Genomic DNA, 72,089 nt, shown 5'->3' on the forward strand with positions numbered 1-72,089 from the left:
TCCCATCATATGCCACTCGATTGGATTCCTATGCACCCTATCCTTGCGCCCTACACAGATTTCTTTATTTGCGACCATCCTATCTCCCTTGCCAAACTAACGAATACGTAGCACACAGATTGACTTAGCCAAGTGCTACTCCCTCCCACTAGTTTTTGAGTTTTGACTAGCTAACGCAAATAATACCGCTGAACTCTCCTGCTGCGGGAAACAGCCCGCGGCTTTCCATTGTTGGGTCGTACAGCCCCAGGAGGTAGATTAGTTCTGTTGTAAGATGTGATCAATGTGCCTACCTCTATCTTAGGGAGCTCCTTTTATTGAAGGTCTGGACGGGACACGGACTATGGAAAGGTAGGTGGGCGGGACTCTATCGTTCGTAGGTGGAGGGTGGCTGGTTGGACCTTCCCAATCCGAGGCCCCCCGGGGGGGGGGGTGGAACCTTATACTAATGAGATGGAACCACCTCGATCAGTAGACCTCAGAATTCCCCGATCATTGGGAGGAGGCATAATCCAGGATCAGATGGAGATGGAACGCCGAGCCGGGGGGTCTCCCTATCATTGACTGAACTCCGACCGAACTGAAAACAAGCGCACTGATCCTTGATATGTGACATGATAGTTCAGTAGCTAGCCCTTTATTTCTATAGTGGGTCATGGTAATAGTTCGTTAGCGAATCTAGGAGCATATCATTCAAAGTTCGATCGTTTAGGTTGGGATGCAGTAAGGCTTGACTGGTGCCGGCTTTGCAATAGTGCATCGTAGAGAATAGCGAGTATGCCTTACTATTTTCAGGGCATTAGGGATAAAATATCCCCCCACTCTTCAGCGATAGACCTTCCGGTTCCAGCTTCTCCACCACTACCTCCAGCACCAGTCAAGCTCAGCACTCCTACAATTAGTTCTGACCCCCCCATGCTGCCCCCTTATAATAGTAGGGCTAGCCCCCCCTACTATTCTAAAGGGTTCGCTTTCTCGCAACTATCGAGTGCAAGCTGAGCCCTTACTCTAGCAGGTTAATTAATTTCCCAATTCGGCTAGGCATTATACTAGCGAGCTGCAGTCAAGCCTTCGCCCCCCCCCCCCAATAAGAATTGTAGATTATTGTAGGGGACTCGCCCTACAATTCTATGGTACTGCAGTCAAGCCCTACCCCCAGCCGAATTGGGCGGGGGCTGGAGTGGGAGGGAATAGTTATTGTGTAATCGTGTAATTGATTCATCAATGTGCCGGGCACATTCCTAGTTTCTCTACCAGAGGCAGTTGTTCCGGGTGAAGATCCAGATTGTAAAGATCTGAATAGAGACCTTCGTGAGCCAGATCCAGATGTTCGTGATCGAGACCTAGCAACGAAGGCAAAGGCACAGCCAGTACTATAGCCATCTCTTCTCGCATCTCGTTCTGCTGTTCTATCTCCTTAGCCCACATAAGTTCCGGTTCCTTCTCGCAGCGACCCGGTTGCTTACCTAGTTTCTGTTGATCCGGTTGGTTAAGCAGTTGGTTCTGGTGATTATGTAGTTGAATCAGTCCTATCACCCGCAGTAGTAATGAAAGCACAGTACTTCATAAAAGTCTCTACGCTAGCCCCCTACTATTCTAAAGGGCTAGCGGGCGTTCTATAGTTACTGATTCGTTATTATAGCAGGTTTCTTAATTGACAGTGGGTGGGATAATTAATTGACGTGGGGGGGAATTCTAGTTCATGGTCCCACCTCAAGAAAATTCTAGATACCGACTATAGTTCCCAACTATAGTTCCCTCCCACTGCCATTAATAAACCTGCTAGAATAAGGAAACTATAGTTGATGAACGGGTGTTCCTATACCACATAGAATTGTAGGGGCCTCCCACCCAATTCTAGTTCCTATGCAGGGAGGGTATATAGTAGATGATGTGTCGCTAGAGCGGGGCCTCAACCTCCTGGAGTGGGTTTATTGTTTCTCGGTAGCGTAGATCCGTTCATAAAGGGAGGGCTCCGTCCGTTGCCGCTCACCGTTCATCACAGGGCCACCCTATAATCCCCCCCCTACCGGGTTAGAGGATATAGTTGCGGTAGGTTTCCCAGTTCAGATCGATAGGCCAGGGGCGGGACATTTATGCGCTCGAATTCAGAGGCTACCCGTGAGATGGCCATCGATGCAGCGGGCATAAATTTCTCTCTATAGTCATCGAAGAAAGGGAGCCGTTCATTAGAAAGCTCAAGGGGCCCTATGGGGCAGAGCAGGTCTTTATCCCGCCCGCCTCGACCGACTATATACATTTCTGCGGATGGAGATGACCGATCATTAGGAATGGGAGATGTGCACTCGATAGATAGGGCTGACCGTCTCGGACTAGACTATCATGATGAGCTCTGATCGGAGCCCCGACCAATCCAATCTCGCTCGACCCGCCGGGGCCGCCATCCTTTCTAGTCCAATCAATTCATTAATTCCATTTCATACCAATACGAAGTCCTTTATACACCCAATAGATCGGGCCCCAACCGGCCGGTCGGAATAGAGGGGGCGCCTCTCACCGGCATCTGTTCACGGATGGTTCCAGATGTATTCGATATGGAAGGGCCTACCGTCTCGTAAAGGAGTGGAAGTGCTCATCGGCCTCATTGGGATGAATTGAGTAGTGTCTGAGATGAGAAGTGAGTTAGTGAGTCGAGGAAACCGGGGATGGTTCATCGGGGGGCGTAATGTGTAGTTTCTATTTGGTTTGTTCGCTCATGGCTGAATGAGTTTTCCGATCCCCCTCCCCCATTGGGTCAGTTATATGGATATAGGGCCGATGGTCGAGCCCAGCGCTATACAGTAGGCCGTCGGACCCCTCTATAGATATGGGATGGGCCCGACACTCTAGATGCCCTGCTCCTCCCCAATCCCCTCCATATGGGGCGGTCGGTCCCCTACGCCCTAGAAGAGAATCCCATATAGATAGGGAGATAGGGCCCCTCTCACTATCTGGGGGCCGTAGGTCGAGTGCCAGTTCTCTATATAGGGCCTAAGCCTATAGATATAGGGGCGGGGCTATATCCAGTTGGGCTACTATATTGATTGATTTATCCATATAGGTAGTTCCTACCCCTGCTCGTCTTGCTCTTTCTCTAGATAGCCGGCCGTCGGGGGATTTCGATATGTAGCTCCGAAGACTAAAGGCCCTGGCGCAATAATAGAAAAGAGGGGGGGCCGTCGGTCCCCTCCGTATAGAATCCTCTCCCGATGGTCGAGCCGCATGACAGAAATGCCGTCGCCATATATATCTATATGATAGGGTGCCGACTATCTCTAGTTTCCCTGGAACTATCGCCTATCGGCCTATCAGTAACTGGGGGAGGGGGTGCCGCCTATAGAGAGATAGTTGCCCTGTTTCGTTCTGGCTATCTGTAGGGCGAGGGCCTATCTATATCTATGCCCTCGGCCTCGAGCCTGACTATAACCCCAACTACATATAGTATAGAGTTCCGTCGGCCCCCTACGTATCTAATCCTCTCCCGTTGGCCTATATATCTATCTATATAGATATATATATATATATATAGGGCCCTCCTCCCCCAGCTATGCCGTCGGGGGAGTGCCTCCCTCGGCGGGGAGTCCCCCGAATCTATAGTTACAGTTCTTGCTTGGTTGGACCACTGACAGCAAGCCTTGAATGAAGACATCGGAGGAATGGTATTCCGAGTCGACTCGGGTCTGCCCTCCGCTGAGCTGGCTCCGGGGTTGGGGAGAAGGGGCCTACCCCTGATGGTTCGTTCGTTCAAGTGGTGGTCCCTTCAATCAGATGATCTGCACGGGTTAGGGTCCGACTATCTATGGCTGCAGGTTGATGATCTTGCTTGCTCGAAGGAAGGATCCTGGTATCCCCGCCACAACAAGGGATTGTCATTCTCGACTGATGGGGACGGCAGGTTAGACCTTTATTTAATGCCCCCGTGCCGGGTAGATAGGGCCCCACTATAGAAGGGTAGGGCGGCGGGGCAAGGCAAGAAACGAGATCAGATGGGTCAACTTCGAACAGTAGGATAAAGAGGAGTCAGCGATCTAATCTATAGTTGGCCTGACTGAAGGGGAGATCAGCCGAGAGATCGAAGATTTGGCCCTACGGGCGGGGGGCCCCTTTCCCCATCATTAGTGTCTTTCGCCCTTTTTACTTTTGTTTTAGCAAGGGCACACTGTATGCAGATTGGTGCATATATCAGGGAAATTAATACCGCGGACACCATACCAGCACAAAACTACCCTTCTATTCTCCGAGAACAATGTGGCACATACATAGAAGCAGGTGCACCAATAAGTTGCACACCTCCATCGAAGGATCGGAAACCGAACTTCCATTCTCTTGGTCCAGCAAGTGTCTTAGGCAAGGATATAAGAAGATAGATCGGTCGGGGCAACAAAGCAAGCGGGAATCACTGCCGCTATAGATAGTAGGGGTTTGGATCCCCAGTTTGTTTCATCAATTGCGCCGATCAAGCAAGGGGGCCCTACTATCTAAAATAGTGATTGGAACTATTCGTAGTTAGATTGGTGACACATCCATATTTAGATTAACATTATTTTAGATGGCCCGAAATACAGTTTTGTAGCCATTGGTACCTACTAGGATCTCTTTCTTTTTACCCTTAAATAACCATAAGCTAAGTCATGAAGGGCAGTAAGCATAATAGTAAAGGCTGACGGTTTCAAGAAAGAAGGGCATTATTCCGCAAGAAGCATTTGCTGATCCTTTAGCACCCAATTGATCGATCATTAAATCATTTGCATTGTATGCTCGATCGAATCCCTACGTTATTGAAGTGGCTTTGCTCTCCATTGAATTATTTCTCTGGTTCCGAGTCGATAAGCGCCCCAAGGGCAACAAAGGGAATCAACAAGTCTTTGTTTCTGCTGCCTGCAAGTGAAGATTTCGTCATTTGAACTCTTCAACATCAATAGCGACTAAAGCCCTAACTATGCCCTACTATCTATATGGCCAAACAAGCGAAGGGTGATGAATGCTTCCTAATATAGCAGAGGGTAACCCCTATTACGCATCATACTTAGAACGCGTAATCCTTTTATTACTTTGGGAAAGAACGGCGAGAACTCTTCGAAGGGAATGAATTGACCAATATTCGTCCGCAGGAGATGATGATGAGAGAGAAAAGCAGGACGGGCTTGTGATTCTCAGCTAGACAGGACATATTTATAGCTTTACGAACGACGGATTAATGATCGCCCGAAAGATGAAAGTGATTACTGAAAGGGACTGACTAGCCTCGTTACCTAAGCAGATGAGGCAAGCAAGTTAGTGTTCTATTTATCTGATTTCATTCCCCCTTCTTCTTTCTACTTTTGCTGGTCATAGCTACACTAGATAGCGGCATTATCATCATTGTAAAATGGAAACGAGGTAAGAAAATGAATGAAATGAACATGAGTTCATTAAAAGTAAGTAATGAATCCATCCACATTGGAGTACCTTCCCCTCCGTCCAATAGTTGCTTTTCCCGGAGCAAGAAATAAATAAAGGTGCAAGAGCAAGCTCAGATATTCCGCCCCAGAGAAGTAGTAGTGCCCAGCGGTTCCCTTTTCCCAACGAAGCAAGTGAAGCCCTATCCGTAGTAGGGCGAGGTTCGCGCTTATGTTTATCCCTTTTGATACGGAGTTTCTGCCCTGAAATCTGAGTAAAGGTTAAAAAGCAAGCCAAAGATTATGCTCTAGGGGGGAAGATCATGCGGCTAGCAGTAATAAGCGCAACATCTCCACTTGTCTGACTATCATGAATCGAAGGCAAAGCGGAGCAACTTGAAGCAGGCAATGGGGAATAATGGGTCATTACCCACTCCCAAGGTGAATAATTCAATCCGAGGGAATGGGGATGAATTCAATGGAAGGATAAAAGGTGAAATTATTCTTTCCTGGGCCTACTTTTCCTTCTTCTTTTTAACTGGAACGGACCGACCATAGATCTATCCAGAGAGGTTTCTCATTACCGATATTTTCTTCTTTTTCGTATTGGAGGGACTTCTCGGGTAACTAAGCGCCGGATATTTATTGATTGCAAGCTTCTCGGAGAATAGATGGACGGGAAACCTTTCTCAAAGAGCATGGAGAGATCACATAACGAAGGACAGGGCGGGTGATGAGCACTAGCAAGTGTTAAAAACAAAAAAAACAAGACGAAATGAGAATAATAATCATTCTGTCACTTAATGAAAAAGATTTGGAGCCCAGATGGAACAATTCTGTCATTTGCTGACAACAGGCACTAGATCGGCTGATCCTTTTTACCCGATTGATGCCACATTCACATTCTCGTATTTTCATACATGATGGAATTCCTGATCTCGAGGAAGGATCTATTTGATGAACTCATTGCCAGATGACCGGGTGGGGACGGATACTTCCGAACTTGGGCAAGAAGGATATGGGAAGTGTAACTCAACCCGAAGGGGGACTCACTCATTGGTATACTATTACTTATGCATATTCGGCAGTATTCATTTCCATTGAAGAGGAAATAGTAATGCTCAGAAGCAAAGAGGTTGGTTACCTCCCTTATTACTTGATTGACAGATTCATAGTCGAGACCTGCTCCTAAGCTGGATTGATTTCCTTTACTTCGGGTTGCCGGGCAACGACAAGAAGAAGGTCCTGCTATGCTTTCATTCAATCCCGAGTAATATCATATGAAAGCAAAGAGATATACCATGATGCTTATTGCTCGAACAGAGATAGATTACCCTACTGGCTGAACTCTTATTTACAGAAATTCATTCTCGAAGACATAGGCATGCCCAGAAGGAGGCTACTACAGCACATGAGCGGGCTATGTCCGTCCCCGAAGCGGTATTCCCGAAAGCTTTCAATCGGTTGATTAAGGGGGGGTGAGGAAGAAGGGCAAGGACGGCCCTTTTACTAGAATGTCTATGACTGACCCCGGGAAGCGGCGAGCGAGGAGTGGGTATAAAAACCGTGTCTTTATTCACAACCGGAAACAGAAGCTTTCTCGCCACCTGTTAACGGATTACTTTTACGTATTATTCATTCCCATTTCATTTCTTCAATCAAATCCCGAGTGACAAGAAGTGCCTAACTAGCATTGAATTCTGGCTCAAAATTACCTACGAACGGGAATTGATTTGGTCATCCGGGTAAGCGCAAGCAACTAAATAGTAAACAACTCTTTCTGTCCTTTTTATTTCTTTTTCCTTTTAGATATTATCAGCTAGCTCGATGAGTGGTATGCAGCATCATAATCATCACCAGTAAATGGAAATGGAAATGAAAACCCAAACTGAAATGAATTCTGCTTATCATGCTATAAATGAACTCTTTCTCGAGTGGGATAATTCCCGTGGATTCACTTTTCCCAGATAAAACTCTTCTGGGATTTCAATGCCCTACCCCTACCTGTGTTGGTTAGCTAATAGATTTCAGGAGGAATTGGCGCCGGGGATTATTTTGGGGGTAGCATGAAAGCAAGCAATTGATTTATTCCAGATTCGCTTCGGTTCAAATCTCATTGTGGAATCATCCCGCTCCTCTATCTCCTCATAACGGATTAGGGATAGCAAGAGAATAGGAGACAATTCCTTCCGATTTTATCGGTTCTATGGAAGGAAAAAACAAAATGATTTCGGATAAATGGCTATTCCTCTCCCAGGACCTCACAATGGCTGCTTGTGAGATTGCAGAACGATGGCAATTAGGATCTCAAGACGCAGCAACGCCTGGACTACTATTTATGTATTTGCGTTATATGTGCGCAGCAGTCTACTATCTTTCCCTGTGGCCGTATCCTTCTTTTTTGAAAGAAGAAAGTTTTTTCTATTTAGTAGGTTTTCCACGAAAGCGATTTCGAGGGCGACCAAGGAAAGAAGACAAAGAATTCCCCTTTAATATTTGAAGGGCACTTTCTAACCCTTCTCATTATCTTCTATTTTTCTATGTTCCTTGTTAAGTGGCGAGCAACACGCGGGGCAGTACCATCGGATGGTTCTCCCCGCCCCCCAGCGCTTCCGCCCGCGGAAAAGAAGCTGGGGTGGGAGTTTCTAGTACTGTTCTTTCTGATAGAAATACTCGAACTAATTCTAGTACTTTGGTGGCTCGACCGGCTGGCCGACGCGCTCCCATAAAGTCCCATGGACATAGTAGGGACCCTGGAACCGGGGGGGCCCCTTACTACTATGGAAAGAGCCCCTAGATCGTCATTTACTAGTGGTAACTGTCGTAGTAGTGATGTCGATAGTAGTTATGTGGGCGTTGGCTCTCAGCTATTCTCCTGATAGCCAACCATTACTGCCCCCTTAGGTTCTGTTCGAAGCAAGAGACGGGGAACCGAGGGGGACAACAAGATTGCTGGAGTGAGCGATGTTGGACTATAGAGGTAGGGGCATCCATTTGTATTGATCCAGTAATCAGTTCGCTAGTCATCGTAACCTCCCTAACATCATGTAATGGTCGTGTTCTCTGATACGCCCCCCGGCAGAGGTAGGGCTCTTCTAGAAAATCTCCGAACCCGTGTGGGTCCATCTTAGTTGTCCCCGACTTGAAACCACTGGTGCCACTATACGGGTGGGTGGGAGGGGGGCGGGATGGTTCATCGGCCCCACAACATTCCCCCCTACTATTCGAGCTGTTGAACTATAGTTTATTTAGGCAGATTCTATACGTAACATGCCCCTAGCAACTATCGAGTGCAAGCTTATTAATGAACTGCAGTCAAGACTCGACTCGTAGTTAGTTAGTTAGTTGGTTAGTTTTTTCGGAGTATTATGGAATCTAGTTGTTTCTATTCGCCAGAGCAGTTAATTATGAAGCAGGGTGTTCATGCCCCTACAACATAATCTACCTCTTGCTCGAATCAGTACCATAGCCTCCTCTCACCCACCCACCCCAATTAATGTACGCCTGCTAGAGTACGGGCGAGCAGTTAATTAAGAAGCAGGGTGTTCATGCCCCTACTATTCTAAGGGCCGGAAACTAGCCGTTCCGGGAGGCCCTTTCTCTTCCTCTTTTTTTCCGGGGGTGGGCCCCTACTATTCTATGGGCTATTGCTTCCCACTGTTCATGCATGCACCATCACTATGCCCCCCACCCTGCATGCGGGGTTGGGTGGGAACTATAGTGCGTTCATTAATCCGTTCATTAATGACGCCTGCTATAGCCCTTTAGAATAGTAGGGGGCACTCGTGCCGTTGCTAGAATCGAGCTGGCATCCCAACTTTATGGTTCCTCCCACCCCCCCTACCATTCTATAGGCCCCGGCGGCTATAGGCGGGCCCTAATATAATAGGCCACACATGATTCGCTTGGAGTAGGAAAAATGGCCTTACCTGCCCTGCTAAAGCTTATGATTGAATTCGATAACCATCCGGACTACCGGCCTCAGAAATACTACTGGCCGATGCTTAACAAAATGCTACTGCCCCGCTCTCCTCCTGCCATAGAATAGTAGGGGCCCACCCCCCTACCATTCTATAGGTTAGCAAGCTGATTAATTGGCATGTTACGTATAGAATCTCGGGATGCGCTTTCAATGGGAACTGCTATTCTAACTCTTCTCTATTGTCCGGATAAAGGTTCTAAAGGCTCGATTCTATACGTAACATGCCAACTATGCAACTATCGGATAATTTGAAGGCCCTACAATTCTATGCGGGGTCACAAAGTCAGTCATATGACCCAGACTTTTGAGAAAGTGCCGGGCTCTAGCTCCCTCCCACCCGGCTGGGCATGACGCCAGAGTCTATACGTCACATGGGTGGGAGGAAGGCCCCGCGAGGCGGGGGCATAGTTATGAGCGGACTATAGTGACTGATTCGATTAACTGATTCCCACCCACCCGCCGGGAGGGCGTTCCGGGTTGGGCGGGGACCGGGGGGTATATTTATCCCTCCCACCCAGTTCTATTATTCGGATATTCCCTAACCAGGGGCCGGGGGTTCGACTGGTCCGGGCGACCGGGTTTACACTCAACAGCCCACAACTTTGAGGGGCATCAGACCGGCATAGAGGGCCGCCCCTACCTTTCTTCATAGAATGGATAGGGCCCCCCGGCACTATACTATCCTTCCCGGCAATAGATAATACCTTCCCAGCAATATACCCACCCCCTACCCCCACCCTAAATCCAGCCCTACCGTCAATAGATAATACCCGAAAAGAATAGAAAAGGCACCCCGGGGAAAAAGAAACTGAATTTCCATTTCATTCAAATGAAATTATGCCAATTAATGAAAACTGGTCCGAGTATTAGGAATTTGTCCCTACGCCTACTAATAAAGCTACTAATAAAGCTACTGATAATAAGACCTACAGCTGGACATTTCAAATTCATCTTACTTATTCAACTCAATGAATGAAAGCAGGAGCAGTTCTTCGAAACACACTGAAAGTGGAAAACAGAATTTTTGAAATCAAATTAGTATATAAGCTGCTTTAAAATGACCGGGACAACATAATTTTGGCAATTTGGTCTTCGTACGAATCGACGTCCGGGGGTGGGGTGCCAATTAATTAGGATAGAAATTCTTTTTGGAAGGTAAGGATAGGGTATAAGGAAGGTACCTAATTGGCATGGGCCCCCCCTTTTAGATTATTCATCCCCTACCCCTCTTTTCTTTAGTAGGTGAAAACAATAATCTAAAAGGGGCAATAATAGAATCTAAGAGTAGGGCCCCTACCTATATAGTGGCTGGTGGGGGCGACCAGAGATATAGAGCTGGGTGGTTGTCCGGGTTGGATTTCTGTTCGGCCCTATCTCTCCTATCTGGTGGCAGTTGTAGGCCCCATCTATTCCATCTGTTCCTTAGAGCCCTACGGTAACCTTCAGATAGATAGAGGGGGCCACCCAACCCTACTATCGACCTATCTGGGGGCCGGGCTTGGTCCTGCCCTACAACTATAGTCCGCCGGGCGGAGCCCTATCTCTCCTATCTGGTTACGTCCCCTATAGATCTTGATTGGTGTAGCCCCTATCTATTCCATCTAGAGGCCCTACTATCTAGCCGGGCCCTGGGGGAAGGTTGCTCGGGTCCTTCCCTGGGCGCCTTAAGGCAGTTCATCAGGATCAGCAATAGCACCGAAGAATGGCAGCCTTATTCATCTCTGCATGTTCAGCGAGATCCGTGATCATTACATACAGAATAGAAATTGATGGGTCTTCCGCGGAATTGGATTATACATTCATCCCTGATCGACCGAAAGCTGCAATGCCAATCTTAAGACCACAAAGCCGAAGAGGAAGGAAGAGGTCTTAAAGATCTAAGATCTGCTGGAGCGGGGTGGGCGGGAGGTTCATTGGTTCAACTAAAATGCTCACTTTCGGTTCGGAAGCATTCATCCATCCCTCGAGCCATGGATCTTAATACGTATGATAATACGAATCCCTACCTACAATTAGAACTATTGGAGGGGGGGTTGGGGCCGTCTTAAGAGAAAGGCGAAGAAGTGGACTTGGAAGCTTTCTCAGCTAACTCCACAAAGAAAGGAACTATCAATCACGGCATTCGTCCCCTACCCCCCAGTGCCGGAAGGAAGAATGAAACGAACAGACAAATCTAACTCGCTGCGTTCATCACTATCTATCTCTGTTCCCGCTTCAATCGATTAACCCCACTCCCTATCTATGGATTAGCTTTAATCTGGCAAAACAGGTGTTGGAACTGGTGCGGTTGATCAATTCGTTGACTTTAGGAAGGTGAGGGTGGGCCTTCGAATGGATAGATCCATGAATCTCCCAGCAGAGTCAGCTTCTAATACTTTTAATAGGCTCCAGATCCACTCGACTGGGCTGCCCCGCCAACCAATAATGCATGCCCAAACCATTCCATCATCCCGGGGTTGGTTGTTTCAGAAGAAAAAGGCATTGGCATTGGAAATAACATCCTGGCAATCAGACTGCCGATTCGGGAGGGAAGTGGGAGCTTGGGTGCATCATTTCATCCCCACCGAACAAGTATTTTGAACCCTTTAGAATAGTAGGGCCGATGGAGTGACATCAATAGAAATCTTGGCAATCAATCGAGCTAATGGCCATCCGACTTGCCGAAGGGAGTGACTGAAGTGTTCTTGCCATCCTTTCTCTCACGACTTGATGAGTGCTTTGCCGTTCCTAGCTCAATATCATCGGAAGTATTTTAATGTTGCCCCCATGCCTCGGTTGTCGATGTTCAGTCTTCCCCGGCACGCCACCATGAATTCTATACGGGCAATCGACCAGCCTCTTCGGAATGAGAATGAAGAGGCGATCACCCGGGTCTTTTGATCCGAGCGCCCGCCATTGGAAGTAGAGCTCCCCGTGACTAAGAACGCCACTCCAGCTTGGGAGCACTCAGTCCCGAGGGGGACAGGGCGACTTACAGTGGAAGCGTGCCCGAACGTCGGCTGATAAGAGGAACCGGACCAACGAATAGTAGGGGCCCATTACTTCCTCCTCCATGCAGGGTGGGAATAATATGAAAAAGGGGGCCCCCCACAATTAATCTACCGGGGTGAGATGAAGTTTTCTATAGCGGGGGCAGAACTAGAACTAGAATTCATTTCTGCTGATCAGCAGCACCTGAACTATAACTAGAATTCTGATCAGCAGCACATTGAGGAATAATCTATAGCGGGGGCAGCAGCACATTTCTGCTGATCAGCAGCACCCCATAGCCCTACTATAAGGCGGTTGGGTAGGGCATTCCAAACTAATCACTCGTGATAACCCGAACAACTCTTTTTTTGGGGGGGGCATCTACCCTCACGCTACCATAGAATTGTAGGGGCACAACATTATAGGCATGTTACGTATAGAATCTGGCCCAATGATGGCCGAACCTTCCCTGGCGCCCGAGGAAGATTAGTTGCCGGGGCTACAATTATAGAAAAAAGGGCCCCTACCCCGGCCGGGTGACGGGCCCTACTATTAGAAAGCGAATAGGCCGGGGCCCCCGGCCGGGGCCAACGGCTAGTTTTCCTGCAGGGTGGGAGGGAGCTATAGTTCCCGGGCAACTATATCTTCCCACCCAACCCGGGAGGCTATAGATTGGGGTGGGTGGGAGGAACCGGGTGGGGGGTATAATTGGCAATCAATCTTCTATACGTATTATCAATTGCTGGACCGAAAGCGAGAGATGTATTGAAGGATGGATGGAAGGGTGGATCGTGAACCGTTCCATCCCTAGATAATCATCCGCTCAGTGCCAAAGAGACTATAGGGCCCTCTGCTGATTCGAGAGCAAGTAAACCTTTCCCTCTTCCTTCACCTATCGGTTCGGAGCTAAAGCCCGGGGTCGAGTGGGTAATGGCATCAGCTTGCTAGCCCCCCTCCAATTCTAGTTGGTGGGAGCCCTGGCCCCTTTCCCTTTCCCTTCCAATAGTAGGGGCCCCCCTTCTATATTATTGTAGGGGCCCTACTATTAGATTCTAGTTGGGTGGGAGGCAGATTCTAGTGGAGGGTAGATTAATTGGTGGGAGGATTCTAGTGATTCCCTATGCCATAGAATAGTAGGGGCCGGAACTAAGATCGGGGTGGGAGCTATAGTTCCTTATTATAGCTTATGGACGCACCTATAATTATTACTCTAGCAAGCTGATTAATTGGAGGGCCCCTAGGGGTGGGTGGGAGGAGGCGTAGGGGGTTTATTAATGAACGCATTAATGAACTGATGCCATGGCAGCCCCTACAATTCTAAGGTAGTCGGTATATAGTTGGAGGCAATAGTTCACCAGAGCCTATTGATGCATAAGTCAAGGCAGATCCCCGTAGGGGCAGTTCCTTCCGTTCAAGAGACAGTAGCACCTCATGAAGTTCCAGTGCCAGTCATTTCTGTTCCAGATGCAGGTTCACTATAGTTGGCTGAGTAGATTGCCTTGAGCCTCTGATTCCAGTGCCAGTTGCTGATTCAGTTGATCCGGATCCAAAGCCAGTTTACTTTGTTTACGGGTGGGTGGGGATATAGATAGTTCAGTTCGACGTTTCAGCAGCGGGAGAAGCATTGATAGCAGCTAAGGCCTCATCGGAAGCAGTACCTATAAAAGAATGAGAGCACAAGGTCTTCTGGGTCAATGAGGAATAATGCATATGCTACTTAATCCGGGCCTATCTCTTCCTAAGTTCCGGGGTGGTGTGGGAAGATAGTTGGAATGGGAACGGACTCAAGGTCAATCTCCAACAGATGGCACTGCCCTGGCGAATAGTAGTGGCGCCCTGGCGAATAGTAGGGCAACCGGAACTTATATTGACTCTATAGCGACCTGGAAAATCGGGGTGCTGCTCTCGGTCTGGATCTTCACCAGGAACCGGGGAAACGGGCGATCCCGGACTTCATCGGAACTCTGAATCTACCTTCGCCTCTTTCTCTCCTGCCCCCATCTATACTGCTGCTTGCTTCTCTGTCACTTAGCTATCAAGCGGTCAATTAACTATATCTCCCACCCAACCCCGGGGTGGTTCTAATCGGTTGACTACTGTGCCTGCATCTTTCGCTAGTGAAAGGGGTGCTGTGCCTAGCACTGCCTATAGTTTCAACCAGGCGATCTCGATCACGAACTCCATAATCGCTATATACGAGCATCCGCCCCGGGGAACTTAAACTCCTGCTTCTGGATCGACTGCTAGACCTGGAACTGCCACTTACTCTGGCTATCGAACTGTAAGGTATGCTTCGAGAACGATCACTTAGAATTCCCCATGCCATAGAATAGTAGGGGCCTGGGTCACTATCTAGATATGGATCTGAACCTGGAACATCTGGCTCTTCATCTGGATAACGAGAACGAGCATCAGGATCTCGCTAACGGACATCAGAATTTGAAGCTCGCTTACGAAGGTATGGATCACGAAGGTAAGAAACTGCTGAATCATGCTTACGATCATCAGAAGGCCCCATAGAATTGTAGGGGGACAGATGGCTTCGGAACGAGATCTGCTGGAAAACGGGAAGTGCCTACAATTATATGGCCTGCATGCATGCTTTTCAAGCAGGGTGGGATTCGATCCAGCCTAAGGCATGTTACGTATAGAATCTGCCTTTCTCAATTATAGGCCCAGCCAAACCATAGAACTATTCGTCACCAACTACCCATTAGAATAGTAGGGGCAATCGCTTTTGCTCAATTATAGAGAAACTATACAGATAGGCAATACTACCGGGGCCCTTGCCCCCTTTCCGCCTGAATTTGTTGTAGGCCATGTGGCGATGAAGTGCTGCTTCCCCATCTCCTCCAATTTCAGCAGCTTAACGGCTGCTTGGAATTTTCAATCGGCAAAATCCTGAGACTCTCCCGCTACCCATTCGATGAAGGTCGTGGCGAGATAGCAAGATCCAATAGCCGAGAAACCCTACTATCCAATAGCCAACTATAGTAGCGGGTATTATAGCCAGATCTGACAATAATCTAAAAGGGGGCCATCATTTCCAGATGGATCTTTTTATTCTTCAGCGACTGTTTCAACCATCCCAATTCGTCATTCATTCCCATCACGCCATTGCTCATGCCAGCTCTTACCATCGATGCCATTTTGACGTGTCTTCCTGTTCCTTCCAGCTGAGCCATAGTAAGCCCTCGATCCAGACCAAACACAGATCGTCGAACTGCCTACCGTCGCTAACGCGACTGTAGCCCACCTTCCACCCCCTTAACACCAATATGCCCACGCATCACGGATCTGCCTTTCTGTCTCCTAAGCGACCAGAGGAGACCACGTCGAATAGTCGGTTCAGTCGTGTCACGCCCTTACTTGTGCCAATCTTTCCAACACTGGCCAATGACCCATGTTGAATGAATCTTTCTATTTTGTCTATTCATGGCCTGAAGCAACAGTCTCCAGCAAGACCAACGGAGCCACCCATGCAAACCTACTCCATTCCTTGTTGTGCCGTCAGCCCACCTCATTTCACTTCAATGTTGTCTTTCCATAAATGTTGTCTTTCCGCAATCTGAAGAAGGAAGGCCAGGGCCTATCCTCCCACCTCACTTTACTTGTCGGTTGAACGGTTTTGCATATGTCCGGATGCTTTCCCCGATCATTCCTGTTAATCTGAGGGTGTTTTTCCGAACCCGACCTAGATGGCCATCGATCAGTAAGCATGACCGCGGCGGTTACGACGGCTTATGTGTTCCGGATCTGCCACTCGGTCTATTGCCTCTACTTTCTTCGTTGGTGAAACCACTGCTTCTAACTCTGCAACTAGGAAATCCGCATACACTACGTACGGGAACAGGATCTCGAATTCAGATGCCTTTCGAGCTTCCTTTGCCTTCACAACCTCTGCCGTTGATGTCTTTGTCTTTGCGTTACCCGGAACTCTCCTCTGGGCATGTACAGAAAGTAGGAACAGTGCTAATTGATGAATGGGATCCTGACGCGCCACTTCGATCTCACTTCTTTACGTGGCTACCACCATTTCACTGTGAGCAGGGGCATTGCACACAGAGATCTCGACACGCTTCTTCGACCTTGCTGACATGCTAGGTTCCGCATCTGGATCTTATAGAACTCATGTGCAAATGGTCATAGACGCTATTTAGTGAATCAATCCATCGAACAAACATCAATGGGCATGGTGAAAACGCATCTGCATCATTCCATTCGCACCTGGATCCGCTCCTGTCACCTGTCATCACCTTGCCCATATATTAGAAATACGGAACCAGTGCGGGTAGGAGCACCAATAGCAACAAAGCAAGAAGCATCACCCGTTTCAAAACTCATTGAAGTTACTGTTGACCAAGTTGATGATGCCAGTGATTCGGTCCCACCAATAGCAGGAGTTCCCGTTGTAAAGACAGTTGAATCAGCAGTTTACCTTGTGCCAGGAGCAGATTCACCAGTAATAGAGTCTCCAATAATTGCTTCTGAGACTCGGTCAAATGCAACTGCTGGATCAATTGGTTCAAGATAAAATGCAACGGCTTCCGCTTAAATAGGTGATAAAACAACCGGATCTCCTTCAATCGCCTCTATTTATTGCTTTGTTGCGGTCAATCAATAGGTGCTTCTCTCGCGTGCTTTGCTGGGAACTGGATCAACATACATAGAGTGCTGGATCCTGCTGGTCGAACGTCGAACTGGGTCTCGCCCTCGATCAACTGAGTAAACAACCGAAGCACCAGACTATGCCTCTCGAACGGGCTCTGCCTTTGCCTCTCCCGCTAATACTGAAGCTGGTGGATAAATAACGGGAACTTGAACAAATGGATCAACTGAATCAATGGTTGGGTCAAATGCACCTATAATTGTGCTGGGACTAGAGGTGATACTAATACAGGGGCGGCTACCATCTCCTCTCCTGCTTTTACCTCTGTTACTGCTGCTACTTTTGTTCGGGCAACTGGCACAGGATTTGTATCCCCTTAATGAATCTGATCAATTGGTCAACTACTGGTCTTTAATCATCGCTCAGGTGAGACCGATTTTCTTAATGCTATCTATCCCACCCCTTTAGACTGATTATAAGAAGGGGGTTGCGTTGCCACCTCTGCAACTTGATCCGGAACTGGCTCTTGAACGGGCTCTAACGAAGCTGCTTCCTGTCCTCCGAATGAATGTGTGGGCGAACCGTACTATCCGACTGACTTAAGCTCCTTATCGCGTAATTCCGGGCTACAGCTTACTCTCGGGTGAACAGCGCATTTCGATCTGCTTTTGGATTGTTTCCTAGAATGCGTGTATAAACTGTCTCCGCTGCTCTTGGTGCTTCCACTGGACCGGGAACGGATTCTTCGACTGGAACTCCATATTGATCTGCGCCTGAAGGATCTGCATCGGGATCTGCCCCTACGGGAATCTGCTTTCACAACTTCATATAATAATCAACTGGGTTTCGATCTTGACCTGGAATGGATGCAGTGTATACTCGAATTGAATCTGCTCGATCTGCATCTGCCTCTGCTTATGGTGGTGTATAAGCAACCGATGAACCAACTTAATAAACTACTTAGTCTACTGGGTAAGCTACTCTCTCTGGTACCCATACTTCTGATGGTGGATAAGCTGCTGCTATAGCGACCTCTGCCTCTGGATATAGATCTCGTACTGGAACTGCTAAAGGATATGCTACTGATAATGCCTCTGCCTTTGCTGCTGCTAGGTCTACTTCTAGCTTTGTATTTGCGTATGGATATGGGACTACGCCTACACTAGGTAATGTACAGAAAGTCGGAACAGGGTTAGCTTAGTCTACGACGAGAGGATCTTTACCTGGATCACGAAGGTCCGCATCTCGCTATCGTAACGGATATGGATCTCGACATGGCTATGGATCTTTACCCGGTGGTGGGACAGGAAGAGATACCGGGCAAGGTGGTAGCGGTTCTAGGACAGTAAGGGAGGGATGTCGCTAGGTCAACGGCGTAACCAACTGGATACGCGACCTTTGCCTTAGCCACCCTTGCTTATGGGTATGGGTATAGATCTGGATAACGATCAACAGGCTCTGGATCTTTATCCTGAACACCAGGTTCACAATAATATATTTGAGGGGCCTGCATGGAGAGCAGGTAAGTATCTTCCTATCGATCATGAAGGTAAGAATACCTATCACGATGACTATATACATATATGTGCTACTACTATCCAGGTGCAGCGAAGCTAGGTGGTGCGGGGGAAAGGTCTATTTCTGCTTCATCGGGCTGCGAAACAAGTTGAAAAGGGTCTCAATATTATCAATATGGACCTCGCTAACGAAGGTCTGGGTCTCGTTTTGTACCTAGGTATGGATCTCTATCACTAAGGTCAGGATATGAATCTGCTGCTGTTGTTGGTGCTGTATCTACTAATGATGATGCTACTGCTGCTGCGGGACCTGTCACTGTCTCCGCGTCTGGACCTGGAACCATACGAAGGGAAGCGTAGGGGTATGGGTCTCGATCACTAAGAAGGTATGAAGATCTACTACGATCATAAGGAGGAACTCGGGATTCAAGGGTCTCGATCACGTGGTTGGGATGCTTCGGGGTCTCGATCTGGAGCTACTGCATATGCGACTGGGTAACCTGGGTATAGAAGCTATGGATCTACTGTGTCTGGATCATTGGCTAAGGCGAGAAGATGGGCTTAACTTAGACGGCTTAGTATATGGCTTAATCTGCATAATCTATGAATCCACTTAAGCTTAGTCCACTAAGTAAACTGCCTATACCCCTGTCCCTTTCCCTGCCCTTGCTTTTGGGTATGGATCTTTCACTGGATCAATGACTGGATCTAGAGATAGATCTGTAAATGGAACCAAGCGAAGGTATACTGCGGGATCCGGGTAGCATACAGTGATAGGTCCGGATATGCTGCTAGCTCGTATGGATATGGGTATGGAAGCCACTATGGGTATGTATCTAGGTATGCTTATAGATAAGGAACTGAACCGTTATCACTAAAGCCATAAACGGAATCCCTATCATGAGCACGAGCATAATCAACTGGGTCTACTGGGTCGGGAAAACCATCACTTGTCTATAGCTCTTGATATGGAAGGTATGCTACTTCTACTGCTTCTAGATCAAAAACTGACTCAACCGTATCTACTAGTGATGTACCTGTCCTTTATTATAGGTAAACTGGCTATGCTGGCTGGTACTTATGCTACTACTGGTGCTTCAACTGCTTCCTCTACTATAGGTGGAACCCGTGGATAAGCTACTGAAGCCGCTACTCGTGCTAGTGAATCTATAATAACCGGTAGAGGGGCAGCTACATAATCTGCTGCTAGCTCGTATAATGATGCTATAGGTTATGGATCTAGTACTGTATATGCTGACTCTGCTACCTACGCCTTTGTAGCCTTTGCATCTGGTGCTGGTTGTGGTAGATAAGCTGGAACAGGCTCGGATGCTTTAGGTACTGATACCGGAACTGGGTCTTGATCTGATGCATCTGTATATGGCTATAGATCTGTCTCTGCATCTGTCTCTACTTATCTTGCTTATGGGACTGGAACTACTGCTTATGGGTCAACTGAATCACATCTATGATATGCTGCTTCATCCGCGCCTGGAACTACTAGTACTGATGGTTCAAAGTAATAAACTGGTTCATTCACTGGTTCCGGCGGGTGTCGTTGCTTTTCCTTCCGATGCTTTAGGTGCTTTTGCTTCATCAACTTAAGCTACTGATGCTGGCTCTTGATCACGAAGGTACAGATCTGGACCTGGAGCTACTCGTGTTTCTGGTGGTTAGGATGCTGGTCAATCTGGTGCTGCTTATCTAGCTACCTATGGCTCTGGTACCTATCTCTCTGTGACCTATGCTACCCTTGCTTCTGCGCATGATGCCTATATATGTATGATGCTACCATAGCCTTTGCTTAGTTAACTGAACCAACCTACGCCTTTGCTTCTCCTGCTTCTGGGTTTCTATCTGGATCTCTATCTCTATTACGAGCATCTGTATCTGGACCACGAGCACCTGAATAACGAGCATCAGATTCTTACTCCCTATCACGATCTGCACCTGTCTCTGCTCCTGCTTCTTGGCCAACAGAATCTCGTAGATAAAGAACATAAGACTCTGAATAACCATCATCTGTACGTGGAACTGGGTCTTGATCTGCTTCTGAACCTCGATCACGAAGGTACGGATATGGATAATCTGGGTCTGTCACTTCAACCACTGGGTCTACTGCTGCGCCTGGGTCTCGATCTTGAACGACTGACCTGCTGCTTCTTACTCTGACTATCAAACTGGTTGGTATGCTGCTAGCTATGGCTTTGTATCTGGACCACAAAGGTCTTGACCACGAAGGTCTATATCTGGATCTCTAACACGAACATATGGATCAGACTCTGTAACCGGAAGGGATGCGTCTGGCTCTGTCAAAGCCTCTGCTACCAACGCTTATGACTTTGATGCTCCTATCTATACTGCTGCTCCTGCCTCTATAGTCCTTGCCTATGGCCCAACCACCTATAACTTTATCGCAATTGTGGGGGAAAAGAACATGCAGCTGGAAATGGCGAGAACTTCCCCGTCCTTAGGAATGAAATTGCTCACCTGACTTCGGAAGGTGAGGGCCCCACCCAAATACAAGAGAGCAAGCTCGTAACCTAGCTTCCACCTTTTTACTCTCCAATTTACCACACGGCCACCTGGTTTTAGCGTCGCAGTTCGCTGAGCAGAGAGCCTATTTTCCCTCTCCCGATGGTCGAGCCGGCTTGCGCACCCTTCTATAGAACCATCGCAGTTCGCGCCAATCGATGACACATTTTAGGAGTTTGGAAAGGGATATTCGAATTCCGTGAATTGGGCGGGGTATTGAAGGAGACATCTCTCTACTCATTGGGTTGAGGCTGGGTTGATAGGAGCAGCGAATAGATATCTTCTCACGAATGGTTAAGAGTCCTATTCTTGGTTTGGACATTGTAGGTAATGTTGGCGCACCCATTAGCTCCATAAGTAAAAGAGCTTTGATATCCCACCTGTTGGCAGTCTCTTTTATCCGGCCCGAACCAACAGAGATGCTATGGACATGCTTCTCTAGGGATTCCTTCCATAGGCGAGGGTGAGTAAACATCGACCGTGGGATGTGAATACAACTAATCGGCGTCAACCAATGGATGTTAATCCATAAAATAGAAGAGAAGAGGGAAGAAGAGAAGACTAGTTATCACGCTCTTCCCAGTGAGTTTCAGCTTTCCCCGGAGAGAGATGTGAGTGATCACCGCCCGGTGAGTGATCAGATTAATACCCGACCCGGTGAGTGATTGCCGGTGCATAACTTTTTGGGGTTGTTTCGGTGCATAACCACAGAGATATGGATCTTGAAATAGAAGTTCTTTCTGAGGCTTTGAAAGGTTCGGACCTTCGAATCCAACTTCAAATCCATTTCTTTATGACTTGTATAATGGAGGGAAGGCCGGGGACAGAAGGAAGACCGAGCGATGTTTGATAAAAAAAACCTATCTATTTGTCTATTCCTTCACTGGGGTAGGGTTTGTTTACGGCCCTGGGCCGGCACTACGGGCTGGGCTCTTCCTTTCCCTGGGTGAATAAATTCTATCTACGGGCATTGAAAAAGGTTGAAAGAAGTCATATTCCTGGGTGAAGGTGAGCCATTCCACTCCCTGTTTCGTTACCCGCCCGGGTCTTTCCCCCATTTGTGACGGTTCTAGGGCTCCTTTCGTGGATTAGAATCATCAGTTATTGATTGACCAATTCCGAGTAGTCCCTGGGAATCAACAACCTAGAAAAGAAGAGGCTGGGTTAAGTGTATAAACCCTAGCCTTGAGAAATCCTACCTACTTTTATGAATAGTTTGAAGCAAGATGCGCCGACCGCTGCTTATACACTCAACTTATTCTCTTGTGAACTAGGCTTGGAAGCTCAACTGATTCTGACCGAGGCGAGGTTGGTTACGGGCTTATTCCCCCACCCCTGTAGTTGTTTCGACTACCAATCCATTTCATCTTCGCTAGCCTTTCCCCAGAGTGGGTCAGGGTAAAGGATAGGGTCGATGGCGCGTGGGGCTTTCCTCTTCTCAGGGAGATGTGGGATCCAAGTGCGAGTAGACCCTTACCCTCTTGGTACAAAAGAGCTTGAATCCCCGCTGTGGAAGGAAATTGTTTCGGTTCGATACGTCCATTTACTAGCTAGCTTCATGAGACGTTTGGTGGTTCCGGAGACCAGGACTCTACCATTCGACCCAAGTGAAGCTTGTAAGGCTCACCCTGATTGTAAATCTTTGTATCCATTAGTCTAATATTTACCTCCTTCCCGAGAAAATGCCACTATTTTCTCCCTCCCACCCGCGCTGCTCATACACATCGGCGGTGCTTATGATTCGAAGTCAGCATGGGTAGGGAAGCCCAGAGGAGTAAGCCCATTTCTTCCTTTCCACCAGAAGGGAAAGGTTTCGAACCGCTCCAGGGAATTCATGAAAATATTGGGCGGGCACTCATATCAGACGTAGTGCATGCATTTCGGCGCCTGCCTGCATGTGGTCAATCTCTCTCATTAAGTAACCTCTCTCGAATCAGTGTGGTCGATCTAACCAATATAGATCACTGAACGCCGGATCTTCCATTCACTTTGCCAGATCTTCCTTGGTGATACCATATCAATCAGCGGTTCAACCGGGCAAAAATCCAATTCCACCTTTCATCAATCCGAGCGGGTCTAATCCCCCTATTCCCCCCTTCTGATAGCGGCCTACTCGGATTTGTATTCTGGTTTATCCGAAGTACCCAGTGATTCCATTATGATCGCTTGAGACGACCGCCGAGCCCTCGCAAGCACATTCTGTGCCCCTACTGATGCAAGTGCAACTTCTCCTGTTTCTAAGCCGGTAGAGTATGCTCAGGTAGCAATCGATGTCATGATGCACATCGATTGAGCGGGCTTCCAGGCCCATGTCCGGCGAGTTCCACTCAGCGCACTTAGATATGCCCGCATGAAGCAGTGACCTATGATGGCTGATCTGCGCAAAGCGGAAAGATGGGAAAAGCCCCAATATTACTCACAGGCGAAGACCTCAACGTTCAACCCGAATGAGACGGAGTTTAGTACTGGTTTACCCGGACACCTGTTGGGTGGTGTATCGATTTTGCTCTTACTCGGGGGTAGAGACTGAATATCGGATGTCTGGGGTACATAAATAAGATGGTATTTCGGAGAAATGCTTCATGCTGGGCCTTGAGATAGAATAGGAGTAAGGGGAATCGACCGCTCTCAGTGTTTCAAGTGGTAGAACAGGTGGGTGGTTTTTCATAGCGGTACCGCTACGTCCCCATCATCCATAGTATCGGCTGTCAATCGAGAATTTTTGATCGATGTATCCATTTGATCATTTGGATTCTCGCGCGGTTCACAGGGATTGCACGGAGTGGGTGTTTTGAAACCCGAATAGGATACGGAGCTCACGTCTATTATCATCACAGACGTATCAACAACATTCCTGATGGGATGAGGAGGAAAGGAAAAGGCTCTCTTCTTATTTCTTACTGGCTAGGGAAGGATTATCTTTTTCCATGCCTGGACTAAGGCGCAGGCCTATGCTTTTTCCCATCACGCGCACTGACCGCGCCGATAGATACTTACTACACACTGAACCTGGCCCAGGGACCCATATGGGACAGGAACGAAGCAGAGATAGAGCTAGGAGCAGTTTCTCCTTATTCTTCAGTTGACCCCGTGCCAGCAGAAGCACCACTAATTGACTTTGTTGACCCATCATAATCCATTTAGATTGCTGCTATTGATTCCTTTGCCTCTCTGGGATCATTTACTGGTTATGAATCAAGTGGATCCGAAACGGGCTATGGCTATGCTCGATCTCGAACTAATGCTTGCTCTGCCTCCACCTTCACTACAGGCGGCGCTTCTTACTCCGCTTATGCTATTGCTGAAGCGACTACTCGCTCGGATGCTCTCTCTGTTGCTGGTGGCTCGAATGCTCCAACTGGGTGGTCGATAAGGAGGAAAAGCTCTCTATTTGGTGGTTCTAAATCGACCTAGGCTGCTTGTGCATCTATTGGTGGTTACGAGTCAATAGGATCTGGTGCTTAAGCTGCTATCTTCGCCTTTGTCTATGCATTACTTCTGGTAACACTTCCAAATACATAGATAAAGCACGAGCGCCAACAGAGCTCCAGAGAGTGCATCCTATAGTCAACAGACCGCCCAGACACTCGGACCCGATTCGGACGCTGGTCAGTCAATCAATCAATCGTGTAGAAAACGCGATACCCCGGAAAGAACTACGCGCACATGAAATTCAATTAGAAAAGCCCATTATGTGGTATCAAGACATACATACCCGACGACGTATTCTTTTCTTTCTCCGTCACGCGATCACATCTTCCCCTTTCTCGCATTACCAAACAGGGCTTTCGGATGGGTTCTCCTTTTGCATCCTATCACTCCTTGCTTGTCTAGGGCCTAGGGGCTACCCGATCGTGCCATAAGGTTATCCCCTTCACCGGATCCATCTGCAATTTCCCGTCCTATGGGTCCTTCGAGCCGCCCCCTCACCCAAGGGTATATGGATTGACTTCGGACTGCGGAGCATATGACTAGCGAAGTTGCCTCTGACTGTGCCTTTCTTTGGTCGATGACATGGCAGAATTCTTCTTATTCTCCCATTCGAATCAGTAAATAGAGGAGGGATTTCTCCTTTCAAATCAGTGTGCGAACCCCCCAACAATTTCCTCCCACCCACCCCCCTACCATTTTATAGGCTGGCATGTTACGTATAGAATCGAGAAAGAACCATCGCTATAGCTATCGTGCCAATCTCACTGTCCACTACGTCTCGTCTCATCGCTAACCACACTTACAAATGGTACTCGATCAAATGGTCTCAACCAATTCGACAGACTCTCTAGACCGAAGCTAACCTACAAGGAAGCAACGTCGACCTACTGATTGAATGGCTGTCCATCCATGCTCGTTCAATCGGTAGAACCCCTATTCCCATCCAATGGTTCTCCACCCTCCTCCGCCGATTGAAACAAAACTTTCTTCTTTATTTAATAGATTATATACTTGTTACTCGACTCACCCCCCGGCGGAAACTTCGGAAGACGAATGGGATCGGAAAGGCCGTCGTCGACGCGGACGATGCAATAGCTTCGGTTGGAGCAAACCCCGAAATGGCGTGACCGAATGATTGTTTAGCCAATGATGGATTCCGCGCGACGGGATGAATCGAGGGACTAAAAACGTTTCCAGTACCGGCAGCAGCTCCCGCTGAAGCAATTGTAGCTGCTCCGGCACCTATTGATTTCGCACCCTCCAGCATCTCGAGAAGTTTCTCGGCGGTTTCCGCTCCATAGCATAAATCCCGCCATGGCGACATATAGAGTCCGATGCACTATGGCGATGTCGTTTTTTTCATATTAATGAAAGAAGAAGAAAGCATGCCGTAGGGCGATTCTTGTTCCTGTTCTTTCTGAAAGCATGAATGACGACTTTGTCTGACGTGCCGTTGTTTGTTGATTCCTCCCCCCGGTAGGGAGTGGTACACGGTTTCCCAGCTGGCAACAATATCGGAGATCCATGGATCACGGATTTCGGTATGCCTGGTAGCCTTTGGAAGCGTCCTTCCGGGCATCCATCCGATACAGTAGGCATTGAACCGACTGAACCTACAATTCATCTACCTCCACTAGAATCTCTCCTCCCACCCCAGTCAAGCGAATAGTAGGGATCTGAATAGTAGGGCCATAGAATGTCGAGGGGCCAACTAGAGCTCCCTCCCACTGCCACCTGCAATAAGGAATCGTGGCTTATTCTAGCAGGTTTCTTCATAGGAGTTCCATAGTCGACGTTCCTTATTAATCAGTCAATCCATAGAATTGTAGGGAGCCCTTGAGAATTAGGGGGCTAGAATAAGTGGGGGGAATTCTAGTTGCGGGTGGGAGGAATTCTAGCCCCTTTATCGCCCCCCCCCCACCCTTAATCAGGGCTATAGCGGTAGGTAGGGAGCCCGAATTCTCGATTCTATACGTAACATGCTTGCCCGGCTTCGAATCCGGTTCAAATAAGTATTCATTCCGGACTCCATTCATGGTGGTCCCCCAACCCCTGAGTTGAGCCCTACCCTTTAATCAGTAATCGGTAATGCAATGCTAGGTGGTGCTCTCCCCAGCTGGGTGGTGATCCCCGGTGGTATGCGCCCGAACCAGATAGAGAAAACGCTTTTTGAAATCTGGTATGCCTATCAAGCTCTAGCTAGAATTTCCATTCTGGACGGATGATGGCGCAGTGGGGCCCTCTTATGGACTACTGAAGATAGTCCTACCCATACCTAGCAGTGGAGGTAATAAGGGATGCTACGGTTAGTAGCTCGGCTCATGAATACTTCTTGAACAGGTGGCGCTTGCTTCCTTCTCGTTCGAATGCAGGGTGGTGGAACCAAGACAGCCAATCACGAAAGGGATGGATACAGATAGGGACGACGACTTCTAGTATAGTTGTAATTAAAGGAATCAAGAAGGAATCATCTATCATTACCGCAGGAAAGAATCAGGGCCGACAGGCCCGCCTTACAAGTCTCCTCTCTCCTGGGTCTATATTCATTATATCCTACCCGCCTATAGATACTTCTCTTTACTGCCTAGCCGCCCATAGATAGCTTGGCAGGTTCGGGTAATCAGTAAGGGTAGGCAGGTAAGGTTGCTTGGAAGGTTAGATAGCTCTCGAGAATAGCTATTGGTTAGAGTAGTAGCAGTACCGGTTATTCGTTCCAAGAGCTAGTAGGTGAGGGAGACGATAATAGCTATTGGTGGGAGCAGCTAGCGATAGAAGCATTAGTTAGCGTGAAGCAATGGATGATTACCAGCCCAACAACTCAACTAGCACGAGGTCGGGACGATGACCACTCCACCAACTAGCACGAGGTATGGATGCTTACCAGCCCAACGCTTAGGAAGTTTACCAGCCCATGAGCAGCACGAGGTCTGGTTCACAGATGATCAGCCCAGCATCCTAGCGTACAGGTTGACCAGCGAAACAATTCTCGCGAGAGTCTCCGAGGTAGACCAGTTTATCGCATAAAGTAACCAGCCCAGTGATTAGAACAGCGAGAGACAGATGGGATTATACCAATTCTCTTGCTTGGGTTAGGTAACGAGAGACAGATGATAACTCGAACTATTGCTTGGAGGTATGGATGATAACCAGCCCAATAGCAGCACGAGGGAAGGATGCTTTCCAGTATCACGAGGTACACAGCTTCTCAGCCCGATTACAAGCTTGACCGACTAAGCAATAACGACTTCTTTTCTTTCATTAGGCCGGGGAAGGAGCCACAGAGGTATTTCAATTCAATACCATAGAAGGAGGGGAAATTCCCTCCTGGGGAACGAGCCACTCAACAAGTAACTGCTCTTTTTTATTTCAATTGCAAATAGTTGGGTTTTAACGCTCGGGAGAGGAACGGAGTCGCTCGATAAAAACCAAAGGAAGAGGGGAATAAATATGAGTGATAACCTTCTAGCGAGTGATTGAGGGAAGAATATAGTTATAACCTGACCTAGCTAGATTGAGGGGAAGGCCTTTCTTTCAGGACCTGGTCTTACCTGGGCTATCTCTTTTAGGGGAACAAATATAGGGTGAGGTTGCGAACTCTCGACCGGGGGGAGAGGGATAACCTTACCTTCTAGCTAGCTCTTTGAGGGGAAGAAATAAAGGGATAACCTAACCAACAGAAAAGTAGTGGTGGATTAGTGTTATGGAGTTATGTCTTTTGGGGTATCGGGTTATGGTCCCGTTGGTCGAGCAACTAAACGTACCTGGTGTACACTTTACATAAGACATAGCATTGAGGGAAGAAAATAGGCTTTCCCGAACTATTGACCTAACAAACTACTTCATTCAGTAGTTTGGCTCAAATATACGTAGACTTTGAGAGAGTGGTGTCTTCAATAGAGGAACGGAGTGCTCGACCAAGGGGAGAGGAAATTGATTGCTTGCCCGCATCGGGGAAGGAGCGAACCAAAGAACTGCCTTTTCTCGGTTCATGCTCGCAACAACCGGTTGGATAATTAGATCAATTTTCAAGTAGGAGGTAGTCGAGCTTACTGGGTTTGAAATCAATAGGTTGGGTCGGTGGGCAGAAAGAGGTACCAAAAAGATGTGCTTTGCTCTCATTAGCGAAGATGCATTTCCCCATCAGCATAGCATTGCGAGGGGGATAATCATGCTAGATCCTGGGTCGGCCGATTTCCAATAGGGACAGCATGCTACTCCCTTTCGAATTGAGTAAGACCTGAATGAATGAATGTTAGATAGAATAAGAGAATAGAATAGAATAGAGCGGTGGGTTCCCCTCTCCCTATTTCAAGGTTAGTTGAGCATCGATCCTCTATCGATTCAAGGTTTTTAGTACTTTCATTGCCATGTTGTATAGTATATAGGATGAGGGAAACACTTAACCTTTTCGGGGGAATGATTGGTTCTAAAGGGTTTTCCAATCCCCCCGGTTCTCTCTCATCGCCCCCTACCTTATTAAGATTGATGAGTGAGTAAGTCGAGCGGCAACCTTCCATTCATAGAAGCGGCACCTATCAGCGGGTCATTGAAACCAGAATTCCTGCCTGCAAGATTCAGCGGACAATCTATTTATTTTGTTTTTTGTCAACCTATATTTTCTTTAAGCATTTAACCTATATTTCCTTCTTTCGGGGGATTTCTTTCAGGCAGGGGTCTAATTCACAGATGTTCTGTGCGGTTCTCCCTTTCCCCGAACAGAGAGATATAGATGGGATAATTCATTCCCATTTCCGGGAAAGAAAACGGCAATGATTCTTAGGCGAGTGGATGTGGGACAAATGGTACGAACAGCTGGTCGGTCTGAACAAGAGATAGTAAGAGGGCGATCATTATTCATTCGGGGAAACTTTCATACAGGATCAGATACCACTTACTTTTGGTTGGAAAGTCTATCTATTCTATTAGTGCCAGCAATATAGTTATGCAACACCATGAAAGGGATGGTGGAAAAAATGAGAGTGGTTCCCGTGGGCGGGAAAGAAAGAGAGTGGTTCCGACTCATCAGTATGGTTTCACGCTTGCTTGCTCGATAACTGGTTTGGCCATAGAATAGTAGGGGCGATTCGAATTCATTGGAAGAGAACGTTCTCACCCGCTCATTCTTGCTGGCATATTTCATCTCCAGCCCGCCCTTTAGAATAGTAGGGACCGACTGGTTCCTTTTTTCAGCACGCGGATCCGGTTTATGATCCCAGAGAAGAGGGAGGTTGGTAGGTTTCTTAATCCAAACGCCGTTACCCCAATCAACCGAGAGCATAGGCGGTAGGTATAGAGCTCGGATAGGTGGTTTGTGGTTACACTAATCCGATAAGTCCCACTCTGCTGTTGTATCTCACGCACTACCATCTACTACAGAATAGTCAAAGTATCTAGCAACCCCATTCTTGTCTTGCTTTATCGAAACTTTGTCAGTCTCGCACTTCCTAAATTTGATAGGCAAGTGGGGTTCCGCCTCATACTCATGCGCACATAAGAGATGCACATAAGAGGAGCCAGCCCTGGCCCGCCAGTAAAAGAAATCTATCCAGGCAAGGACTCCGACCAAGAAAAATATCCTACTATCCAGAGGAACCGTGTAGAGAAGCGATCAAGGTGTAGAAACGTGTGTGTGTAGAAGCGCTTCTCCTGCCCTCATGCGACCGATCTAACTGACCATGCGATCGATCTAACGGACCAATCAATCTATCCTTTCCAGTCTTTGAGCACATTGACTCTTTTAGCGCTGAATAGACTCCCGCGTGGAGGGGCTCTGATCAATCCAAATACCCAGGCAAGGAGGAACTACTCGCCCTCCTTCCTATAGATTCTATATATATATATATATATAAGTCCCTTATCGGTCATTGTTATATTATAAAACCCATACGTACGATAGAGCGAAGTCTTCCCTTTCCTTTGGCCAATGGATAGATTTCCAGAGATGAAGTCTACCAAATTCCATCCCTTGGAAGAAGAAATATCTATTGGGCCCTTGGAAGAAGAAATATCTTAGTATGCCAAGGTGGTTATTATCCTTCCTTTTATATATATATATATATATATATACCCGCTTTGACCCCAAACTTCGAAGCCCCCCAGACAGAAGAGCTTGGGGTTGAAATGGTTGGGGAAAGCGCATCAAACAGGCAGCATCAGACAGTTTCGATTTTCTAAAATGAATGGATTAAGCCACGAACAAGCAAGTGTGCCTGTCCTGGGCAGACAGATGGGGTCATCGCTCCGAAGGGATGAATCAATCAATGGATGGGGATTCAGCCTGATATATTATCTGGGCAGGCAGGTCAGTTCTCGCCAGCTTAGGGTAGGGGGGACATGCCGCCATGATACACACACAAACGGAGCCGTACAAGTGGATTGGCGTGCCGCACTTAGTCTATTATTCTCCCCATGTTTCGCTCCAATTAATATAGAGGGCGGGAGGGGGGGCCGGCCGGGTCGAGCAGGTGGGTTATCTTAATCCTCTTGCTTTCCCGCACATGAGTTTTTCCAACCACGATGCATAGATCCGGAGGGGGAGAATCTCCATGATCGCGGGGTCCCCGACCGGCACTAATATATGATCTCCTCATTTTCCTGGGCTGGCAGTTGTTTTGGAATGAATAAGTAAGAAGGGGCGTTCCGAACATCCCTATCACTATTTAGGGAAGATAATAGGAGAAATAATGAGGCGCACTTACTACTAGACTAAAATCTGACTAATGAAATAAAATAAGGATGCTATTATTGTTAGGGCGAACAAACAATCGGGTCTAGGGATAACCTGAAATGCATTCGAAGAAAGGGCAGTAGTTTTATGGGGGCTACAAATAGCAGTGGGATAGTGGGGGAGTTATGACTTAAAAGTGACTCATCTGGTAGGGCATAGAATCGACTTCTTTTGCATAGAATGAATCCGCTGATACTTATTTCCTTGGCAGTTTGCTACGCCTTCCTTGGCTTAAAAGTGGCACTCATCTGGTAGGGGGGCCGAGCAAATCGAATCGACTTCGCGATACTTAATTGAAAGGACTATGGGTGCGTAGGGTAGGGGGGCTTGGCATCGAATCGACTTATTTCTTTCCCCCACGTCTGTATCTCATTCTCCGGCCAGAGCTATCTTTTATTTCTATATTTGCTATGCTATTTTCTAAGGAAGAACTCAAATTTCACTCGCTCGGATTCTTGCCAACACAGGCTTTCATTATAAGCTCGCCAACAAAGAACCAGCGGAGCCAAAGCTTCGGGTTTTTCCTCACCATGACCAACCTTGCCTACTGAGTTACGGTAAGAAAGCAATGGGGCTTGCACAAGCTGGGTTGTTCCTAACGACCTTGCCTAGCTCGTTTGGGTTTATTAATCCCTCAATGACCTTCTCCAATGGCTCAATAAAAGGTGTTAAGCCATGATTGGTTGGAATTCTCAGCCTTAAAAACCCCTCAAGACAAGGAAAGGGAGAATCTCTCCTAACCTAATTGGTATGAGGTATTCTTCCTAATAAAATAGAAATTCCTTACCTGGGATTACCCAGTGTTAGACCCAGTTTGAATAGACAACTTAGTTAGGGTAACCCTGTAGGCTACGTGGGGTTCGGTCACTTCACTTCGGATACCTCTTGCTCTTGGGTTATGGAGCTATTAGAACAACGATAAGATTAGAAAAACTTGCTTTAACAACGAGAAGATGAGAACAACGAGAAGGTTCGTGAGCTATTGGTTCAGGTAGCAGTCCCAGTTTGATGAGCTACCGGTGTTAGGCTAACCCCCAGTTGGATTGGACAACAGTGTTAGACCCAGTTTGAAAGGTCAGGGACAACCCTTTCTCGGTCCGTCAATCCTTCCAAAGCTTGGGTTGGGTGCCCCTTTCCTCCCCGGGGGCCCTTAGTCAGCTTGCAACAGTGTGTGGCCTTCTGCCACAGAACCGAGAGTAAAGGGTTCTCTGAAAGGCTATTTATTAAGAATGCGCGAGAACAGTAAGAATGCGCGAGAAGTTCCAGGCATAACCCTACCTTAGCTGCCTAACGAAGGTAAAAAAGCCTAGTCAATTCGCAGCCTTCGTTGAAGTTGTTAATGTTTTTCCTCGGACGGGCATAAGGAGGGAGACATGTTCACTATATCCAAATCAAGAGCTAGAAGGTTCTCTAAGCCTGCTCAGTTGTTTTGGAACTCTATAAATACGTGTTTTCTGGAGTAAGCCAATAAGCCCTCATCGTCTAAGTAAGGTACGCTACGCTATAGTGGTTTCACCAGCCTTCCTGCTGCCTTTTATCCTTTCCCTCGCGGTAATCAACCTATTTGAGGAATGAGTGCCTATAGAATGGTAGGGGGGAAGCTCGAGCAGCCTTACCTATATATTGATAATTTCTCTTCACCCCTACCTAGATGCCGTTGGAAGCTATGGCCCGATATAACGTATGCAATATCTACTATCAATAGTAAGGGGGTACCTTAACTACTCAACGTGAAGGCCCACCCCCCCCTATAGAATTGTGAAGGACGGAGCCCACAATTTTGATAGGCTTGAACTCCGGTTTCTTGAACTCGAATACGGCACGGCACTTGCCCATGGCGAATAGTAGGGCTTCCCAATGGTTTCTTGAACTCCCTCGATTGAACCAGTTGAGCCCAGTTCTGCCCTCCCTTATTAAACTCCCTGGAGTTCTCACTCGATAAAGGTGCCACCTGAGGGCGGCAAGGAATCTACTTTCTCGCCAAACCCGCTACCATAGAATAGTAGGGGCCCTCCCTCCCCTACTTTCCCACTCCCTTATAGAAAAGAGGGGCTCCCTGATGCCGTTAACTATGAAGCTTCATAGCTCTCTCTGTGAAGTCCATCTGCGGAGCAATGCTGTATCGACGAGAAAGGAATTGAGCTAACGAGGACTCCTGCCTCCTACACCCCCGGTGAGGGATGGATAACAACTCCTGAGGAGAATGAACTCCCTCCCTAACTAGTTTACTCCCTGAGATGGTCCAGCCCCCTCGACATTCTAACCCTCGGATGGGATGTTACGTATAGATGGCGCCATTCACAATAATAGCCGTTTACCGGGGGAACTACCATATCACAATAATAGCCGTTTACCGGGGGCCATAGTTTAAGAAGGAGTTGAACAACTATCTATAGTTGGTTGTCATAGAGAGTTTTCGAATATCTTTCCATCGAACTACAGTTCTTCGTTTCGGCTTGGGCGGGGTGGTTCTATACGTAACATGCCCAATCCTATCTCCCCCCACCCAACTATTATCCACATCCACCCACTACTAATCTTCCGGAAGGCCCGGGTATGTATATTGCCGGGCCCCTACTATGGCGGGCGGGCCGTTGAACAGCCTGCCTATAGTTCCCCAGCAAGCAGAGTGCCCTCGATGCAGAGTTAATCTCGGGTGGGGGCGGCGATCCAGGCATCGATGGATCGATCCAAGCCGGCTCGATACCCTCGCCACTAAGCAACGAAGCGACTGCCCGAACCCCACCCGTAATCTGAATGGAATGTGCGGCCATAGAATTTCTAGGGCCCGCCCGTAATCTGCCCATGGGAGTGAAGATGAGGGCAGAGAAACAGGCCCGTAAGCTGAATGGAATGTGCGGTGAGGGACTCGATAGTTGGGTGGCCCCCCCGGCTATTATAGTTGCTGATTCGAGCAAGAGGTAGATTAGTTGCCAACTGGACCCGGCCGGGTGTAAACTTACCAGATTACGGGCTTACTGGGGAGAGACTGTTAAGTAGACTGTTAAAACGTGCCCGGGCAGGTTGAATGATATGGATAACATTAGGTTGATACTTCATAATAGTTGCTAATAATATGAACTAAAGGGATAGACGGGGATCTTATACACCAGAACTGGTCTGTTCAATCCGCTGCATTGGCTCTCGAAAGGGCTATGGATCTGAATCTTAAACTCGACATCACTGTAGTTTCTACCCCGGCTGTTTACTCTGTTACTGGTGGATCTAGATCTGGGCTTGACTGGAGGTGGTGGATCTGCGACTCGATCTCTATTTCGAATGCTACCTCTGTATTTCCAACCCATGACTCTTCAACCGATGCCTATGCCTGCGATGGCCATGTCTACGATGCCTTTGCCCTACTATCCCCTACAATTCTATGGGGCGATTCTAGCAACTATAATTGCAAGCGCATCCGTCTCCTCCTACCCACCCCGGGATGCCCCATAGAATTTCTAGGGGGGGGCACGCATTAATTCACAGATTCGCTTGACTGGGGTGGGCCCCTAAACGGCATCTCCTCCCAGCCCTACTGGCCCGTAATCTGAATGGAATTAAGGTTACGGGGGGGCTATGGGGATAGTTGGCATGTTACGTAGAGAATATTCCACCCCCCCTACCCCTACTATTATAAGGGTAAGGGCCGTACAAGAATCTACCTTTGCCGGAAGGAACTCTAGCCCTACTATTCTTCCCACCCCGGAGAGGGCCCCTTAGAATAGTAGGGCCCACCCCGGAGAGGGCCCCCTACTATTGGCTAGGCTATCACGTTTGAAAGGTTGCGCCGGCTAGAATGGTAGAAACCAGATTCTATACTACACATGCCCACCCCCCTCTCCGGCCCCCCTACGGGCCAGGGTTGGGTGGGGGGGAACTATAGTTGGGTGGGTGGGAGGCTATAGATTGGGTTGGGTGCCCCTTCAATCTATTATTGTGCCTAAGGTGGGTGCCCTACTATTCTAAGGCTAATGAATCAGTTCATGAACTATAGTTTCCCACCCAACCCCTGGCTGGCCCATAAAATAGTAGGGGCCATAGCAGCCCGGCAATAGAATAGCAGCCCTCCCTGTGCATGCACAGGCAATAGATAGAACCCTCAATTATATATAGGGGGGGGGCACCGGCAATAGAATAGACGCCCCATTCACAGGAATATAGTTAGAAGGGGCCCCGTAGGGGGTAGGGGGTAGGGCTCAAGGTAGGGTGCCGGAGGGGCCCCTACTATTCTAATGGGCGATAGGGCAGGTTTCTAGCCCCGGAGCAGCAATAGTTCTGTGAAGCTGGGTCATATGACTGCCTAGAGTTTTTTATGGCCGACCCGATTCTAGTTATAGTTCCCTTAGAATTGCCTTTCTGCCAGGGCGACCCGAATAACTAGAACTACCCAATTCTAGATAGTTGTGTCAGACATGACTGACGAACCGACCCAACTCAATTCCCCTAAGGCGAAGATGTCGGAATTTCTCAAAAGTATGGCGAACATGACTGCCTAGAGTTTATTTGGCCGACCCATGGCACTTTAGCTTGGGGACGATCTATCCATTGATCAAAAGTCTCGCAGACATGACTGCCTAGAGTTTATTTGGCCGACCCGCCCTACTTTCTATGGGGTCCGGGTGGGTGGGAATCATAGGGTTCCCCGGCCCCCCGGATATAGTTGGCGGGCACCCGCGATTCTATACGTAACATGCCCACCAGAACTGCTGCCTGCCTGCCTGCAGGGGTAGGGTAGGGTAGGGTGGGGCTATTCGGGGTAGGGCCCCTGCATGCCTATTCGCCCTCCCACGGCATGTTACGTATATAAGGGGGAGTCGATCTGCCAGTCTGGCTCCATATGACTGTGAAAGTGGCAACCCTCCCTCTCTTTCTCTTTTCTCTCTCTCCCACCCCCCGTAGGGCAGGGCTAGACCCCCATAGAATAGTAGGGCTCGATTCTATACGTAACATGCCTGCGACCATAATCTACCTCGGCATTAATGTACGCCTGCTAGAGTAACTCGCCCTACTATTCTATGGGGGTGCCCTACTGTTCGTGCCTATTTCCCCTTTTCTCTGCCCGTCAGAATAGTAGGGACCCCGCTACTAGAATAGTTCTAGTCGACCTTTCTAAACCATAGTAGGGGGGTGGGCATGTGTAGTATAGAATCAACTATCTTCTGTAGTACAGCTATCGAGAACGTGGCATTAGACATAGATGCGGATAGCATGGTATATAGCTATGAGTAACACGTACGTCTAATCGATGATGCTACCTCTACTAGAGCGGGCTTTGCTTCTGGATCAATGGCATCTGGAACCGGGCTCCCGGGAGGGGATATGAAACTGGATCCGTGCTTGGGGACTCCGCTACAGGCAGATCTCCCGCTGGTAGGACTACAACTCCTCTCCCGCAGTGATCTTTGCCTTTGCTGTCTGTGCCGTGCCTCTGCTAATTAAACTGGACCGGTCATCACCTGGGCCACTTTTGAATCCATGGGCCTATGCCTACTATGCCCATGCTCCCTCGGCTGCTACTAACTATGAATCTGAATCTGGCACGGGATATGGAACGTTGATAGGGGTGGGTTGGGGATTCTAGTTGAACGGGAACTGCATCTGCTAGGTAAACTGATGCTACTTATGGCGCTGGTGGGTCGATCAATCATGTAGGTAGTAGGACGTGTCGCGAATTCACTCTACAGAGTCTATCAGAACACTCTATTATCTATGAACATAAGTTATAGGACCGGGGAACAAATGCTTCTCTGCTTGATCCGCATCTACTATATATATATATGGGTAAATTGCTCGAACAGGCCCCTTTAGAATAGTAGGGAACCGCTGGTGGTTAAACTCTTGCATCTCCCTCCACCTCTGTATCTGCTGCGGGGATCGATGCCCCTGCTTATAGTGTGTTTGATACTTGTGCTTTGAGTGCCCCTGATGAACCCTGGAATTTGAATTGGAACCATAAAGGTGGGGCTAGCTATCGATATGGAAAGGATGCTCCGAGTCTGGAAAGGGGCCTTTGCCTTTGCTGATGGTAATGGGTGAACCTACAGTCTACTCAATCGAACCGCTCATCATAGCACAAGCGAAGGTCGAAGGAATAGATCTTCCTCTAGTTTCGGAGCACTCAACCTAGTAGGTACCGGGAAGGGCCTAAATTCCACGACAAATTGAAGGCTACTCGCATAGGACGGGAGGGATGCGGCAAGATAAAGATACTAAACATATGAGGAGTGAGGAGCACAACTAGAGTATCTATTGCCCCCCCGTCGAGCAACTATATCGGGTAGTCCCACAGATTTCTCAATTGAGAACCATTAATAGCTTATCCTTTTATTTCCCTTTGCACTTATGGTAATCACCCAGGGGCAAGATCCGATCAAGCAACTATAGGGTTGGGATCCGCATTCACGCACCCTCGCTATTCAAACACTCCGCTACGGGAGCCAGGGTACTTATTGTGAAAGACATTATACAATTTGAAAGTTCTGGTACGTGTCGTTTCACTTGTTTACCCATTCCCTTCACTGTGATATGTACAAGGCATGGGAAGACATACGAGGCCGGCCCCGCTCACTGAACAGTATCATTGGAGGTCTTCTCTATTCGATGCGGCGGCCCAGGCACTGACTTACCTTATCACAGTCTCCACACGAGTTGTGACCGTCCAGTAGTATACTACGGCGTTTAGGCTGGCACCATTAGCGTCTTTTGTTCGAGACCGGCGTCGATTCGAGGCCCCCTACTATTCTATGCCTACAATTATATGGGGGGTCACTTTGCCAGTACTATGAGCCAGACGAATGCCCTTTATAATAGTAGGGGTGACGGGGCGGGTTAGTTTGGGGCCCCTACTATTCTATGCAGTTGGGTCACTTCACCAGTCATATGAGCAAAACTTTTGACTAGTTGGGTGGATGAAGCAGGCAGCACGTCTTTCCATACCTTTATCCCATCCTTATTTCGAAGTGGTTGTGTGCTGTGCCTGCTATCCATATAGGCAGCGGCTCTGTTGATGATTGCTCGCCAGTCGCAACCAAACGGCAGGCAGAAGCAAGCTAGTTCGGTTTAAGTAGCCGCCTTCCCGAATCAATTGAATGAGGGAGTGGTTCTTCAGTGTCCATACCTAGGTATGTAGCCCCGAATAAGCTGCGGGAGAAGCGAACTATTTGCCGGGATCGAGTGTGATCTATAGAAGGACACCTTCTCCGCTGCAGCCCGCAGGAGAAATAGATGGTATCGGTATAGATGGGAACTAGAGGGCGAATGGTAGGGGGGAAGCTCGAGCAGCCTTACCTATATATTGATAATTTCTCTTCACCCCTACTATTCTATGGCATCGGAGAGAAACGTTTCACTGAGAATAGAGGAATAGCTATTAAAGGTTTGGCGCTTAACCACTCGCATCTCTAACTAACTTCTCCCATCGAACAACAAAGAAAGGGGGTGGATGCGCTAGCTAGTGTTAGTTAAGGAATAGAGATCCCGATCCGGAAAGCATGATCCATACCGATCCGAATGCGAGGAATCAATCTCCTTACGAACGATCAACCAATCACTAGCCTTGCTTCACTTACGAGTGACCTTTCCAATTCCCCCAGCCCCATAGAATTGTAGGGCCCTTTGCAAACTTAGGAGCAAACTTCTTATCTCGAACCTTTTCTCTTCTGTTCGAGTGTTCACCTTTGGAATTGCTTTTCCAATAAAGCTAACGCGTTGAGAGGAATTGGATTTACACTATCACATTCTTCGGGGGGCCAATAGAATTGAGGAGAATACTCGAGTGGATTGGTTGGTTCGAACCGGAAGGAGTACATAGAAGTGCCTTTTCTTCGAGTGGACCGGATACCTTCCCGTTGATCGAGAAGCTGGCTTCCTTTTTAGCTATATGCTTAACCCCTTAAATGACGGGGGCTTACCTAACCCGGCTTTTATTCCAATGGCTTTTCAACTTATTACGTATTGAACCTTCCCATTCTAACCTACCTTGCTATTAGGAATAAATAGGTGAGTGACATAATCCCCAACTAGATTCGCCAGATTCTATACGCCTGTGGGGCTTTTGATGGAATCAGCTTGCTAGCCCTTTAGAATAGTAGGGGCCCCGCCCAATTTTGATGGCCTATTGCCATAGTAGGGAGCTTGCTACCCCTTCGACATAGTAGGGGGGGCATAGGCGGGATATAAAGAGAGTTTTTATCGATTCTATACTACACATGCCTACTATATTAACTACTGTTCCCAGGGAACTACCAAACCCAACCCATCCCGGCGTTGCCCGTGGCAATAGGGTGCCCCGCTGCCTATACCTCATCGCTAGCTAGCGCTAGCGGGGTGGGTGGGTAGGATGGGGGCCCCTCTCGAGGAACGGTGGGGTGGAACTATAGTGCCGGAATAAGGTAGATTAGCTGGTAGCTTATTCTAGCAGGCGTACATTAATTAATTAATTAAGGTAGATTACGGTAGATTAGCTGGTAGCTTATTCTAGCAGGCGTACATTAATTAAGGTGGATTAGCCGGTAGCCGTGGTACAGTTCGTGGACCAATCCAATTCACCTACACTTTCCAAGAGGAAGAGGTATAGTGAGCACCTAAAGGCTTTCACTCCCTATAAACAAGTCGAGCCCTCTTTATCTCCTTATTCTAGCAGGTTGATTAATGGCAGTGGGTGGGAAGATATAGTTGACCTCTCAATTGAGGGGGCTGCGCGGGCCAACAGGTCAGATCAATGCCATCAATAGCAGATCATGAACAGAAGCAAGCGGGGTACTGATTGGAACAAAGGCCGGCTTCAAAATATTAGGGCACTATATCTCCCCATCCAACCCAGGGTGGGAGGGGATTCTAGTGGGAAGGTAATATAGCCGGGCCCCTACTATTCGACGCCAGGGCCCTACTATTCTAAGCCGGGGAGGCTCAAATTCTATGGGGCCGTTGTTGCCCTACTACCAATCCTGCTAGCCAACAACCAACCCATGTACCAATCCATCCAACCCACCCCGAAGCGATCTCTCAACCACCCACCCAACTATTCTAGTAGCGTTGACTGGGGCGATCTCGGCAACCGCCGCCATTATCAGGGAGGGCTTAATAGTTGTTGGCCCAACGAATAGGCCGGGGCCCTACCCACCTACTTTATCTTCCTCAAGCACACCCTGTCCTATTACAGGGGTAGGGCCAGATTATATACGTAACATGCCCATGCTTAGGCTATCCACCAATAGATCGATATGCAGTTTTTCTTAGAGATCGATTAGCAGAACAAAAGGTGCTGCCCCTACCCTTGCCCCTACCCTAACAACCGGAAGGAAACCGGAGGAAGGATGGAAGGAAGGCCGGCTCTCCCTCGAACCCGGGTGGGTTACGGCCCCTACTATTCTATGGCTAGTTGGGAGGAGATAGTTGGGTGGGAGGTATAGCGCTATTGTTCTCTCCCGAATAATAGAATAGTAGGGCAAATAGTAGGGCCCCCCCACAACATTATGGGCATGTTACGTATAGAATCGAGAAAAACTCTCTTGATATCCCGATTTCTAATGCCGATTAGAAAGATTATCCAGAGGCAGAGGTAGGGGAATAAGGAATGTTCGATGGAACGGCCATCACTACTATCTATAACTGCTCCAATCGGTTCACTTGCAGAAAGGCTTTGGAATCCGCCAACTGAACCAACCACGTAAGGCAGGCATCGAATCACCACTATTCAAGGCTAGACGTGGGATGGAAAGGATGAGAGGTCCTGTAGCAAGGGATGGATTTCGACTGCTGGGTGCAGGTGATAGGGATCGATTCGGTCATGGTGGTTCGGATGAGAGAGAGGGAGGTGGATATTACCGGCTAGCGGATGGATGGGAGGATTGGACAGCCCGGATGGGATGGGGACATCTGATCATTCGATCTGTTCTCGGTCAGGTTGAGGGAATGAATTGAACCAATTTCATGGCCCCAGGGTGCTTTTTGTACGAAAGGATTATTCGGGGAACACTCAACTGCTGCTAATGGAGATGGTGGTGCAGAGGTGGGGATTTAATCACCGGTAAGGTCTCGGCCCCCCCCCGAACTAGAATTCCCAACTGCCATGAACGGCGGATTCCCTGGGGTTCTAGCCATAACTCTTCCAGGGGTTCATCTAGCCTTGGTAAGCGCCATAGAATTGGTCAATTAATTCACCTGCCTTTCCTTCTGTAGCAGGCTAATTAATCTAGAGTAAGGGCCCAGCGCCCTACTATTTGAAGGGCCCTACGGGGCGTTAGATCGCCTGGTTTCAACTATAGGGCCGAAAATTGCACTATTGCCCTATCCGGTGAAGAACTACCCTGGCGAATAGTAGGGGCCCACCCACCCCGGGGGTGGGAAATGAGGAGGATATAGAGCTATTCCTATGAACACCCTGGAACTATTGCTTCCGCCATAGAATAGTAGGGGCCCACCCGTTATGTTCCTTCCTCCTATGAACACCCTGGAACTATTGCTTCCGCCATAGAATAGTAGGGGCTCAGTGAATTAATACACCTGCCAAAAGAATAAGCATTTATATTGCCTCCACCATAGAATAGTAGGGGCCCGGGTGGGCGGGAATTCTAGAACTATAATTCCCCCCCCGTACTCGCCACAAGCTGATTCATTATTCTTTTGACAAGTGAATTAATAAATAATACTATAGCAAGCTGATTCATTATTCTTTTGGCAGGTGAATTAATAAGGGGTGGGAACTTAGGAAGAGATAGAGTTGTGGTGGCGTATTCTAGCTTAATCTAGCAGGCGTATTAATCTACTAATTAATGAACTGATTAATAGGAAGGAGATAGTTGCCACTACTATATATTCCCACCCACCCCCCCCCTACCATGGCAATAGGACGTAGAGAATCTAGAATAGAGTCTAGCCCTATACCCACATGAACACCCTGTAGGCATGTTACGTATATAATCTGGCCCTACCCCCAATTAATCAGCTTGTGGCGAGTACGCGAATAGTAGGGGCTACCCCTACCCCGGGGTGGGTGGGAGGAGAATTGGCAAGTCATGTGACGTATTGATGCGTGCCAAGAAGTTGGATAGGAAGGAAGAACCCCGCGTGGGCTGGTCCTAATCGTTGGTGTCCGGGCATTAGCCCCCCCTACCCCGTGACATATAAACCCAAGGTCTTCGCCCCACACACATATCACACTATTCATGATTCCAGCCGACTGGTTTACCACACTCATCATCATGGAAACTTGCAGTAACAACCTTGCTCCTCAGAACGGAAAGTCGAGATCCCCGCCCACAGGGAAGGCGGCGAAATCTGGCCACTTCACTAAGCTTATTCTAGCTTCCCCCCTACAATTCTATGGGGCGGGCTGATTAATTGACTGATGCCATTAATAGGGATTTATTAGCTATTTGCTTATTCGCTTATTCGTTATTCGCTTTAGCAGGCTGATGCCCCCCTACAATTCTATGGGCAGGCTGATTCATTATTCTTTTGGCAGGTGAATTAATTAGGCAGAGGGCGGGAGGTATCTCAAAATTAGGGAACTCTAGTTGGGTGGGAGGATTTGGCCGTAAGCGTGATTCCAGTTTCTCAGTTCCGATTCGCCTATTCATTATATACGTTGTTAAAGAAGTCATGCCCTACTATTCTAAGGGCATAATGAGCACGCCCCAATTTCTCCTGTTCTCACCTATGTTTATCCTGCCTTTGCTCTTGGTGTTCTTTATGATGCTCTCACCTCTGCCTCTATTGAATAGGGATCGTCTGCTGCTTTCACTCCTCGGTCAACTGCCCCAGGTTCTTCTGGTTCTCAAAATGAAATAATAGGCTCTGCAACCTTTACCGAAGAAGCTACTGAAGCCCCTGCTGATGGGTCTACTGATAGTGCTACTGGGCCAATTGGGTAAACTGCTGATCCTGGCTCGGTCGGATGCTACCTTTGCTGCTGGAACTGGCTATGCACTTGGCTATACTAATTATGACTCTCAATATGAAAGGGATATTGGACAGGGTGCTCCTGGCACCCATAGAATTGTAGGGCTCGATCTGGAACTGCAGCAGAGGAAGAGACTTTTGTTTTTTGGTAGGCATAAGAGTCAGCTCAGACAAATGGATACTGTAGCACTGAAATACTGACGATACAACGGAATAAGCTAGGCACGGGAAGCTGGTATAAGATCAGACCAACTGTACATTGGCTTAATCGTACTCCTTCCTAATAAAGCACATAAGCCAATATAGAAAACCTATAGGATCACAGTTATCTGAGGCTTACTGGTATCAATAAGGCAAGAGATTAAATAGAACTTATGCTAAACCAGATCTTGTGTCTAGATCTAGGGTTCAGGGCAAATGATAGTGAAATGGCTTGCAAACTACCATAGAATAGTAGGGGCCCTCTTATTAATCAGCTTGTTAGACCAATCCATATGATCAGAGGCCTGACCCGAGGTTGTTAGGAACCCCACCTTATTCTAGCGGGCTAATTAATTGACTGATTAATAAAGACCAGCATCATTTATCAATAGTACTGGAAAAAGGAGGGATCCAAATGAAACCAGCAGCCGATAGTCGACGTTGAAAGCCTCATGAGGGAACCCAAGGGCTCGATACGTATGCTTTAAACCAATGGTGCATCTAGATCATCCACCTCCTAGATTCCGTGGAAGTTTATGACTCTGCGGTCCTATGAAAGATGAACCAACTGAGAACAGACACAATCTAGTTCCCACCCTGCTGCCCAACTTTAGTTCCTCCCACCCACCCCTTTGCCCCATCCTATCTTATACCTAATCCGAGCAGCTCACCAACTAACCTCAAATAATCTCACCAATTATCAGTGGGTTTTAAAGCTCTCTATAGTTGGATAAAAGAAATGAAAGGAGAAGTTAGTAAGTAAGTTATCGGGTTGGCTGAATTAAGGGCTGTCTTAAGCTGAACCAAACCAATAGCTTAATCTATAGCTGACTTCAACTGAGAGGGCTTACAAACTGAACTGATTGGTGAGGCTAATCTCTGCTCTAACCCCAGGGCAATAGGGGCGAGTCGAACCCAGTTGGGGGTAGGTACTGCTATAAGAGACGTAGGTAGGCTAACTCTTACCACGGTGCAAACTAGGCTACTACTCTTTATCAGTGCATTGATCGAGTAAGGAACGAATCAATGCACTGATAAAGATACAGATAACAACAGATACATAGCAATGCACAGAGATCTACGTACTTACTTGTTCTAGAATATATGCTCTGCAAATATGTGTTAATGTTTCCTGTTTAGAACATTGATCATAGATACAACAATAGATACATTGGTTAGTTCCCGGTATAGACCGATATCTCTTATCAACGTATGAACGTCGCATTAAAAAGAACACTCTGCATCCAGGTCATTGCCAAGGGAGTACACGGCATATAGAGTACAACATAAGAGCATGGATAACACCTAAACAGAGCGGAGGAAAGGCAATGCATGGGGAAAACAACCAACGTGGATAGAGCATAGGGGAGCAAAGGTACCAATCCGTATGACCAACCCGCTTATCTGTCCATCCGTCCATGAATCAATCCATCTTCTCGATTTTAGCATCATCACACCCCGTACAGAGAAAGCCTAGAGAGCAGGAGCCATCACCCGGCACATTACCATAAGGCCAAGGAGCATTCGGAGCATGTCTGGAACCGTCTGGAGCATGCCTAGAACTATCTGGGACACGTACAACAGGATACCAATGATTATCATCTACAGCTAGCAGCTAATCGTATCTCGTAAGCATCTATTAGGTAGGGAGGGTGGACCACTGTAATGAGCGAAAACAGAAGACAAATAGAAATGCATAAGGCGAATCGATACCCTCATCCTGGATATCCACCCCCGAACCCAGATCTGCTATTAGTAGCGCGTTACCAATGGAAATAAGTGCTAGGGAACCAAAACACTGATAAGAAGTGCTAGGGAACCGTATCAAAACGGCATATGGCCCCTGGAGCTCGCCACCCCGTCCCGTAAAACTCGGTTTCGTCAAAGATTAATGTAGAGCTCTTGATAGCGAACACAGCTATAGAAGGTCAGGACCAATCGGGGGAGGACAAAGCCAGTGGTGAAGGGACAGACCTCCAACCAATCAACTATAGTTGGAAGCGAGCAAGCCTGAAAACGAGATATTTTTTTTTATATACATACTTTGATGAGCTCCTAACTGATTGCCCTTTTCTCATCCATCCCAACACTGCTACTTCCCAGGAGTAAAGCGGCCCATAGAATAGTAGGGCACTTGAGACCTTATCTACTGCGCTTGGATCTGCCTTTGAAGGTTCTTCATCTCGAACCACTGTTATTCGCTTTGCCTTTGCCCTTGATTCTCTAGCTTACTATGCTGCTATAACCTCTGCCGTGCTAGCTGCTGCTTATGCCGGGTCAACTCAATCTCGACCTGGAGGATATACGCCGGGGATCCTAAATTGGCTATCGACGGTATGCCGCGGACTTTTCCTCCCATCACTGGACATTAATATGGGATCCCAACGTGGTTTCATGCGCGGGGCATGAGATCTAGATGCGACGCCTTGATCGACTGGGTTTTTACGTTCTAACCCCCCCCCTGTGATTGTCAATTATCCCCTTCTTTATATCTATTCGAGATATAAAGAAGAAGGGCGACCGGTTAAGTCCTACCGTTGAGAAGGTGCAATAGGGTTCCATCCCAATCCCAATCAACTTTCACCGACCTTGGATTAGCTTTAGGGCCGTAGCTCCATAGCTCTGTCCGTTCCAGGAGAGAGGACACCAGGGCAGGACTTGACAGGATAGGAGACCGCTCGGTAGCTCCTATGCCTCGGCCGAAGAAGAGACTACGCGACGACTATTTATGGCATGCCCCATTCGAACATAGTGAGGGTACTACTTAGGCCCCAGGCACGAAGCCCTATGCTGTAGCCCCCATGCTGTAGCGCTCCTCTGCCGTAGCTCCATAGCTATCCTATGCCCGTGGTTGAGAAAAGGTAGTTATGCCCCATGCCGGGTGTAGCTATACCCCTATAGAGTCCTATGCCTATAGGTGCTTGGCTTCGTTCCAGCACCAAGAGCTATAGTTGATTCGTCAGTCGATCCAGTGCCAGTAGTCGCAGAGGCAGAGGCTTCACCAATAGCACCAGGGTAGTGGGGCTATCACGTATCTAATTATGGTATGACGTTATGCTTACGATTTGCTCTTGCGTTAGGTGGGATCGGGGCTCCGTGCCTGGTCGGTCGACTATGGGTGTATTTTGGACGAGCAGACTCTCCAGTGCTTAAAGAGCAGATTAGACACGTAATAAATCGTGCTTCTCGTGGTGCCAGTCACAGATCCTTTTCATTCACAACCCGGCATTGGGGTGCCATCGGAACTCATTAGTTTTCATCTCTTGGGATTTCCATGGCATCTTCTCAAGTTTTCTAGTGGTATGATCTCTCATCGTAAGGACTGTCTAAGCTCACGTAATTCCCCCCGGTCTCAAATCGACTCCAACTTGTAAATGAAAGAAACAACACAGTAAACAACCTTCTGACCAAACAAGATGGCTCAACGATGATTGAAAAGAGATACAATACCTATCTCACTCAATAGAACGTCTAGTCAGTGTTACCTCACAAACTAGCACTTTGAGATTCAAGTTAAAAAGAGCACTACTAGCCTATGGGCAACTCAAGAGGGAGGCCAATGTCACCTCACCAACCCTCTTCTCTCTTTAGGTTGGCTCTTCTCAATCTCAGCCTTAGGAGAGACAAAGACCCCTTAGAATAGTAGGGGCAGGAACACCAATTACTCACCTAACCTCTTACGTTTCAATACCCTACTATTTGAAGGGCTGCTCTTCGAGAATTATGTGTAATATGGGTTAGCAATAATGGCAGCGGAAGGGGGCGGAGCTGACATTATTGGTTGGCTCGTTGCGAGCTCTGATAGGTGAGCCCCTACTATTCTAAAGGCCTCGCCGCTATAATTGATGTTATATGTCGAATGCGATTCATGCCTCTCTCCGGACCACCCCTTGATGCCATGATGATGGGTGCACCTGTCCTTTCAATGCCATGGTGATAGGATGATGTGGTTCCGATGCTAGTCGGATGAGGATGATACGCCCTTCGTCGATGCGGTGATGAGGAGCGATGGCGATGCAAAAAAGAGTGGTGAAGGATTACAGGGGCTCGGTGACAGAGCTGGATGGTGCCGTAGCAGTGGATCGAATAGGAGTTGTTAGAAAGTCCAAGTTTGAGTAGTGCCATAGCCACCTACTGGGCGATCCCCCCGGGCAAAATACTACTCGTCTCCGATCCATATAATTGTAGGGATATCACATCCCCTTTGGTACTAGGTCATAGTATACACTACACATGCCCACCCCCAACTATCCCCGTGCAGAATTCTAGTGGGGGGCGTTATAGTGCGGTGCGTTATAGTGGGGTGCCCTCCCAACTTATTCATTCTAAGTTTTCACTCATAGTACTACATACCAAAGTGCTGCTGATCAGCATGAAAAGTGCTGCTGCATGCTGCTGATCAGCACCAAACTGCCTCTTCAATTCTATGGCCCTACGGGGTAGCGATGATTCAATGATGTTTTTAGAGGGCTCGATTCTATACGTAACATGGGTGGGAACTATAGGCGTAGGTTGGGTTCATCAGCAGGGTGGCCCAGTAAAGCCTTCTATTGTTGGCGGGGGAGGCATGTGTAGTATAGAATCACCCCTACCCGCCCCCCCTTCATATTATTGTAGGGGCAACGGCACGGCACTTTCCACCTTCCGGTAGGTGCAAGTGTAGGTGCAAGTGCAAGTGTAGGTGGTAAGGTTAGGTAAGGTAGGTGGTAAGGGTAGGTAAGGTTGGGTAGGGAAGAGTATTGCTTAGGCAGGCAAGATCAGTTCAAAGAGAAGGGAGTAACACGAGTGGGGTAGTTTAGGTTGGGTAGGGAAGAGTATTGCTAGGGCAAGAGTGAAAAGAGAAGGGAGTAGCTGCGCATATCTGCCTTTCCTTGCTTCCCTCCTTCCCTCCATCCTCCATAGAATTGATAGGGGCCCGATGAGTTGTTGCTACAGGTTTCAAATGTACTATGGGTTAGTGATGAGATGAGTTGTTGCTACAGGTTTGAGTAGTAGGGGTGCTTCCCTCTATCCTTGTTCCATCCCTGGATCAATCCTTCTCCCCTCCGATCAACATTTTCATTATCCTTGCAAGAAAGATGCTCCGGGCAGAAGTTCTACCTGCTGATTGAACCTTCCTTCGTCCATCCTTCTCTTATCCGCACTCTTAGTTGTGGGCATGTGTAGTATGTAATATAGGGGTGGGGTTAAAGCCGCCCGTAGGGGCTTTCACCTCCTACTGCTGCTTCTCCTTCCCAGAAACCAACCAATGAATTCGATAGTTTTGAAGGGCTAGTTCACCATCAGCGGCTATAGCAGCGGGAGAAAGATAGCGAGGGTGGCTCATCTGCAGAGGGTGGGACAACTAGTCTATTCTGATCGCCTATATCCGCCTGCAGAGTTCGATGCAGAGGTAAGGGCCGGATGAACACTCAACTGCTTCGCACTTTAGCGACCGTGCAGAACGCCCCTACTATTCTATGCGGTTGGGTGGGCCCCTACTATAGTCGGGTTAGATTAATTTACCCCTACAATTCTATGGGAGCGGCAAAACAGCGGCAGAGATCCGAGTATAGATCGCATAGTTTTAGGATCTCGAGATCGATCGATCGGCGGATCGCAGCTATTATTCCCCCCCACCCCAATTTAGTTGGGTCACTTTTCTAGTAATATGAGCCAAACTTTTGATCGTCATCACCCCGTGTTCGATCTATTATTCCCCCCCCCCTTTAGAATAGTTGTTGGGTCAGTTTTCAAGTCATATGAGCCAAACTTTTGATCCCCTTAGAATAGTAGGGGCCAACTATATATAATTGGGTGGGTGGAAGATTAATTGCCCTACTATTCTCAAGGGGGCCCCTACCATTTTATAGGACGTATATAATCTAGAATCTAGTCTAGCCCTATAGTTCCCACCCACCCTGCCGGCTAGCTACCATAGAATTTGAGGGGCCCTCCCACCCTTACAGCCCGGCCGGGGGTTCCCGGCAATATATATATATATATATATTGAATTGGCGGGAGGTAGATGCCGTTAGTTGGCATGTTACGTATAGAATCGATAAAGGCAACTATCTAAAAAAGCTTTGATCGTAGAACCGATCCGAGAAGGCTTGGTGGTATCAAGAATGGTTTATCAAAATTCCGCCGGGCATCGACGGGAGAATTGAAAGGCCCGCCCAAATAAGACTGAAGTCAATTTCGGATTGTTTCTAACTAAGCGGGTCAGTAGCGGAACGTTCCGTATACCGGAGAATGGACTACACCTGGAGGTATCAGAAGTGAGAATGCTTACATGAGTAACGATTAAGCAGGTTCAAAACACGCCTCCCTGTTCAGTCAATCTACGTAGTAACTATAACTGTGACAAAGGTAGCGAAATTGCTTGTCGCATAAGTAGCGACCTGCATGAATGGTGTAACGACTGCCCTACTGTCTCCTTAGGACTCAGTGAAATTGAATTCTTCGTTCAGATGCGGAGTACCAATAGCTAGACGGTCAGACCCCGTGCACATATAGAGACAGATATCTTGATCTATGTGTCCATCTATTGATGTGTCCATCTATTGATCCATTTCGTTCGCTTTTGAACTCGGAGAAATCGGTGGAGATAAAATATCCACTTATACCTTGATTTCCCCTTTCTCTGTCTTTTCCTTTTCCAACAAGCTTTCCTGTTCCCATACATATCTCTGTCGAATCGCTGTAGTGGATTCTGGCCCTCTGAATGATGAGGGGTCAAAGGTGTGGCGGTGGGTAAGCGGGCCTTTGACACCATGTAGAGGTGGTGGAGATCAAATTGACACTTAGACCGGGCAGTGCCTTCTATCCCTTGTGTAACATCCAATTGTGGTTTGACTCCCCCCGGCGGCCCGACCGCGAATCCCAACATAAAACAGCTTGGATCGCCATCGTACATAGTACCAGTAGTTTCATCCGTTTATTCGGAACCAGTGAATGTACCAGCCTCCCTTCGCTCAGGTACAGATACGGTTGTCGGAGTTGGCCCAGTCCCCGGACCCGTGCTATAACCTGCTAAAGTGTCCGTTCCTCTATTCTATGTAATTCCGACCCTCCCTTATGTTCCCTATGCATGCGGAGAAACCGTCAAAACCTACGCCTTTGGGTCAGCTATAGGTACTTAAGGTGGATTAACCAAATCAAATGCAACCGGTGCCCCCTACTTATCTATAGGCCGATGCTTGGGCAAATACCGAAGATGGATGACTCGGGGGCCTATACAACATGGCCTGGGGATGCTGACGCTGGAGCGTTTGCCGCTACTACTGAGTATACCGGGAGGGTTTGAAGCGCCTACTTGATCGATGGATACTCCGCAACTTTAGGTATTAGCGTTGAACCTAAGCTGAAAGCCATTATTAGGCGGCGGCGCTTAGGTCGGGCTCTGCTTACGCCCGGCTCGGTATCCCGCTGCTTCTCTTTATGGCGGTGGCTAGAGATCCTCATCCTGTGACTGTTCTTCGAGATGCTGATCGAGCGGTTCGGGCTGTTCGCGATGCTGTTCGAGCTGTTCGCACGGTTCGGGCTGCTAGGGTCTATAGACCACCTGCAATGGCGGTGAAGGCTCTGATTAGGGTTTCTTAGCATTGCTGCAACGGTTATAACTGCTAGTAGGGCTTAGCCTGCTACGGTTGTGCGTGCTGCTAGGGATGGACCCGCAAAGGCTATTCGCGCAGCGAGGGCCCCGTGGCTGTGAAGGCGAGCTAACGATGATGGTTTTCGACCTTTTCCTTTTCCGAAGATGCGGTTCTCTTTGGTCTTCATTCGATTGTGTGCGCCCCTGAATTCCCGTTTCACCCCCATGTCCATCTATCGTTCTACTTTATGGTAGTTACCCAGACCACCCAGTGGAGACACCAGGGGCAAAGACAGATGTAGTTGACCAAGTGGGCTAAGTGACAGTTTAAAGCAATAGTTGGAGCAAAGGTATACGTCTTTCTCGCAAGAATAAAGGCGGCAGAAGTTGTTTCAGTTTCATCAGCATCAGAGCAAGCTGCAATTGACCAAGCACCAAAGGCAGAGGCGTAGGCAATTGAGAAGCAACATCATATTTGTAAGTAGCCGGGGTGGAGGCAGGCGTAGGTTACCCGGTTCCAGCAGATCCTGATCCATATCCATAGCCCGCAGAGGCTGAGTAAATTGCATAAAAGCAAGCAGTATATCACCCAGCAGCTAAGGTATCAGCTCAGGTGGTAAAAGTACGCGTTAAGAACCCACCCATTTATCTGTCAGTAGCAAAAGCAAAGGTAGCATCAGAGGAAGCAGTAGAATAGGTTCTACCTCTTTGGGATTTATGGTTCTAGGCCCGATTACTACCACCATAATAACCAATAGGATATTACCTATGATGGTTATCCTATCAATAATAGTGCAAAATCGTTTTATCAGAGGAACTACTAAGTTGATGGGTATACCCTATAATTGTAAGTATCCACCCATAACTACTATATAAGGTATCAGTGGAGATTCCTTTATCTCCACTTAGACCTCTACAATTGGTGAAGCTGTAGCTACCGGGTAAACTGGCTCTATCTTGACTGTTGCTTCTGGAACTGCTTCATCTACTGTTGCTAGTGCTGGTGAAAGTCGTCAAAAAAGATCAAATCCAGGTGCATAGCCCGGTGGGTAAAGACCAGGTGCAAAGCCTGCTGGTGCTTCTACTCATGCTCCTTATACTCATGCTGCTGAACCAACTGAATCAACTGCTTCTTCGACAGGTGGTTCTTCGACTGGTGGTGGTGCTTCTCGATCTTGAACATCGGACTCTGGATCTGTATCTCACTATCGAACCCGCAATCCAAACCCTGGTGAAAGACATTCTCCTTCTCGGTGAAAGGAAGAAAAGATCATAGCCTGGTGCTACTAAGCCCGGTTCAAGAAATGCCCCTATCTCCCTAGGCCCAAACCCTGGTCCAGCAAACCCTTGTGCAGCAGCAAAGCATGGTGAAAGGGATTAAATACCATAACCAGGTGGTGCCGGTGGTACAGGTGCAAAGTGTACTTATGCTGGCTATGGATCTCGATCACGAAATTATGCAGGTTCTTCTTCCCGATCACGAAGGAGGTAAGAATCTGGCTCTCTATCTTCCGAATCGAGAGGACCTGGAAACTCCGAAACTTCCTATCGATCACGATCATCAGAATCTGGCTCTAGTCCTGGAACTGAAACTACTGCTACTGGTTAACTCTTACCTGCATGAAGAGCAGTTAAGCCACTGGGTCTCAATCTGGTGAATCGAGAAAGAAGGAAGCTGCGGGCTTTTCCCCTGCGTATGGGAGCTCTACCACTGATGCTGCTAGGGGTGATCAACTGCCTTCTACGCCTTTGCGAACTGCCTTCTAGGCTTCTGCCTCTGTAGTTTTCCCCATCGCTGCAACCTCGGATGCTTCCGCCCGAAAAAAATGAAGAGTAAAAAGACATAGTATGTAAGTCGGTGGTTTATTTGCTTAATCGACTGGATCAAGATCAACGGGTGCTTTCACTTTCTCTTGGATCTGGATTGGAAAGGGATACTTAGCGAGGTGTCGGTAGAGAAGCTATAATTTGAGGCTAGTATGCTGACCCCGGGGAAATTCTATCTTCTTTTATGGCTGCTGCAGCATAAGCCCTTGTCCTTGTACCCTTCGGAAGGGGTCTCTAATAGGCGGCAAGTCTGCTAGCTTTATTACGACTATTGGAAGGGATCCTGAGCTAGGTGCTGCCCTATCTGTTGCGAGAAGTCCCTGCCTATGCTTTCTGCGGTGGGTGCTTACTCTAGCAGGCCCCATAAAATTCTTCAAAAACTCTTATTGGGGGGGTGGGTGGGAGGAGGTAGGCGCGAGAAATGTGCTCTCGGTAGATAGAACTGAATCGGTATTACCAGGTCCTTCATAACAGAGCAGCAGTCTTTCTTAGGGTGCTTATGATTTTGAGACTTCTTTATTGCCTGTGCAGTTCCCATACACTGTTTATTTGCTACTAGCCCTTCCAAATTCACCTATACCCCTGCAGACTGGTGCTCCGCCTTCATAACCTTCATAAGCGGTATATGATTCGCCCAACAGTGTGAGTGATCGGTCTGGGTGAGCTATTGATGGATGGACCTTGGCTTCAAGGAGCAGGAGCCTTACCCATGCCCTACACTGGATCTCCTTCAACTGAATCAACTGAGTAAACTAGAGAAACTCCATCAACTTCTACTGGAACATAAGCAACTTACTCGTATGCTATCTCTGCTCCCATTGCTACCTATACCATGTATATTTCTAACGTTAAGAACTCCCTGCTACAAGTGGATAGGGGGCGGCTATATTAGAGTGCAAAGGTTACAATCCTTAGCCACTTGTGCACCGTAGAAACCTGTTTAATTGAATAGAAGAGCTACCCGCGCTCACTTTTTTTTATGCACCCCCCTGGACATAGAGATCCTAACGCGCTTAGTTAATCACATGGTGCGCTATCCTATCGTGCTTTTATTTATGCCATTGCCTTTACTTTTTGCTATTGAACATGAAGAGATGCTACGCGCTTTGGATCCATATCTGGGCTAGGTGGTAGTAGGGAATGCGGGTGATACCTTTGCTCCAGCTACCTTAGCTACTGGGTATCGATCTCGAAAGTCAAAAGCATAAGAACCTACTACTGAACTCACTGCATAACCAACTGCCTCTCTAGCGGGTAGTGTTGCTCAGTCACCTGCTTAATCAACTACTGAAACTATTGGGGGTGCTTAAACTATGGCCGACAGAATCGTATTGTGCAGAAGATGGCTTGATAGCAAGTGGTGGCCTCATGTGACTTCGTGAACCGACCTATCTGCAATGCCTAGACCTTGGGAGAAAAAGGTGATTTGTCGGCCCGAGCAGCCGCCTATGAGGGATGTGTTGAGCCGAACGTCTTTCTCGTCACGTGCAAATAGTGCATCGTAAAGAATAGAAAACAAATGCATATTTCTCTGCTTAATCGATGGGGAGAGTTCCTGCACAATGGATCCTTTTGGAGGGTCCGAACAGATCCGCGGGGAGGTGGTTCGGTTGGCGAGCTTGGGCTTATGAGAAAAGGGAACTATAAAGGAAGGGCCTCCCACCCCAACTAGAGATAGCCTAAGAATTAATAGGGCTCGATTCGTTCACGTCCTATCAAATGGAGGGGCCCCCGCATAGAATAGTAGGGCTAATCTACCCCCCCTATAATATTGATTTCCCCCAGCCGATGTGTGTGTGCTCCCCCCCCAGCCGATGTGTGCTCACCCCTACCCGTCAGAATAGTAGGGGCCTCCCCCCACCCGCCATAGAATAGTAGGGGCCCCCCCCAATAATAATTCACCCACCCTACAATTCAACTAGTAGGGGGCTATAGAATTGTTGCACTCGATTCTATACGTAACATGCCCCCCCGGATAGGGCCCCCTACTATCTATAGGCTATCACGATTGGGCATGTGAATGAACAGGGTGGCCCCTACACGTATATAATATGGCCCTACTATACTATTCTAAGGGTAAAGTTCCGGCAATAGGTAGCAAAAGCGGTTTATCTAGCAGGAGCAGGGATATGGGTCGCAGCAGATTCATATCCGGAACCATCATCAATGCTTCAGTGGCAAAGGCACAGTCAGGGGCAACTTTGCTAGTCATATGCCCGTCCGCCCATTGTTGACAAATCCATATATCCTTGGGTTAGGGGGCGGCTCGGAGGACCCATGGGGCGGGTTCAAGCGGAGGGATCCTGGGGTGTTCACGGGGCCCCATGGCACAGAAGACCGGGTAGCCCCTGGGCCCTGGACGAGCAGGGAGTGATGGGATGCAGGGGGGGAACCCATCCGGGGGCCCGCCCGGGTGATGCGAGAAGGAAGCATGTGTTCATCGGGATCAAAGAATACGTTGTCGGGTTCCGATACCACGGCTCTGGAGAATTGAATCCCATGTGCACGTAGTTGGGGTATCGCTACATGATCGATCGACCGACCGGCGTCCGAATCGGGTCTACATTGGGAAGCGGTTCGTCGACTATGGAAAGGATGCACTCGGTAGGGGGTTCGTTGGCACTGGTGCTCCACTCATGCATTTGGGAGTGTTCCCAGAAGCGATGCATGGACGAGGGCGGGAATAGCAGCTCAAGGACCAGATTCTATTGACTCGTAACCACCAATAGATAAGTGGCCCAGGTCGATTCATAACCCTTTCTACAGCTCTTGCTACTTATCGCCCTGATGAACTCCTCCCACCCACATGAACTGCCGAATAGTAGGGGCTATGCCAGCCCCCTACCATTCTATAGGCTAGCAAGCTGATGGCATTGAGTGGGAGGGCCAACCCCACACACGCAAATATAGTAACCGGTGCAGTGGGAGGGATTCTAGTAGGAAGGTTCTATCTATTGCCGGCCCCGCCCCCTACTATTCTATGGGCTATGGCATTTGCGAACTCGCCCCTACCCGAACCTTCCATAAAGAGAAATCATCCATCCTTTGCTGGCCCATAGAATGTCGAGGGTTGCCCATTCCCTTTTGCCATAGTAGGGGGTAGGGCTTTCCTTCCAGTTCAAAGAGTATTCCCTCCTTCCTTCGTCCATCCTTCTCTGATCCGCACTCTTATCCGCACTCTTAGAACCATACTAGCAGCCGGGCATGTTACGTATAGAATCTATTCGCAACGCCAACCAATGACCATAGAATAGTAGGGGAACTGCTTTCCCTTTAGAATAGTAGGGGTTGGCGGTTGTTTACCGTGGGCCATCCTGTACACGGAGAATAATAGCCAGATTATATACGGAACATGCTGAGCAAGCACCCTCGGTGGCGGGACGACCATCTCTCCCATCAAGAGCTATACTGTAAGTTAGACGATTCCCACTAGCGAGAAACCATCCATTTCCCCAGGCAAGAGAGATGCCCCTACTATTCTATGGCGGGCCGGGAGGAAGGAGCTAGATGCCGTTGAGGACTGAGCAGAGGGGGTGTGGGATGGACTAGTTTGAGCAAGTGAAGCCAGGCAAGTTAAGCAGTTCAAGATGCAGGCTAGAGAAGCAGGAAGGTCAAGGTGCCCGGAGAGAAAGATTAAAGCCGGAGAGCCCTACTATCTAGTTGGGCCCCTACTATCTAGTTGGGCCCCTACGGCGGAAGGAAGGTCGCATGGCCCCTCCCCCCCTCTATATCGTTAATGTTGAGTGCCCGGTTGCCCGGAAAGAATAGCTAGTTGTTGAGGAAGGTAACCGAATAGAAAGTTGAGTTGAGGACAGGTAGTATAAATAAGGAAGGCCCTACTATTCGGCTGGGGGACTACCGAGTTCCATCCATCCTTGCCGGAAGGACCCCACTGACCTAATCCATCTAAAAGGGAGGTTGGGAGATAGAGATCGATGTGAGGCGGCCCTTCGGCGGATGTGAGGCTGAGCATGTAACGTAGATAAAGAGGCCTACCTATCGAGAATTCTGCCCCCCCACACTACCTATCGATAATTCCCCCCCCCCACCCCAGTCTTCTGGCGAATAGTAGGGTAGTGGCACCCCGGCACTAACTCAATAATGAATTCCTCCCCCCTTCCCATATAAGTTTAGGCTCCCACCCCCATGTTACGTATAGAATCGGTTAACCGCTATCGCAAATTACCGATAATCATAGAATTGCGGAAACAAGATATTCTTATTTTCAATTGGAAGGTTTGCCCGGGGCCCTACAATAACAACAGCCGGCCCGGTAGATGAATATTGTGGGCATATTACGTCGTATAGAATCTCGCAATTACTACTATAATTGGGCTATCGGAACAACTCTAGTTAGTTTCCCACCCACCCCCCTACCATTCTATAGGCCCTCATACTTCGTGAAATGAGTGTGGGGACGTAGGCCCAGAATAGTAGGGGGCTTTAGAATAGTAGGGCTACTTTTGTGCGCGGTTCAACCCCTTACCCCCTTCTAATAAGTTGTAGGGCTGTGCGCGGAAGGATAGAAAGCATTGTTTAGTCAAATAGAGGACTGTGGCCGTTTCGGGATGAAACGCTACTATGAGAAAGCAACGCTCTATTGCTTGCTATCCCTCCCTTTGGTGCTGGCAACAAGTGATAGAGCCGGCGGTCGATGTGCAGTTTGGGAAAGGGGAACCCACCCAATGCTGGAGAGAATCGAGTGAGCCATGCACAGCACCGCTCAATGTTGTAGAGTATAGCTAGTTAGGATAGTACTGGCTTGGTATTGCCATCCACGTTCCTCTGGGATCAGGGGGAGATTACTCTAGATCAGAGCTGAATGGAAAGTAGGTACAGTTGTTCGATAGCCGTATCGAATCGCCCGGGGGTGGGTGGGAGGCCCTTCTGTAGGGGGGCGTTCCGAATCCAATTGTTGAACGTACAGAATACTGATATACCCGCGATAGGAGAGGACTAATAGGATAAAGCTAATCCTTCCATCTCCACCCTTTATCTCATTCTTGACCGGCAACAACTAAGATAGTAGGGGCTAAAGGCGGGTATGTGGTTCTTCCATAGTCTCCCATCCCGGCCGGTTCGATGATACGGATGCCCGTATTCTATCCCTTAGGGAGGAGGGAGACACGAAGGGGTTATTCCGGCCGGCTCAAAGAGAATGGTGGAGAGAAGCCGCGCCACTGACGTCTTATTTGAATGAGTCAACCATATCATGATGGGTGGGGAGGGGAGTTGAGACGGGTGCCCCAGTCAAGCCGAACCACTATCCGTGATTAATAAGCCGTAATTAAGAAGACGCTCCTCTCCCGGCCCGTGATTGAGAAGGCGCTCCGGCCAAGACAACTAGCTATCTTGAAGGAAAGGAATAGACTGGATCACTCCTGCCCTTTATCCCTTAGGCAGATAAGACTCGGATCCTCCACCTCTTCTTCTCGATCGCTCCTCCCGATGCAAGGGAGAAAGGCCAATCGATCCCGATGAACCGGCTGCTATCCCTCGAGACTGCCCTTCCCGAGTCCTTAATATGAATACCTGTACCCCTGGGAAGAGGATGGGGAATATAGATAGATATGAAGGCGATAAGAGGAGTGGGAAGTGGACCGCCCCGGGCGGATAAGCAACTGGAGGGAGAAGGGATCCCATGCCCCAACAATAGAAAAGAGGGGCTTTCTCGGACAACCAAAGAGAAGTGTCTCCCAGAGGAAATCTCAGTTGGGTAACGGCCCTTAGCCTAATGCAGGGTGGGAGGGAATATTATTGTGGGGAGGGGCCCCTACAATTCTATGGTAGTTGCCTTATTCTAGCTTATTCTAGCTTATTCGCTTTCTATGGGGCTGATTAATCAAGGGCTAGCCCCATATAATTGTAGGGGGAATTGTTACTCTAGCCCCCTACTATTCTATGGGCTTTTCCAGAGTCATCACCTCTTTCTCCATCCCTTTCATGCATTGAATAGACAGTTCCTGGGCCAGCAGCATATCTTCCAGTTAGAGAGCCAGCACCTTGCCTAGCATCCCTGTCATTTCTAGATCAAGACCCAGTAGCATAGGCAGTTTCTCTTTATTCAGTAAAAGAAGCACCAGCATTAATGGAAGCAGCATCTTCTCGGACCAGTAACAAAGCTAGCAGCGAGAAGGGCAGGAGTTAATTAAGCACCATATGAACCTGCGGCAAAGCCATATTAAGTTACAGTTGATCCACCAGCATTTCGTCCAGCATCCCTTCCTGTTGTTTACCTCGTTGGCCGTTAACCAGCACCCGCCCTACAATTCTATGGGGACCTTGAATCATTTGATCCCAGAGAGGGAGAGTCAAAGGGATTGGGGTGAGAATAAATAATGCGAGATAAAAGTTGGAAGCAAGCCGAGGCAAGAGCAACCAAGGTGATAAATACAGGAGCAAGGCCCACATAAACAAGGGTAAAGGCACCTAAGGCAGCAGGAAGAGAGGCAGGTCGAGAGCCCTCAGGAATATATGGCCAGTCACATCCCTTCCAGTTTGAGCGCCTATGGCATACCTTTCAATTGCATATCCAGATCCTGTAACAGAACCTCCAGCAGCGGGGCAGTTTCATAAACAGAGCAAGCCCCAGCAGACCGGGCTGTTCCTATCAGTGATGTTCCGACATCTGCCATTGTTCCTAGGCCCCGTCTTTTTTCTAAATGATGCTTCGAAAAGAATTGCTATAGTTACCCCGCCCTATTCTAAAGGAGCACCCTCATCCGACTAAAGGAGGGTGAGGGGTTATGTTCCAACAATAATTTGTGTTCTGGCATCCGTTCCAGCATGCATTGCCTGTTGTTCCGACATTAGCACGCTCCCGCGCCCTAATGTTGTTCCAAGAATTGTTATGAAGGCATTAGGACGTGTTATAAGTCTAGTTTCATAATAGAATAATAGGGCTCGATTCTATACGTCACATGGGTGGGTGAGGGGAGGCTTCTTTCTCGCAACCGGGTTGGTTGGGGTGGCCCCTACTATTCTATGGCGAGAAAGCCCACCCCAATCTATAGCCTCCCACCCACCCCGTCCGTTGGGCATGTTACGTATAGAATCGAGTGCGGCAGGGGGTGGGAGGAGAGATTCTAGTGGAGGTAGATGAATTGGCCTTCGCCCCTACCCCGAAGGTGAGAGGCAAGATCCTTCGTTTCTATCCGGAAGGAATTCAACAACTACCTTTATCAATCGGCAACCCCATCCTTTGTTCCTGTGAAGGAGCATGCCTCTGGGTGGGGTTCGAGCATGCTTTCTGGCTGTTTACCTTCCCACACGGGATGGCCCTACTATTTCAAGGGGAGTTCCTATCTCGTTCTCGCTTGCCTCTCTCTCACCTTCCCTATAGAATGGTAGGGGTTATTCGGATCGTGAACAGTGGAAATGGAAGCCCGCTCTGAAGCTGCCTCCCAACCGCTAGAAAGTTAGGAGTTTGCACCGGCCCCAAACCTGTCCTCACCCCCGGTAGCTACTCTCCTCGGAAACGGAGTTGTTTGAATTCTCCCATCCTTCCAACCTTCCTTCTCTAGCTCGAGCATGAACTACTTCTATTTTGTTTGGATTTGGATGGCCGGGAGGTAATGAACTAGTCTCCCTGCTCTGTCCCCTCCCTGCTCCCTGCCTCCCTCCTTACTATCTCGATCCCTCCTTTAGTTCAATCTCGATCCGGGGGAAAGCTACTCATGCGACCAACAAGTGAGGTTACGGTATTCCCTTCAAGATTGTTTATCCAGCCCTATCGGTGTTGCTAAACGAACTGCCGGAGGAGGGGGAGGATATTTTTGGAGAAAGCTAAACGAACTGGAGCCCAACCGATGGACCGGGGGTGAAGGCATAGAGCAATGTTACGTCAGTAGGGGCCAGATTCTCTACGTGATAGCCGCCTAACGTTGCTGATAGCCGCCTAACGTTGCCGGGTGGTTGGATCGACCGGTTGAACTAGAGCAGGGGTATCTAAGCCTCTAGATATTGGCACTCGACAGCTACTCCTCACTGGACAGCTACTCTCTCTCACCTAGCGATTAGAAATTCTATTACCTTCCTTCCGGAGCTAGATGCCGTTGAACCGGACAGCAAATTGATATTAGGACAGGAAAGTTCTCTACTCTCCATCCGGGGGTTCCTATCTATAGTTACCCTAACTTCCTACCGGGGGTGAATGAAGGAAGGGAAATCAATTTGTTAACTTCTATCCAACCGGGCGATTGAGTTTTTTGGTGGGCTCTCCAACCGGGCTTGTTAACTTCTCTCCGGGCACCTCCCTTTCTCGCTGACAATAACCTCCCTTCCTTGGCTTCCGAACTGCCCTAATGCTAGAACGTCGAACTCAGCCTGAACTGGAGTTAACTACTATAGCCGGTGGAGAAAGTTGGCTCGGTTTTCCAGTCATATGACCCAGCGTATTCTAGCAACGGCACGAGTGCCCCTACTATTCTATGGGGGGCCCCCTACAATTCTATGGGGGTTAATTAATTCCGGGTGGGAACTATAGGGGCGAGAAACGATCGCTATGGGTCCCATTCTATAGTTGACGACGGCAGGACTAGATTCTATACGTAACATGCCCTCCACTACAACCAGAATAGGAAAGGGGCCTCTATGCAGGGCCGGATTGGAATAGAAGGGCCGGGTTGGGTTGGGAACAGTAGTTCCCGGGATAAGCCCTACTATTCTAAAGGGGGGTGGGGGGGACTTGAATTTGACCCCCACATCTTGATCTCTCGAGCCAGCGCCCCCCCTATTCTAGCAGGCTAATTAATTAACCCCTTGCCGAATAGTAGGGCTAGCCTTTTCGCCTTGTACCTCCGGGCGAAGACCCTAAATACTCGGTCCAAGCGCGTCTTCACTATGAGGAACCGCGTGCCATCGTGTGCCCGGCATGCCTTCCATGAACACTGGGCGTTTGAGTTTTTTGGCAAGATATCTTTCTTTGGCACCATACGCGCATGTGTTATTTTCGCATCCCCAAACCGCTTCAGGTCGCGCACATTGTTCACGGACAAAGCCATATGTCGCCATGTAGGTCACGATGAACCCTGTTCTCGAAGGACGCGATGATGCAGCAGACGCTCCTCCAGCTGTAGATATAGATAGTAGGCCTTCGGGGGAGACTAGAGACTAGATAGAGCCCTGCCCTCGATTAATAGATGGATGATGTGGTGCTCGGGGTTGGGTGGGAACTATAGTGCGAATAGTAGGGCCATAGAATTGTAGGGGCCCTCCCACCCTGCAGGGCTACCTCTAGATATATAAGGGTCGAGGGCCCCTGGGGAACTATCTATGGCTGTAGCTATAGTCAGGCTCTCCCCCGATGAACCCTACCCTAATCCATAGCTGTGCTGGATGAACCATGAACCGGTTCCCCCCCCCCTATCTATATCTGATGGCGAATCGAACAGTGAAGTGATGAACCGCATCAACCACCGGTATTCGGTGAACGGAGGTGGCCCCCCCGTGAGAAGGAGAGGAAGGCCGGGTGAACTATTATAGATCTAGTCGGCACCCGATATGGCAACTATAGAGGTTGGAATGCTGAACTCCCATCCCACGAGTCAGATACTATATAGATATATACCGACTGATGGATGATGCTCGACCCCCTCTATCTATGTAATATAAGCAGGGGTGCATCGAGGGCCCCTATCTATGGTAGACCTGCGCTCAACGGGTCGAGGACTTAGACGATTCCTTCATCCCAACGACTATATTGGATTCCAGAGATGCCAAGATCCCGTACAAGACGGTAGCGAACCATTGGATTGGATTGAACCGGCCCTTAGAATAGTAGGGCGCTGACGAGTACATGAATTGACCGCCATATATCTATATCCTTCCGCAACAAAAGACTGGCCGCTAACTGCTAACTATTAGTGGATGGTAGATGGTCTAGGGGGTGGGTGGGAGGCTATAGTTGGGCCCGGGCCCACCCCGACGAAGGAGGGAAAGCACTACCCCGCCCCTATATTCTATCGCCCCGCCTTTAGCCACCCCCCGACGCCTAGACTCCCTCTACTTGCCTCTACTCTCAATAGGGGGGGGCAGGGGATGATCTATATAGATATAGCTGGGGGGGGAGAGACACTCCACCCGGCAGAGGAGGGACTACCCCGACAATCTGTAGTAGCCTTCGGCCTCCCGAGAGATTCGGTTGATCGGATCGATGACTCCATCACCGGCTCCTCATCGAAACAATCTATGGACCCCAACCCCCCCGGGAGCTGGTCTTCATGGGCATAGGGCCTCGATCCCAACTGGACTAGACTAGACTAGATATAGCCCAAGCTGCGAGTAAGGCACTCGACCTTGACTAGACTCCCTAGATCTCCAAGGCGAACTCTTCCCCGGGCACCTCGATTCCTCCAAGGCGAACTCGACTTCCGATGACTGAGCCGGCCCTTCAAATAGTAGGGCACCTGCACCTAAAGTATTATCTTTCTCTGGGGAACGGGTAGGAAAAGTTCATGCCTGGGTGCCATGGAACAAAGCTAATTGGCTTAAGGTGACGGGCACATTCGTTCATTCGTGTTTGACCGACGAACCTTTCTACACCGGCCGCAGACTTACTAGGTCCTCTCCACGCATAAACAGTTGTATAGAGGCGGAGCACCAACGAGCAACTACTAAGCGTGCCAGGGTAGGACCTTACTTATATGAGATAGGCGAACAACTAGATTGTGTTTGGAGCGTTCGTAAACAACCTTGAACCATACGAATATGTTGGTTGGGTCGATCAAAGCAACTGCTACATAGTAACACCCAAATAAAACAGGCAGGCAGCCCATTGAAGCAGAATCATAGACTGGTACATCAATAAAAAGTGAAGCAAGAGACCCCTCCGCCCCTTCAAATAGTAGGCGCTCACCCGAGCTCACGACTCCGGGCAGTCAACAAGATCTACCATCACAGAAACCATTATGAAACACAGAAGAAATGAATCAGCCCCAGCAAAGGAAAAGGCCTAAACCCGGAACAGAGTAGTCCACTACCCATCGATAGCCACCCAACAGTAACAGGGTGGGTTGGGGCTCGAGAGTTGTTGGACCCTAAACCCAGGGGTGGGTGGGGGGGGCCCTTTAGCCCCCCACCCAACCCCACACACGGGGGACAGAACGAGCACAAACAAGAAAAAGAGTACAACCACTACGCAGTACGGTTAGGTAGGGAGTTGGCGGGGAGGGATGTGCATGCCGAAAGACACTCGCTTCCCCCTCCTTCCTTCCGAATCTATATTGGGTTGGGCGGGCCCTAAAATTCTATGGGCAGATAGAAATAGATGAGTTTCCGAGCCATCAGAACAAACAATGGTGCTGTTGGAGACTGTTTGTGTTTCCCCCCCATAAGACTGAAGCTCGCTTAAACGCTTTGAGTTTAGTCAAAAACAATGAGATGCAGTTTTTTATATCCGGGTCCGAGGCCACCAGTGTGCGCTCATCATTATTGAGATTTTAGGTCGCTTGGTTTTGGGGTCACAGATCTTAATCTCCACTTTGAACTTTACTTTATACCTTTACTTTATACGCGCGTTACCAGAGACTCTCGGAGGAGCTAAGACATTCCCGAGGGGATAGAACTGCTGTGCGGTTTTTGACCGGGCTATCGCACGGATTATTACCTCTAGAAGCCTTTTTATTATAGGTCCTTTAGACGTAGAGTTTTTTTACCTTACCTCATGCGCGAGCGCCCGTTCTGATAAGATTTCTTGTTGATTGACTCGGATCTACCAGACCCAAACTCTGACTTCCCAGATTGGGATTTTTCACCTCGATATTTTAGTTCTCCCCCAACCCATAGAATTGTAGGGGCCCCTTTAGAATAGTAGGGCAGACCCTAAGGAGCGGGATGACCTAAACCTGCGTGATCAAATAGGGAAGAACCACAGATTGTGCCACTCATGTATCCGACATCCGCTGGAAGTGGCCTGAACGTAGGCTCTAGCTGAGGAGCTTACCTTGGGTATGGATGCTGGTATATATGGCTGTGACAGAAACTCCCTGCTGCAGGACCGTGAGACCACTGTGTAGTGATCGAGTGCCTATAGAATGGTAGGGCGTACCCGTACAAATCAGACTAGGGGCTAAGCCGTGCCCCCCCCCTCGCAATGGTGTACGTTAATAGTTATTCCCTTTTTGGTGTCGCAGGGCTTCTCTTCCTAGGTGCCCAAGGGTGCATCGTATATAGAGTGATGATAGGATTAGGATGCCACTGGAGAATGACTTACAGATATGATGGATGGTGGCTGGGTGTAAGTAATAGTGAAACCGTTTCAGAAGTCATAATATTGCTCGCTCCAGCCTATGTCCCTGCTGTTAAGGGCTCTGTTGTCTTTACTCTACCGACCTTTGCTTCTACTTATGTTGGTGGTTATCAATGCCATTTGCATGGGCCTTACTATCTATAGGCAATAGGCTATGCTTTAAAAAGAACTGGCGAGTCTACTGCTGCTACCTTTGGTGAATCAACGGGTTATAGGTAAACCTTGGTTACTGGCTTTCGCCAATTAGTTGTAAGGGGCGAATAGTAGGGCATAATTTGAGGGGGGTGACGGGGGCTTCACCTCTACTAAGTTATGATCCGGGACCAGAAGCTGAAGGGCAAGCATCACTTCCTATCCTAGCTTCTACCTTTGCCTCTGTCACCTCTGCCCCAGCAGGCTGGGTGGGAGGGAATATTATTTGGTAGGATTGACACTGTTTCTCGGCCCCTACTATTCTAAGGGCCCCTACTATTCGAAAGGGCCGTATATTGGCACTTCAACGGATACTTCCACTCAATCCCTTTAGAATAGTAGGGGCCTCTGCCTCTGTTGCTAGTGGTGCTTGCTCTTATGCTGTTGGTGGATCGACGTCGAACTAGAGAATCTGGCACTCGAACTGGGCCGCTAGAACAAGTTCTCAATCTAGAACTGCCCCCGGTGCTTGCTTCCCTGCCGCTGGTGGGACTTCTCGCTATGGATCTTCAATTGATGTAACTACTGCTCGATCTAACGGCACGATCTGGTGCTAGAAGCTCTGGTTCAAATGCTTATGTTCCTGCCTATGCCTTTGATGGTGTTTTATCTGGATTTGTGATTGGATTTGAAACTGGTCCATCCACTCCAATGGGTTCTAAGGCAAGGTCCACTTGCTCTGGGCGCGGAATAGAAAAAGGAGAATCTTTTACTTAGTCAACTGGATCAGGATAAACGTCACTTTCGAACTGCCCTACTATTCTAAAGGGGCGACTGGGTAAACTCGGTCTCTAGCTGCTAGCTCTTGATCTAAATATAGAACTTCAACTGTTAGATCCATTGGACGGTAGCTGCTTGCCTTAGCTGACCTTACCATAATATATATATATCTAGAAAGTGACCGGAAGGACAAAAGCACTCACCCCTAGGAAGGAAGGCGAGGATTGAACGGGGGTGGGTGGGAACTATAGGGTTAGAATAGTAGGGGGGTTCATCGGGATGGCCCGTTCATTAGCCAGATTCTATACGTAACATGCCATTCCCCCCCCCACTATCTATCCTCCACCTGGCCCCCCCTGGGAGGTAGATTATTGTAGGGGCCCACCATAACTATTCCCTCCCACTCCAGCCGAATTGTAGGGCCATAGAATTGTAGGGGCTTGCTAGCCCCCCTAGATTCGAGTAATGGCATCAGCCCGCTAGCGGATAGGAAGGAAGGGCAAATAGTAGGGGCCCCCGTCTCCTCCCACCCACCCACCCCAACCTCCTACGGGGTTTCGCCCTAGTCAAGCTAGATTATTGGGGGCTAGAGTAACAATTCTAGTTGGTGGGGGGTTCTACTAGCGAGCTGATTCCTTTAGAATAGTAGGGGCCCTACGGGCCCTGGCGAATAGTAGGGTTTCTCACAACTATGATTTGGGGGGGGGTGGGGGGTTCTATTGCCACCCACCCCGGTTCCATTAGAGTTGCTTTATCGCTGTGTGTGGGGCAGCAGGGTGGGGGCTAAGTGGGGAATTACTATAGAGGGGGGGGTGGGGGGGACAATAGGCATAGCCCCTAAACTAATCTTCAATTATTATTGGGGGGGAAGATAAAGCCTCCCACCCCCCCTACTATTTGAAGGGGAGTACTAAAGCTAGAGGTTGCACTCGATTCTATACGTAACATGCTCACAATATTAATTGTTGGGGGGGCCTACAATTCTATGGGCTCTATTGGTAGGGGGCCGCCTATTCGCAACGCCAGCAGGGGGTAGGGCCAGATTCTATACGTAACATGGGTGGGAACTATAGGGTTTAGAATAGTAGGGCAATTCCCCGATCAAAGTTCTACGACGACGTTCTCTACTATACTATCTCCCCAGCTATCTATAGTAGGGAGTGACCAAACTCCCCAGCCGGGGGGGAGGGAATTCTAGTTGTTGGGTGGGTGGGCATGTTACGTGAACGAATCTGGCCGGTATGAGGGTGGGAGGAAATAGCTTAGAATAGGCCGGGGTGAAGCTCATATGAATAGAAAAGTGACCAACTACCATTCCGCTAATCAACCATCGATAAATTTCAAAAAGTCTGGGTCCCATGACTGCAAAAGTGACCCATTAACTCAATTCTACGGGTCGAGCCCGGGCATGTTACGTATAGAATCGATCAAAACTATCGGAACTAGAGTTTCCCACCCCCTACCCCTACCCCAGCCCTACAATAACTATAGTGGGGGGGCGTGGCATGTTACGTATAGAATCGAGTTTGGCCCGCCCTATCCTCCACCATAGAATAGGCCGGGGTGGAGGATTTATCGGGGGCGATCGATTTGAATTCTAGGATCATCGGGGATTTGAACCCCAACCTCTGCATTCATAGAACGAAGGGGGCAACCTGCTAATCTAGACTGCCAGATTCTATACGTAATACTACCCGGGCAACGGCTATCCACCCTGCATCTCATAGAACGAAGGGGGGCCCACCCGGAGCAGCAACTACCTTCCAGAGTGAGAACTCCAGGCTAGCCTACACCCCCATCCTACATGAACCTAGCCTACCTAGATGAATATGCTGATTGAACCTTCCTTCCAACCGTGGGTGGTTCCGGGGGTGTATAAGGGTTGGCATCCCTAACCTCCGGTGGTAAGGAGCAATACACTGCTACCCACGGGGCACCGGCCAATCAAAAGCCTTTTCTTGCCTCCTTCCATCCGGGGGCTCGGTAAACTATCTATAGTGAAGGTGACCTCAACCAACGACTAGCGCCCTATATATATATGGCTGGCCTCAACCAACGACTAGCTAAAGGAAGGATGCTAACCGGGGGTTCACTATATCTGGCCAGCAGCTATTTGTTTTCTGGCTCCAGCTATTAGTGGCTAACCCATCTCCAGCTATTAGTGGCTAACCCATCTCCTTCTCTGGGTGGGAGGCAAGCCTTAGAATAGTAGGGCCGGCAGGTGGGAGGACAGGAGATCAAATAGCTTACCTGAACTGCCCTTAGAATAGTAGGGGCCCCGGCATTAGCCATCCAACTAGAATTATTTATGGCGAGCACCGGCATCAAATGAAAGCTCAGGTAGGCTCGCTCCAACTATTGGGAGGTAGGCCGTTTCTCGAGGCTCCTCGTTCTCAGCTAAGGTAGGCTCCTCGTTGACTTCCGGTTGGTTAACCCTTAGAATTGTATACCGTGGGTGGATCAGGAACGATAAAATGAAAGCATGCTCATCCATCCAAATTAGTTTATATGCTCGAGCTAGATGCCGTTGCCTATAGATAGTAGGGCCCACCGGGGCATCCTTCACTCCCAGGGAGTTCTACTTCCTTCCCACCCCCGGTAGATGCCAACTAGAACTCCCACCCTCCCTATAGTTGCCATCCGTTCCCATCCTTGCATTATGGAGTTCCCATCCTCCAGCCACGTTGACTGTATCTGGATCAGGTCAATGACCCGTTGGAACTAGCAGCCACAATGACCCGTTGGAACTAGTTCCTCTCATCTTAGGCACCCATCCTCCATCATCTTAGGCACCCATCCTCTGAGCATCCTCCATCATAGTTGTTTAGGTAAACTGAGCTCCCCATAGAATTGTAGGGGGCCTTAGAATAGTAGGGGCCCATCCTCGGTATTCCTGATCGCCGTTGAGGGCTATAACTGCTCCTCCCCAGCCCACTGCCAACATCTCTATTAGTAGGAGCCCCCCTCAAATTATGCCCTACTATTCTAAAGGGGGGCCAGGCCGAACAATCCAACCCTTCCTTCCATCCAGCCACCACGACAGCACAGAAACAGAAACAACCGGGGGTTCAGGCATGGAGGCCGAACAATCCATATTTCCAACCCTGGGCAAGGATAACACCGGTTGGAAAGAACTACCTCCCATTTGTTCTCTTCGACGAGGAGAAGAATGAGATCCAACTAACTATAGAAAAAAGGGCAATGGTTAGGGCGACGAGCTTCCCTTGCCTTGCCTTCCTTCCGGTTAGGAGGTGGTGCGTGCTGGGTTTCCGGAGGTCACTAATTGACTAACGGACGAGCTTCGACTAGAGGGTATTGTCTTCTCCTCGTCCTACCCCAGGTTATCCCTCATCTGACGGCCCTTCTTCTCTATCCGGTGAGGGATACTAGATTCTGGAAGGCAAGCAGCTGGACCGAGGGAAACAATCCCTTTATAATAGTAGGGCCCACCCTGCAGGGGTGAGGGCAAGGGCTGGCCTAACAAAATAGCAGGAGGGAGTTCACTACCTGGGGGTGAAGGATGGAGGCCGAACAATCCAATGAAGGAGCCGGGTAACCTGCCTGAGCTGGACCTTCAAACCCCATCCGTTGAGGGCTTCAATGTACCGCTGGTATCTAATCGGTAGGCTAACTAACTTGATACCGTGGGTTAGGGGAGGAAGGATCTATTCGAGCATCAATCTAGAGACTGAGGGTGGTGAGAATACAATATTGATTCTGGGTCCTCCGGAAGGAATGAAACCCCTACTATTTGAAGGGCAATGATACCGGTTGTCAGGTGGTTGAGGCCCTACTTTTTCTATACAGGCCGAGGGGGTTCAGTCTTAATCCGGGGTGAAGGCCTCCCACCTCCCACACCCCCAGGTTGATCTATCATTCCTCCCATTACCCGCCTACAGGGGGCAACTCCCATCCGATGGAGCCGTTTCGAGGAGCTAACCGGAGGTTGGGGGATGGAGCCTTCCTACCTCTAGTTGGAGAATGAACTTGTTCTCTCTGTGCATGCATGCATGCAGAGGAAGATATGCGGGTTCTTTCCCTCCCCTAACTAACTTTCCCTCCCCTGCTGGGTTCCAGCCCACACCCCCGGAACTTAGGAGGACAGGAGATCAGACTGAACCCCCAGTAGCTAGTCGATGGTAACAGCTCCGGTGCGTGCAAAGGAAGGTTGGATTGAACTCAACGAGGAGCCCCCCCGATGAACTCCTCCCACTGCCATTAATCAACCTGCTAGAATAAGGCCCCACCCCAACCAGTTATAGATAGTTCGGGCATATTGGCTGGGGGGTAAGGGGGAGGGAGTTAATGTTCGAGGGAGGCAGGGAGACTAAACGTTCTTTCCCTCCGGTTGGGAGGAGAAAGATGGAGCCCCTGCAGCTCCAGAAGCAGATGGACCAGAGAAGGATAAAGTAACTAATCAGGGAGAACTATTTGATGCTCAGAAATTAGGAGGAGCAGTGAGAAAGGCATCAGGGAGTGAGCCCGTCCTCGATGTTTGCAACTATCCCTCAACAACTATGATGGAGCTCTCCCTCTTTGTTATCCTTCCTCGATATTTTTGTTGTGATCGCTTCTATACGTAATAACTCAAATATTGAACTATCTTCCCTTCGCTTTCATCAACTGGAGAATAATGCTTTCTCTCTGCTAGCTCTCCTGGTCCGGGGATAAGAACCATAATAGCTAGTCGAGCAACTCCCTTCCTAATTCCCTACTATTATAAGGGTTGTGTTGCAGCGGCCCCTACTATTCAAGAGGGCCCCTACTATTTGAAAGGGGAACAGCGTCTCATTGTTCCAATGCAGCGTCTCATTGTTCCAATGCAGCGGACCCCGGTTGCTAGTCTAGTTTTGCCCCTTTTTTCTATCATTGCAGCCCTACTATTCTAAGGGCAGCGGCCCCTACTATTCTAAGGACCGGTGAATGCAGAGGGTTATATATCATTGCCCGGTAGATGCCGTTGGATAAGTCCGTACTATAGTTCCGGTCCTTCAAATAGTAGGGCAATATAATGAAGGTGCCCACTGATCTGTACGTAACATGCCATCCATCCTTGTTCAACATGCCATCCATCCGCCGGTAGGGCCTTTCCTTGTTTCTTTCCTTTCCATCCCTCCATCCCCCATAGAATTGATAGGGGCCATCCTTCGTATCTTCCCCGCTTCCTTCCTTCGTTCCCTCCATCCCCAATCCTTGGTGTTACCCCGGGCGGGGCGATCAGTCAATAATGCAGGGTGGGCTTAGAGCCAGTCAAAAGAAAAGGCCGGTTGTTACGGAACCTACACCGCTTGTATGGTAACAAGTTCAACTTGAGTCAATCAATCCATGGTGTTACCACCCGTAAGTAGGGGAAGGCGGGGCAATCAATAAAAAGGGTGGGGGGTGCGCCCCGGCAAGAGAGAATGGAGGGAGGCGGTCAGAAAGAAAGAATGGGGAGGCCCTACTCTTCTAATGGGCGTTCCTCCATCCCTGTGAACGAACGTAACCGGGTGGCCCTACTATTCGCGATGGGTGGTTCAAAGTGATTCTTTCCCTATCAATTCTAGGGAACCCCTACAATTCTATAGGCAGCGGCCCCCTATCAATTCTATGGCGAGCCCTACCCCTACTATTATAAGGGTAAGGGCCCGGCTAGAAAGCCCTACTATTCTAAAGGCGGCAGCCCCTACCCCCTATATTGAAAGGGGAAGGGCTTTGCCGCAGATTATTGCCCCTGCAGCCAGCCCCTAACTTTCTGATTATTGATTATTGTCTGGTTCACCTTTCAATAGTAGAGGGGAAGGCTGGCCCGGTAGATTATTCGACCCGCCCAACTATAGTTCGACCCGGCTAGTTGATAGTTCGCCCTACAATTCGCCCCAACGGGCAGGGGCAGGTGAGTCTCGATTCTATACGTAACATGCCCCCAACGTTTCTACCCTCCGGGAGGGCCTTCACCCCGAGGGATGGCAAATGCTATTCAACTTCCTCCTCCAGCAACTACTATAGTTGGAATGGGAGGGTCCAAGCCCCTTCAAACTTCAAATAGTAGGGCCGGGCGGCTGGTCATCAAATATCATAAATCTGATCGGACAGCCACCCCCTCCCACCCCTCTCCCCTACGGGGCTCTATAGTTAGGTAGGCAATCGAATGCTCATTTTTCTGCTCGTTGACTGGTTGCTTGTCCGTTGGACAATCAGCGCGTAGCCGAGTCAACCCTTTTCGAATGAGATAAGATGCTCGCTGTTAGACGATCCAGTTTAGGTTTCTCGCGAATGCAATAGAAAACGACGAACCA

The sequence above is a fragment of the Cryptomeria japonica genome, unplaced genomic scaffold, assembly GCF_030272615.1.
Source record: "Cryptomeria japonica unplaced genomic scaffold, Sugi_1.0 HiC_scaffold_22, whole genome shotgun sequence".
Taxonomy (NCBI): domain Eukaryota; kingdom Viridiplantae; phylum Streptophyta; class Pinopsida; order Cupressales; family Cupressaceae; genus Cryptomeria; species Cryptomeria japonica.